This window comes from Dama dama, chromosome 14, assembly GCF_033118175.1.
Source record: "Dama dama isolate Ldn47 chromosome 14, ASM3311817v1, whole genome shotgun sequence".
NCBI lineage: Eukaryota > Metazoa > Chordata > Mammalia > Artiodactyla > Cervidae > Dama > Dama dama.
In genome coordinates, this window is record NC_083694.1 from 41598623 (window position 1) to 41670711 (window position 72089).

General features: G+C 43.6%; 1 protein-coding gene across 1 annotated transcript; it reads right to left on the bottom strand.

Moving 5' to 3' along the window:
• Positions 1–313: 313 nt before the first annotated feature.
• CA6 (carbonic anhydrase 6) lies at positions 314–31842 on the bottom strand. The gene is made up of 9 exons (XM_061161231.1): positions 31637–31842; positions 23904–24044; positions 20017–20196; positions 14095–14243; positions 11168–11260; positions 7699–7768; positions 5806–5963; positions 3442–3565; positions 314–705 (listed from the first exon to the last, which is right to left on the bottom strand). The coding sequence occupies exons 2-9, from the start codon at positions 23980–23982 to the stop codon at positions 584–586; spliced, it is 975 nt and encodes a 324-aa protein (XP_061017214.1). The 5' UTR covers positions 23983–24044; positions 31637–31842; the 3' UTR covers positions 314–583.
• Positions 31843–72089: the final 40247 nt, after the last annotated feature.

The following is a 72089-nucleotide window of genomic DNA, read 5'->3' on the forward strand; positions in this document are numbered from 1 at the left end:
AACTCAGCCAAATTCCTACTCTGCATTGTTGTAATAGTGAAAAGTTGGAAGCATAAATTAACAATAATAATACAAACAATAGTACTTACAGTTTTCATAAAAGTTATAAAAATATCAGTTGTTGATTGGAAACTTTCATTTTTAACCTTTCAATAATGTCAGTGGGAACTTTTGAAAAAAGCTGGAAATCCCTCCCACCTTCATTTCTACCCCATCACCTGGGTCCCTCCCGATAGAGCAAAGAAACAATATTTGAAATGGCACAAAGGAATAGAAAAGATAAGTTTTTAAATAACAAATTTCCAAAGTTATTTTATTTCATCTAAATGCTATCAGGATTTCAGGTTGATTTCTAATTAAGACAAATTATTGTATGTGATTCGAGAGGAGGGTAGTTAAATTTCTATTCCAGTCAATTCCCATTGGTATCTTCTCGCTCAAACCCTTATGCATTTAAGCCATCTCACTTCCGTTCATGGATGATGGCTTCTCCTGTTTTAATCATAAATTAAACAGCTGCCTTGGTAGACGTGGTATGATCTGGACACCCAGGGCTTCTTGGACAGAAGGCAGGGCTCACTCTTCAGTGCCAATACCCTTGTCTTTTTCTCTTTGTTATCTGCTGTTCAATAAATCTTCTCAGGTACTCAAGGTTTTTGTCAATGTTGTTTAGATAAAAATGGAGTTTGGAGCCTGAAGTATGTTCTATAAAAAGAAGAGTTAATAGGAAAAAGTCAGAACCTTGAAGAGATTCATGAAAACAGGGGACACAGGACTGCCAGACACCATTCCCTACATGTATACTTAGGAAAAATATTTTTGATTCCTTCATACGCCCGCCATGTTCCCATCCCATTGGCTTCAGGCATCCTTGCTATGTCTGAATTTAGGCTTGTAAGCTGCCAGAATCCAAGGGGTGACATGTCAAAGATGGTTCAACTCTTGACCCTTGGTTTCTCATGTGAAGCTCAGTAGCCTTTACCTTAGAAAACACAGGTGTTTTCTAATAAATAAGTTGCAAGAAGGCCGATTTTGCTATTCTCCTGTGTTTATAACTGATCTTTGTTTCTCAGGTCATTCATCTTTGATGAGTTGATCATATTAACCCATCTGGTAATGGATTCTATAGAACTATGAAATATCATGTGGATTGTGCAGTTGGGTTGCTACATAGAAGTCTGGGTCTGAGTAAATTTGGAGTGAGATGATGCCCAGTTCTCTGTTCTCTTCTCAGTAAAGGAAGGGCATTGTTCAGATCCCTTGGCTGGGGTTGGGAGGAAGCCCTCTTCCTATCTACTGGGAGTTGGTATGTTGTTGCTATTGTTATCATTGTCATTAGTTGCTAAGTCATGTCTGACTCTTTGTGACCCCATGGACTGTAACCTGCCAGGCTCCTCTGTCCTTGGGATTTTCCGGGCAAGAATACTGGATCAGGGTGCCATTTCCTTCTCCAGGAAGGAAACCCAAACCCGAGATGGAACCCAAGTCTCCTGCATTGGCAGGAGGATTCTTTACTACTGAGCCACCAGGGAAGCCTGGAAGTTGGTGTACTCCTCCTAAAGAGCAAGTCTCAGAAGTGACGGCAAAAATGACATACCACCAGATGGAACATTCTGGACTAAGAAGTGGTTATTAGAACCTCTGAGATCGCTCATGAGAGTACATTGAAATGACACTCCTGCCCTGCTGCAATGGAAAGAGCATTTGAGAAGTGGCATAAGGAGAATGATACAATCTGTGTTTGTTGCAAGAATAGCATAAAATGTTAAACAGGGACCATAGCAAAATTAGAACAAGGAGACAGATCAATGGGTCTAAGCTCCCTTTGTTGAGTCTGCTAGTGATTGGACCTGTTTAGGAGGATGTCGTCCTTTAGAAAAAGAAATTGTGACTGCTGACATCCAATACTTTGGCCACCTGATGAAAAGAGCTGACTCACTGGAAAAGACCCTGATGCTGGGAAGGATTGAGGGCAGAAAGAGAAGGTGGAGACAGAGATGAGATGGTTGGATGGCATCACTAACTCAATGGACACAAGTTTGAGCAAGTTCTGGGAGGTGGTGAAGGACAGGGAAGCCTGGCATGCTGCAATCCATGGGGTTGCAAAGAGTTGGACATGACTTAGTGACTGAACAACAACAATATTGTATAAAGTATAATATGGGGAAATTAAAATTATAGTTGGTGTCATTTTTCCTGTTAGTGTTGTATGAAAGGAGCAGACTGATACAAGGGAAAATAATAAATGAACCAGGAGAGATGGGGAGAAAACTATAAATGGAGCTTTATTGTGCTGGGGAGTATGTATGGAAATTTTTAACTTTTGCGAGGTACATGTAGAGATAGGGTAATATTGACTGGAGACCAGGTCTATTTATTAGAGAATATAAAGTCATCCATGGAATTTTCCAAGCAAGAATACTGGAGTAGATTACCATTTCCTACTCCAATAAAGTCCTCCGGAATGGTTAATAGAAATATACTGTAAAGACAATGAATTCAGGGAATGTGTGTAGTTCACCACCACTTTACAGAGAATTGGACAAAATAAAATGGGAAATTGCAGAATATTTACATTCCTGTGACCACAGAAATGAGGTAAGTCAAACCAACACAGTTGAAGCCCCACCTCCTGGACTGGAAGGTCCAGGGGAAACTGGACCACTTATACCTTCTTCCAGCATCCTGGCGTCTGCGGCTTCACCTGTGTGCATGCAGACGCGTCCATCACTTTGTGACCCTATGGGCTGTAGCCCACCAGGCTCCTCTGTCCATAGGATTTCCCGGACAAAGATACTGGAGTGGGTTGCCATTTCCTCCTCCAGGGGGTCTTTCTGACCCAGGGATCTAACCTGCATCTTGCGCTTCTCCTGTATTGGTAGGCAGTTTCTTTACCACTGACCCACCTAGGAAGCTCAAAGGCCATTTGGTGGCTAATCCACCCCCAGTTTGATCCGCAAGAAAAGGTAATAAGCAGTATGTGGTCTAGTTAACCCCACCTTGAGGGAATTTATGGGAGGAGTTGAGGATGGGTTTGTAATGCAGACCAAAATAGAAGTGTGGGGGAAATACCTGAGTTGGATATGATGAGGTTAACATGAGCCGACACTCTATGGGAGCATCTTATGTTACTGACATCTTGCTCCTCCCACTGTCTCTGGCCAATACTAGGTGATATTATGGAGCTGGTTCATTCTCATCACCCCCTCTGTCCTACTCAGTAGTACCACTACCTGGACTGGGAAAATGAGTCATCCTGTTTGTCCAAGCCCCATTCTGATTGGTCCAACTGAGCCCCCTGGTCCACCTGAGCCCCCTGCCGTTCAGATGACTCCCCTTCCCTTACTGTGGCCAGAAGAGATGGGCTTACCCAGAGAAGGAGGGAAACAGGAAATTATCACTGCATAGGGCAAAGAACAAACCAGAGTTGATCCCACTCACCCTGATGAGGGCGAGACACGAAGTTGGCCTCCACCACTCTGTGGTTCAGGGGCTGAGTCGTGCGGTAATCATTCTGGATGGTCTTGTTCTGGTGATTCAACAAGGAATTCTCTAGCTTCTCAACCTGCCAGCAACACGAAAGGAATTAATGAGAGGAGAGGCACTGGGTGACTTTTTTTTTAATTTAGTTAACAGTTGAACCAGCACTTGGATTTATATAACTCTGATAAAGGAGATCTCAAGTCCAGAAGTGGTTCTGGGCACTATGTGCCTTGGCATTCATCCACCCAATCATTCTTCTGACAATATCTTTCAATCTTTTTCTATGGGTATTTAGCCGATAGCAGAGAAGAGAGAAAGAAGTAAACAGAGACATACCAAGTAGCAAGCTCAGTTTCTGTTTTTCTGAACATTCCTGTGTTTTTGTCTACATTTTTTTTTTTTTAGAGTAAATTCTATTTAATTATTTTTGGCTCTGCTGGGTCTTAACTGCTGCACTCAGGCTTTCTCTAGTTGCGGCCAGTGGGGGCTACACTTTGTCGTGGTGTGAGGGCTTCTCAGCACAGTGGCTTCTCTTGTTGTGGAGCCGAGTCTCTAGATTCACAGGCTCAGTAGTTGTGGCGCACAGGCTGAGTTGCTCTGAGGCATGTGGGATCCTCCGAATCCAGGGATTGAACCTGTGTTGCCTGCACTGGCCAGCAGATTCTTAACCACTGGACCACCAGGGAAGTCCCTTGTCCACATTCTTGAGAGACATTTTTGCTGCCGTATGACTCGAGGTAAGCTACTCATTTCTCTCAGGGCTTTGAAAAAGTTGTTGCACTGCTTTTGACTTTCGTTGTTGCTGCGTTGAATTAACTCTCAGTCTGACTGTATTTCTTTCATGAAAATATATCTTTTCCCTTTGGCTGATATTTAACTCTCCTCTTTGCTTTGATAGCTTGTGGCTTCACTGTGATGTGTTCAGTGTGGGCTTCTTTTTGTTTTCACTGACTCATTGGGCTTCCTTAATATATAACACGGTGACTTTCAACCCTCTGGAAAATTGTCGGTCAACATTTCTCAAATTATTCCTCTTCTCTATGTCACCTCTCTTCTCCCACTATAATTTCAACTTGACATTTTTCAGGTCTTTCTAGTATTTTCTCTATACCTCTCTACTTTTTCATATTTCTACCTCTTTTTCTCTTTGTGCTGCATTTCGCATAATTGTCTCAGCTCTGTCTTTCAGCTTACTAATTCTTTCTTGAACTTGTCCTACATGCTATTAAACTCATTTGTTGGATTATTAATTTCAGTTACTATCTTTTCATTTCTAGAAATTAACAATTTACTTTTTTTCAAGTTTACTTGGTCATTTTTACACTTCGTTCTTTCCTTGTATTTCAAACTCTTCTACATATTAAACATATCAAGTATGTTTAATTATACATATTATGCATTCTTTATACATATTAAACATACTTTATATTAATTGGCTGATAATTAAACAGTATCTGAAATCTTTGTAGGTCTGATTCTGCTGACACTCACTCATAGTGCCTTTTTCTTGGTATTTTGTGATTATTTTTTTTTTTATTTGAGTTCATCTCAGATAATTTTATTTGTAGAAACTCTTCTAGATCTGAATTTAAGGTGCATTATTCATAGATAACTAACGTTGACTTTTGTTAGGTATCTCAGGGCACTTTCAACCTGGTTGGCATTGTTTTTATATGTGGGTGTAAGAATGAGGGGTCTTTGCGCTTTTTCCTGAAATAGGGAAATGGAAATTTTAAAAAGAAAAATATTCGCTTCTGAGGAACCCAGAAGGTTTGCTTTTCAAACTCAGTAACATTTTTTCTTTTATTTAACTCCACAAATACTCATTATGCACCCGTGCTAGGCTCAAGGACAAAAGACGATTGATACAGCTCTTCCCCTCAAAGGGCTACAGACATTTTTAGATGGTAAACGACTAAATCTGAAGCTAACCTTCTTGCATAAAGTCATTTATGAGGTTAGAATGTAGCCCCATAAGGACATGGAGTTTGCACATGTAATACCTGGTGAGAGCGGCACTCAATAAATATTTGCCTTCACTATGCAAATTTTCTCCTGACTTGGATCAGTTTCCAGTTTTTTTTGTTTTTGTTGCATTGCCTATAGATTTCTTGGATTCTCTGATGCCTGTTGGCCCATTTCTGCCATAGCACAGCACTAGTAAGATCACCCATGGTGATACAGGTGAGGCATTACAGCCCTGGACATAGAAGACACTATAGGAGCTCAGGTATGGGCATTAGGTAAGATTTAGGGGAACGCTCTTATTGATCAGGTCGTGGAAAGGAGAGACTTGGATATTAAAGCAATCTTGTACATTACCTGTGTCCTAGAGAGCTTGACAGTATCTGCTACCACAAACCAGTGGACGTTCTCTGTGCAGGGAGGAGTGGTGAGTGATCCCAAGTAGCTGTAGTAGTAGCGGAGGTCCCCAGGGAGCATGTCCTGGATGTCAAGGCCCCTCAGAACCGTGCTTTGTCCTAATAGAGGGGATGAGAAGGAATGCTGGGGACCGCTGCTGCCCCTTGGGGGGACAGCTCTGGCTCAGATCTCACCATCTTTAAATCTCCTGATTTAAGCAGAACTTAGAACCTGATCATTGAGAAACATCACCCAGTGTGCTGCTTCCTGGAAAGGGTTAAGAGCAAAGACTTTGGGGAGAAACCCTCTCAAATACCTCCTCTGGCTGGGTGGCCCTGGCTGGATACTCACCTGTCTATAGGAAGGGGACACTCATGGGAGTTCCCTGGTGGCCCAGTGGCTGAGACTCCGTGCTCTTATTGCAGGGGGTCCGGGTTTGATCCCTGGTCAGGGAACTAGATCCCACATGCTGCAACTCAAGATGATGCACGAGGCAGGAATTCTGCTTCTTTCCCTGAGCACTTCTGCATTTTTTTTAATGGCAAAGAGGATATCCTTGTGATGTATACATAAACAGGCTTGTTTAACCAAGGCTGCAAAGTCTACTAGTGCATAGCCCAATGAGCAGGCAAAAAATTTCTAAGTTTTTTTTTTTTCTGGTTGCACTGCATGGCATGCAGGATCTTACTTCCCCAAACAGGGATTGAACCTGTGCTCCCTGCAGTGAAAATTGAGAGTCTTAACCACTGGACTGCCACGTTAAGAAGATGAGTGAGTGTCTGGCTACCTTCTCCATGAAGTGGGAGGTCAGGCATCCCCTTCAGGGGAGAAGCTGGGGCCAGGAAGGGGGTGCTTCGGGAGAGAGGAGAAAAGGTGATGCAATCATTGTGGAGAGGGGAAAAGAAAATGCCCAGAGGAGTATTTTAGGATTTCTGAGCAGTGCTGGTACTTGTTAATATTTTAGCTAGGAATGAAAGCAATACCAATTAGAAATATCTGTGTTTCTCTCAGGCACATTCTCTATAGGCTGTTTGGCTACAGGCTCTGAGAAGGTAGAAGTTGGCCTAGGGCTTTATCAGGTGAGTTTGTGGAGGGATGGAGAGCATTTGCATGGGTGTGTCAGAATGATGGTCCGTGGCATCCAAGCCAGGTAAAGAGAATTGAGAGGCAAGAAGCGTGACTAGTAGTGAAAACATGGAGGCCCATGAATTGGAAGTCAGGAGATTCCTGGAGAGAGTGAGGACTGAGGTCAGGGAACTGGAGTCCAGAATATGGGGCAAAGTGAGATGCCCAGAACCAAGGCTGCGGCAGACGTGGTTACAGCTTAAGGTCAAGAGTTGACCATATTGCTGCTGCTGCTGCTGCTAAGTTGCTTCAGTCGTGGGAGTGGGCAAATGCTTTGACAAGAACCCTGCCTTCTGGAGGCAGAGAGAAGGGAGACCAGCGCCGTGACTGCATTCACAGACACCATGACAAGAGGCTTCACCCTTGAGACTCTTCTCAACTAGAAACCAAGGAGCTCATCTCTGTCTAAGGACCAGGATCATCACTACCAGCTGGGGCCAGAGGTGAGGGTGACTTAATTGAAAATATCCCTCATTCATGGAACTCTGGCCATCCAGACATTCCAGTCGTGGAAATCGACAGGTAGTTTATGAACGGGTCTCTCGGAGGTGTGCACAGCCTGAGCCAACCACGGGAACTGCTGGAGCCAGTGACCTTGCACGGGGAGTGAAGTGTCCCCTGGAAGGCTTCTCTGCCACCCTCCCCACCCATGACTTTCCCGGCCCCCCGGCCCCATCACACTCAGGCTCAGGCCTCCATCCCGGTGCACCTTCTGGTGGTTTCTCTTACCTGCATACCTGATGTCCTCCAGATGAGAAATGAAGTTGCTGTAGTAAGCATTTTCAGCGTAATCCTTTACCTGCGGGGGAAACGGAGCCGTTAACCTGAGGGAGGTGGGGCCTCCCTCTGGCACTCTCTCCCTTAATTCAGCTGTTCGGTATCCTGGCTGGCTGGGCAGAGCTATGAGGGCAAGGAGGCATCTGGGGAGACAGTCTGGCTGTTCTTTGCACCAACTGCCTTGGCTCACCAGTTTCTTCCAGAAAGACAAGATCTGAAGCATTTTGGCAGCTTCCCTGGAAAAGACCTTCTTGGCAGTATCTGGTGATATCCTCATGGAATGGCCAAAGTCACTGTTAAAATATCCCCAGTGACCTTGTTTTGGGCAATGTCAGCCACAGTCAGATTCACTGTGGGTTTTTTGTTTTTGCTTTTAGCCACTACCACACAGCATGCGAATCTTAGTTCCTTGACCAGGGATCAAGCCCATACCACCTGTAGGGGAAGCGTAGGGTCTTAATTGCTGGACCACCAGGGAGGCCCCCAGATTCATTATGATGAGGGGGCTTGGTCTCAAGTGCTCCCTTCTTCATCCTCAGGACTTTTGACTGGATGGACTAGAGCCAGATGTCCAAGGCAGAACTGCTCCAATGCTGACCTCTGACATCCTCTATTTTTTGAATGAGTGTTTACTTGTTAGAAGTCAGAAAAGTTGCTTTTGGTGAAAAATATCTATGGACAATGGTTCTTTTCAATCAGTGATGCTGATCCATTCTTCCACTGGGTGAAAATTCAGACTTTCTTGGATTTCTTCTTTTTCTAATCTTAAATTTATTTTTTAATTGAAGGATAATTGCTTTACAGAATTGTGTTGGTTTCTGCCAAACATCAACATGAGTCACCCACAGGTATACATATGTCCCCTCCCTCTTGACCCTCCTTCCCCCCTCCCTCCCCATCCCACCCCTCTAGGTTGTTACAGAGCCTGGGTTTGAGTTCCCTGAGTCATGCAGCGAATTCCCATTGGCTATCTATTTTACTTATGGTAATGTAAGTTTCCATGTTACTCTCTCCCATACATCCCCCCCTCTCCTTCCTCCCAACCCCCTTCCTTGGATTTCTGACTGTTGTTTATCTGTTTTCTAAATGTATCCTCTCTTTCTCTGTTTTTCTAGCTACCTTTCATAAGCAAATACTTTCAGTGTACCATTTAACAATTTTAAGTTATTAATGATTGCTCTAGTGACTTCAATGTGCAACTTACATCAGTTTGTGCTAGAGAGCATCCCAGGTGGTGCAGTGGTAAACAATTCACCTGCCAATGCAGGGAGACGCAAGAAACTTCGGTTCGATCCCCAGGTCAGGAAGATCCCTTGAAGGGGGGCATGGCAACCCATTCTAGTATTCTTGCCTAGAAAATTCCAGGGACAGAGGAGCCTGGCAGGCTACAGAAAATGGGGTCACAAAGAGTTGGACACAACTGAGCATTTTCTCCTAAATACAGATCACATTTTCCTATTTGCATGCTGAACTTTTTCCTCAATTACTAGACATTTTACATAATATATGGTAGCAAATCTAAATTCTGATTTTTTAAAAACTGTCCTGTGGGGTTTTTGTTGTTGTTCCCGTAACTCTTCAGTGACTTGCCTGGGCTTTATCTGCAGAATATGTGTCCATAGTAGTGTGTAGCAGCTGATGAGTCTGCTCAGGTCTAAAGTCTTATTTTTATTTTTTTAGCCTAGGACCATCTATGGTCAGCACAATTTTACAGTCACTCAGCGATTTTAGCAGAGGTTGTGCTCAGACCCCAGGAGCCCAAGCTGATGGATCTGTGTGTGGGTTGAGGAGCACATTCAAAGGTCGGCCAGTTACCAAGTCAGACTCAGCTTTCACTTTCCATCAGGCCTGGGGAAGCGGACACAAATGCTCTGTGGGTCTCTCACTTTCAGCATCTCCCAGTTGGATTTCTAATTGGTCTGCCCCTTGCCGCTCACCTCAGTTAGGACGTGATAGGACTCCCAGAGCTGCGAGTTTTCCTTTTCTGTCTTTTCTGTTGTTTGCTGCTTTTATCAGCAATGCCCCTCAGGCACGGGTTTTCAGTTTCTACTTCAAATCTAATGAATCCCTATACCAGGCAGTGAAGCTGCTGGTTTTCCTCTTCACCTGCCCTGATGAAACTACCTTGCTGACCAAGTTGTTGTTGTTCAGTTGCTAAGCTGTGTCCGACTCTTTGCGACCCCAGCGATTGCAGCACGCCGGGCTCCCCTGTCCTTCACCATCTCCAGGAGTCTGCTTATACTCATGTCCACTGAGTCAGTGATGCCATCCAACCATCCTTTCCTCTGTTGTCCCCTTCTCCTCCTGTCTTCAATCTGCCCCAACATCAGGGTCTTTTACAGTGAATCAGTTCTTCCCATCAAGTGGCCAAAGTGTTGGAGCTTCAGCTTCAGCATCAGTCCTTTCAATGAATATTTAGGTTTGATTTCCTTTAGGATTACTTGCTGACCAAGTTAGCAGATGGAAAGAGTGCCAGGCAAGAAAGCCCACAAACTCCCATTGTTCTTACTCAAAATTCTCACCATTTGTCATAAATAAGTGCTTTACCTTGTTATTTGTCTTTGGTCCATTTCCAGAGCACTGATATGCTCGTTTTTGATGTGTGTGTTCAGTCGTGTCCAGCTCTTTGTGACCGCATGGACTGTAGCCTGCCAGGCTTATCTGGAATTTCCCAGGAATGGAATTTTCCAGGCAAGTATACTAGAGATGGTTGTCATTTCCTTCTCCAGGCAATCTTCCTGACCCAGGGATTGAACCCGTGTTTCTTGTGTCTCCTGCATTGGCAGTTGGTTTCTTTACCAGCTGAACCATCAGGGAAGCTAATATAATACTTGTTTTGGGAGGGGACCGTATTCACTGACCACTTCTTGCTGCCTAGACATAAGTCCCACCCTCCAGACTTTCTGAGGAATGCAGAGATGTGGCCTCTGTCTACTGGGCCACAGGCTTCCTTGTGTCCTCACACCAGTTGTCAAGTCAGCCCCTCTGGGATCAGCTCTTCTAACTCAGCTTGTCCAGATCATCCATGAGGTTGGTGACCCAGAAGCACCACAGTAACTGTGAGCAAGGATTGGGGAAAGAGTAGGTCTTTCAGGGACTTCCCCGATGGTCCGGTGGTTAAGACTCCACACTCCCAATGCAGCAGGCCCAGGTATGATCCCTGATCAGGGAACTAGATCCCACATGTCTCATAGATGCTGCATGCTGCAACAAGAGACAAAGATTCTTCATGCCACAACTAAGACCAGATAAGTAAACAAATGTTTTTCTTTAAAAGAGTACATCTTTTATCAAGTCAGTGTTTCCAAGAACCGTGAGCTCGGGAACACATGAGGAGAGACAAGTAGGAAAACCCTTTGTCTACACTTAACGCCTCGTTTTGACACCAGTTTATAACTTCGAGTGTGTAGGTTCAGCCTACCTCAACCAGGGCCGCCAGCACAGCCAAACCATCAGGCTCTTTCTGGGCTTCCTCATAGCTGTCGTATTTAGAATTGTAGTGGACGACGTGAATCTGTGGAAGCGAGAAAGGGAGTGAAAGTCGCTCAGTTGCTTCTGACTCTTTGAGACCCCATGGACTACACAGTCCATGGAATTCTCCAGGCCAGAATACTGGAGTGGGTAGCCTTTCCCTTCTCCAGGGGATCTTCCCAACCCAGGGATTGAACCCAAGTCTCCCACATTACAGGCGGATTCTTTACCATCTGAACCACCAGGGAAGCCCCAGAATACTGGAGTGGGTAGCCTATCCCTTCTCCAGTGGCTCTTCCCAAACCAGGAATCAAACCAGGGTCTCCTGCATTGCAGGCAGATTTTTTACAGGCTCAGCTATCAGGGCAAGTCAGGGGCAATTCCTATAACGTTCAAACGCTTCAGGTTTTCAGGAATGAGGAAAATGAAAAAAAGATGCTTCATCTGGCACCTCTGCTTGACCAACAAACACTGTTGACCACCATCTCCCTCCATCTGGGCTACAAGATCTAAGGCCAGAAAGTTCTGAGAAGGACATGAGGAGAGGGCTGAGAAATGTTCATGGGGAGAAGCTCTGATTAATGCAGGCTTGTATTGCTTGTATTAGCTGATTTTGCTTTATATTTGCAGAGTAATCAACATTTCTATTATTTATTGAAATAGCTTAATTTGCATAGCCTGTACTCAATACAAAAAAATAATGTATACCACTTGCTTGCTTAGTAAGAATAAGTGCTAGATTTTTAATTAAAAAAAAAAAAAAAACAGATACACAACAAGCAACAAAGGTTTACTGTATAGCACAGGGAACTACAGTCAATATCTTATAATAACCTATAATGGGAAATAATATGAAAAATAATATATGTATATATGTATAACTGAATACTCTTGCTATACACCTGAAACATGGTAAATCAGCTATACTTCAATAATATATATACATCAATAAAAAAGAGTAATGTATAAAATATGTGAATCAAGTTTAAATTAAAATTTTGACCCTAAAAAAGAAAAATTCTCCAAGAATGCAAAGAACACGAGTGGGATTATGTGTACTGTGTGCTAATTGCTTCAGTCATGTCTGACTCTTTTTTTTTTTTTTTCATGTCTGACTCTTTGTGACACCACAGACTGTAGCCCACCAGGCTCCTCTGTCCATGGGATTCTCCAGGCAAGGATACTGGAGTGGGTTGCCATGCCCTCCTCCAGGGGATCTTCTTGACCCAGTGATCAAACCTGCATCTCTCATGGGGCGATGGCAATTCACCTTCCCCCAGGCAGACAAGCCGGCAGAGTCCAGGAGATCATATGAGGCCATGGGGTTCTCCTGAGGTCTCCCTAGAGTGGGCATGTGCCCCCTTACCTCAGGAGGCCACTGTAAACCCGTGGTCATCCGAAGCAGTAATAATCTTCACTAGCCATATCTTTTTAGGTAGTGTCTCATCAGTTCTCTCTTTTGAAATAGAATCCAATAGGCTTTCTTTATGAAGCCTCCCAGGTGGCGCTAGTGGTAAAGAATCCACTTGCCAAGGCAGGAGCCTTAAGAGACACGAGTTCGATCCCTGAGCCGGGAAGATCCCCTGGAGGAGGGCTTGGTGACCCACTCCAGTATTCTTGCCTGGAGAATCCTATGGATAGAGGAACTTGGCGTGCTACGGTCCACAGGGTTGCAAAGAGTCAGACACGACTAAAGCGACGTGGCACGCACCCATCCTAAGCAAGAGAGGAAACCAGCAGATCTACCAGGCAGAAATCCAGCTGAAACTAAGGAGGGCTTGCCCCCCTCTGTGGGCTGTACACTCCTGCTTCGGGCTGACTTCGTGAAAGCGGGGACCCAGCCCGAACCCCCAGCACAGAGCAGTGATGAGTGGTGAGTGAACGAAAAATAAATTTAACCTCAGGGTGACCTGACTTACCACTGCACAAAGCATTTTTGGCTGTTTTAGTGAGAAAATAGGGCTTCCCTGGTAGTCCACTGGTTAAGAATCTGCCTTGCAACACAGAGGACACCAGTTCAATCCCTGGTCCAGGAAGATCCCACGTGCCGAGGGGCAACTCAGCCAGTGCAGCACAGCGACTGAAGCCTGCACGCCCTGGAGCCCGTGCTCCACAACAAGAGAAGCCACCGCAGTGAGAATCCCATGCAGCATGACTAGAGAGTAGCCCCCGCTCACTGCAACTAGAGAAAGCCTAGAAGCAGCAAGAGCCGCCAAAAAATAATAGTGATAGTACATTAAAAATAAATTACACAGGCCTTCCCTGGTGGTTCAGTAGTAAAGAATCTGCCTCCAATGCAGAAAACCTGGGTTTGATCCCTGATCTGGAAAGATCTCACATGCTGAGAAGCAAACTAAGTCTTTATGCCACAACTACTGAGCCTATGCGCTAGAGCCCAGGAGCTGCAGCTACTGAGCCCACACACCACACTAAGGAAGTCTGAGTGCCCTACGGTCGGGCTCCACAGAGAAGCCACCGCAATGAGAAGCCCAAGCACTGCAACTAGAGAAAAGCCCTGGCAGCAATGAAGACCCAGGACAGCCAAAAATAAAATAAATAAATATTTCTTAAAACAGGGCTTCCGAGGCGGCTGAGTGGTAAAGAATCCACCTGCCATCACAGGAGACCTGGGTTCAATCCCTGGGTTGGGAAGATCTCCTGGAGGAGGAAATGGCAACCCACTCCAGTACTCTTGCCTGGGAAATCGCATGGACAGAGGAGACCGGTGGGCTGCAGTCCACGGGGTGGCAGACTAGAGAAAAGCCCTCGAAGCGGCAAAGACCCAGGATGGCCAAAAAATAAATAAATATTTTTTTAAAAAATAAAGTAACACAAACATGACTACGGGGTTTGAAAGAAAGAGGAACCTGAAGGTACCTCAATTACGTATCGCATCCCATCCACGGTGTGCTCAGAGCCGCTGATCTCCGAGGAGGCTCCGCCCCAGTGGAAGTGCATCTGCTTGGCTAAGTACTGTGTGCCGTCGGAGGTTGTCATGCGCATGGTGGACGGCAGGCTGATCTGCACTGGAAGAGAAGACGAGGGGCGGGGAGTGTGCGGATGGGCGAGGAGGGGAAGTCAGCATCCCTCCTCACCTGCCCACTCCTGGGGCAAGCTGGTGCTAGAGACAGGCCTAGACTGCCATGGGCAGGGTGACCCCTGGGGAGGAGGCAACTGGCACACAGGGCCGGTTGGGGACCAGGCCCTGAGCTGGGCTGGACAGGCACTTGTCCCTGGGCACACACCTTCCCACTCAGGACCAGTAGGTCAGGCGCAGGACACCAAGGGGCAGGTCCAACTGATTATCCCTGAAAAAATAGGGCTAGTGAGTGTGGAAGTCAGAATTCCACTCTCCACCTGTGGCCAATTTTGGAATTTGCCCATAGGGTAGGGAACAGGAAGTGGGGCCTCTTGGGACTGTTTTGATTACTTTTACTACCAGACGTGAATACCCTGGAAGGCCGAGTTGAGGTCATTATCTTCTCCACGATGTGGTTAAAATCTACAACCTATGTTGACTTCTAGAACCAGCCCAACTAACAACCCATTCCACTGCATCCCTGAGGGTTTCAACACTTTTTTTTTGTTGGACTGCTCTGGGTCTTCATTGCTGCTCAGGTTTTCTCTAGTTGTGGTGTGCTGGCTTCTCATCGTGGGGGCTTCTCTTCTTGTGGAGCACAGGCTCTAGGGCGCGCGGGCTTCAGTAGTTGTAGCTTCTGGGCTCTAGCGCACAGGCTCAGTATTTGTGGCGCTTGGGCTTAGCTTTCCCGTGGCTTGTGAACTTTCCTAGGCCGGGGATCAAACCTGTGTCCCCTGCATTTGCAGGCAGATTCTTAACTACTAGATCGCTAGAGAAGTCCTTTTATTTTATGGACCAAAAAGCCAACCCAGGGAGGTAGAAAGATTGCAGTCACTCAGTTTGTAGGTCCAGGCAGAACCAGGCCTGGACAGAACATTATCACTGCAGGCCTCAACTTGTCTTCAGAAGACAAGAGATCAAATTCTGCGGCATGTCAGGGAACACGCGGACTCTCAGCATGGGATTGAATTTGATGTAATCATCAATAGTTTCAAATGTTAGGTTCTTGCCGACAGAAAATGGTTCAGTCTTCTAGCTAACTCGTGCCTTGGGCCCTACAGACTTTCTGCAGGGAAGTCACTCTGGTCTTGTTTATTCCACTGGCTCAGGCCTGAGAGAAATCTTTATATTTCGGAATGAGTCAGGCAAAAGGGAGACATGGAGAGTGATCCCAAAAGTGACCAAGAAAAATATCTATAAGAGTATAATTTAAGACTTGGAAAGGGACAGTCGGCATCTGTCTTGTTAACAAGGTTTTTCTATTTAAAGTCATCAATGATAGTTATAAACAAGTACATTTTGTTAAAGAGCAAATATTAGGTCTTTGAGGATTTCCCTGGTGGTCCAGTGGTTAAGACTCTGTACTTCCCAGGCAGGAGGCATGGGTTGGATCCCTCGTCAAGGAATTAGATCCCACATATCACAAAGTGTAGCCAAAAAAAAATCAGGAATTTGATATCTGTCAAATGCCCCCCTTCTTCCCTTCCAGAAGCAGCAGGAAGCTGTGATGACAGCTTCATAATATGCCAGGAGGCAGGAATCAGGCCTCTGAGGTTTTACATGCCCTTTGGCAGAACAGGTGTTTTGTGTTCAGTGCTTAAAATGTGGCCAGCTTCTAAGTCAGTGCTCCCATGGGAAAAATGGAAGAGTTTTTCAAAGAAGATGTTCAGTCTTCTGAGTCCAGAGACTGCAGAGCTGAGGAGAGTTAGTACCACACGAGCCGTAACAGAGATCCCAATAAGTGTTTCCCCAGAAACACAATCCCCTGCAGACAGAATGTCTCAGTTCTCAAGCTGTATCAACAGGATCGCACAGGACAGATTGAAAAATGGCAGCAGTACTGGGCTTATCACTCTGCTTTTGAAAAGGTAAGGCCAAATACCCATCCTCCCCAAAATCAATTTGCTGAAACTTCCGGGTTCTGACAATTGATTTAACTTCCAGAACTGACTCCTCTTTGTTTGGAATTGATTTAACCAGATTCTTATCAGCACAGAAAAACCACATGATCTGAGCATTTTCTGTGATCACATCTACAACAAAACAGAGAAACTGAAAACAAGTGTTAGAAGGACTTCTCTGGTGGTCTATGCTCCCAATGCAGGGGGCCCTGGGTTCTATCCCTGGTCTGGAACTAGATCCCACAAGCCGCAACTGAAGATCTTGCATGCTGCAACTAAGACCTAGTGCAGTCAAATAAATAAATACTCTTTTTAAAAGAAGAAAATAAGTTTTAGGAACTTTTGCAGCACTTTATCTCAACACCCAAGAGTGTTTTTGATAAAATGTAATTTTATATCTGTATTCTAATCTAATAATAAAAATGGAAGGATGTAAACATAAAATAGACATATAAAGCAGAATTTTAAATTAAAAACACAATCCCATTGACCATCTACAAATCAATGAGAAAGGCCTCGAAATAGAAACTAACCTTGAGACACTTGATCTTGGACTTCTACCCTCCAGAACAGTGAGAAAATAAGATTCTGTGTTTTAAGCCACAAAAACCCCACAATATCATTTACATTAGCACTCCCCTCCCAATTAAATAATTAGGTATAAATCTAATGAATTATATACAAGATCTATATGAGGATAACTGAAAAATTTTGATGAAAGGAGTCACAGAATAAAAAAATGGAGAGGTAGTCCATATTCCTGGATAGGAAGACTCACTATTGTCCAGATGTCAGTTCTTCTCAACATGACCCAGAGACTCAGTGTGGTCCCAATCAAAACACCAACAGGAAAGGAGGAGCTGGGCAGGCTATACAGTTCATGGGGGTCACAAAGAATTGGACACGACTCAGCAAGAAAAGAACAATAGCAACATCACTTTTGCTACTTGGTTAAAGATCAGTTGAATATATTTATAGGGGTCTATTTCTGGACTTTCTTTTCAGTTCACTGATCTATTTGTGTATTCTTCCACCAAGACCACACTGCATTGATTATTGTAGCTTTTTTTTTCTTCCTGGCCTTGTGGAGAGGCATGTGGGATCTTAGTTCATGACCAGGGATTGAACCCATGCCCCCTGCAGTGGAAGTGCAGAGTCCTAACCACTGAACTGCCAGGGAAGTCCCTACTGTAGCTTTTTAGTAAGCCTTTTTTTAAAAAAAAATAATTATTTATTTATTTGGCTGCACTGAATCTTAGTTACTGCATGTGGGATCTAGTTCCCTGACTAGGGATCAAACCCGGGCTCCTGGATGGGGCGTATAGCATCTTAGCCACTGGACCACCATATGTCCCTTGGTGGAAGAATACACAAATAGATCAGTGAACTGAAAAGAAAGTCCAGAAATAGACCCCTATAAATATATTCAACTGATCTTTAACCAAGTAGCAAAAGTGATGTTGCTATTGTTCTTTTCTTGCTGAGTCGTGTCCAATTCTTTGTGACCCCCATGAACTGTATAGCCTGCCCAGCTCCTCTGTCCATGAAGTTTCCCAAGCAAGAATACTGGAATGGATTTTCATTTCCTTCTCCAGGGGATCTTCCCGACCCAGGAATCGAACCTTCATCTCCTGCATTGACAGGTGGATTCTTTACCACTGAGCCACCAGGGAAGCCTATGGCAAAGGTGATACAATGGAGCAAAGAGAGTCTCTTCAACAAATGGTGCTGGAACAACTGGTCATCCACACACACACAAAAGAAATAAAAAGAATCTAGATAAAGACCTTATACCCTTCACCAAAATTAATGCAAAATAGATCACAGACCTAAATGTAAGGTACAAAACTATAAAATTCTTAGAAGATGACATAGGAGAAAATCTAGATAACTTTGGGTTTGGTACCTTTTTAGATACAACACCAAAGACGCAATTCATGAGGAAAGAATTGATAAGCTGGGCTCAATTACAATTTAAAACTTCTGCAAAAGAGAGCATCAAGAGAATTAGACAACAAGCCATAGACTGGGAAGAAATATTTGTACAAGACACATCTGATAAAGAACTGCCATCCAAAATACACAATGAAGCTTAAAATTCAACAATAAGACACATAACCCAGAGACCATAATAGATACCTCCCCAAAGAAGATACACAGATGGCAAATAAATATATGAAAAGATGTTCCATAGCACAGTTCATCAAGAAAATACAAATTAAACCAACCATGAGATGCCACTACACACCTATGAAAATAACCAAAATCCAGAACACTGACACCACCAAATGCTGGCAAGGATGTGGAGCAAGAGGAACCCTCATGCATTGCTGGTGGGAATGCAACATGGTGCAGCCACTTTGGAAGAGAGATGAGCAGTTCCTTAGAAAACTAAACATACTCTTACCATACAATCCAGCAATCATGTTCCTTGCTGTTTTCCCAAATGAGTGGAAAACTTATGTCCACACAAACATCTACACATTGGTGTTCATTGATGTTTATAGCAGCTTTATTGTTATTGCTAAATCTTGGAAGCAGCCAAGATGTCCTTAAGTTGGTGAATGGATAAATGAACTTTGGTACATCCAGACAATGAAATATTATCCAATGCTAAAAAAGAAAGGAGCTATCAAGTTGTGAAAAGACATAGAGGAATCTTCAATGCATATGACTAGGTGAAAGAAGGGCTTTCCTGGTAACTCAGCTGTCAAAGAATCTGCCTGCAGTGCAGGAGACCCCAATTAGATCCCTGGGTGGGAAGATACCCTGGAGGAGGGCATGGCAACCCACTCCAGTATTCTTGCCTGGAGAATCCCATGGACAGAGGAGCCTGGCGGGCTACAGTCCATGGGGTCTTAAAGAGTCAGACACGACTGAATGACAAAGCACAGCACTGCACAGGTGAAAGAAGCCAATCTGAAAAGGTCCCACTCTTCTGCCAACCTCCCAGATGCTTCAGAGAGTGATGTTGGAAGCAGGATCTTGACATTTGTGGTAAAATGATGCTTTCATGAATTATTTGTGGAGGTCAGTGATCCAAATCATAGGTATCTGAGGGCTGCTACCTTCGCCAGCCTCATGAAGAGCAATGGGTTTTATTTTCTCAATAGAGCAAAGAGGAAATCTGAGTCCTATGACCCTACCCCCATAAGCCTATGCAAATAGACAGTAATGGGAGTAGAAAGGGATGTTTCCAAGGAGGACACGGTGGAGGAATCAGACATCTAGGACCTGGGTCCAGCTTGACCATTAGAGACTGTATGACTGGAAGTCCCTTGGATTCTCAAAGTCCCTGGTTTCAGCCTAAAAAATACCTCCCTCTGGGCTTGTCTTGAGGCTTAGAGGAGACGAGCCCACTTGGTGAAAATGAGAAAGATGTGTGCCAAGCTATAGCCGGATTTTATAAGTGTCCAGTCTAGACTTCTACAATAGAGGGGCACCAACACCCAGCCTTTCCCATCTGACCTTCACACATAGAAAATGTGGCCAATCAGACCAGGGCACAGATCAACAGAACACACAGTGGGTCACGCAGCTTCATTGCATCACCTCTCTGTCTGCTGAATTTCCCTCTGGTTGGGTCAGAGTGGGCTTGGAGAGAGGTCAGTGCAGAATGAAGAAGTGAGTGGGGAACCGAGTCTACAGACAGATGCTGTGCTATCTGGGACGAAGTGCCAGGACTCAACACCTGCAGCCCCCAGGCCACATTCTGCATCTCGGCATGTCTAACTCTGGGCAGCCCTGCCAGCCTCCCCCACCGCCCGCTTCCCCAGCTACCCCCCAAGGGACAGAAGCTGGTCTGTCGCCCATCCTTACCCGTGTGGCCGTTGTTGGTCATAGGGAACTCCTCGTGCTGGAGTCCGTAGCCTGTGAGGTTCAGAGCCCTCAGGGAAGGGTTGTACTGAACTTTCTTCACCTGCAGGTCAATGGGCGACTGTCTCGTCCCCCCACAGTCCGGGTACTCCAGAGGCCAGTGTGCTTCGTCCAGCGCCCCCTCTGACATGGGAGAGAGCCAAGGGGATCACAGTGAGAGATGCTGCCCAGCCGGGCCCTCTCTGTGGGCACCTCACTCAGTATAGAGGCCAGAGCTGGTAGCTCACAGCAGGGCCTGGCCAGGGAGGCCGGCAGAGGCTGAGACCAAGGCTGGAGGTCTGCCTTCTAGAAAGCAGGGCAGGGCCTCCAGGAGGTGGGTTGTTGTTGTTTAGTTGTTCAGTTGTCCAATTTTTTGTGACCCCATGGACTGTAGCCTGCCAGGCTCCTCTATCCCTGGGATTGCCCGGGCAAGATTACTGGAGTGGGTTGCCATTTCCTTCTCCAGGGGATCTTCCTGACCCAGGGATCAAACCCGCATCTCCTGCAATGGCAGATGGATTCTTTACCACTGAGCCATCTGGGAAGCCCAAGGAGGCAGGAAGGGCATGTAAATCAGCTTCACAGACCCCGGGGGGCTTCGGGGCTGGTTCCTAATTTTTCTGTTGCAACCACTGGCCCTGAGAACATGACTTAGTATTTTGAAAGCAATGGCTATCTGTAAGACCAGCTTTGGTTTTTCCTTTGAGTGACTGTCAGCTGATGAATATGGGATCTAGCTACGGTGCTAGTGGTAAAGAACCCGCCCACCAACGCAGGAGATATAAGAGACACAGGTTCGATCTCTGGGTTGGGAAGATCCCCTGAAGGAGGGCATGGCAGCCCACTCCAGTATTCTTGCCTGGAGAATCCCATGGACAGAGGAGCCTGTGGGCTGCAGTTCATGGGGTCAGAAAGAGTCGGACACGACTAAAGGTACTTGGCACAGCACGCAGCTGATACATGGTCCTGAGGGCTCCTTGGCCTTGGCCTTGGCCTTCCTGTGTTACTTTTAAGGGCCTTTCCTCACTTCTCCTGAGTGGCAGTTCCCTTTTCCAGCCCTCAACATTATCAAAGCCCCATCCACACCCTACGGCAGAACCTTCCCACCTCTTTTCTTTCCCACCCCCGCTTCACTGGTTCCCAGTATTGTAAAGACCACCTGGGTGCCTACACTGTGGATTCAAGGCAAGAAAGGAAGCATCAGGTTCAAGGATGACCGAGAATAATTAGTTGAAAAAATGTCAAAGAAAGGAAATTTATCTTTTTAAAGGTAGTTACTAATCACAGAAAAGAGTGATAAAAGCAAGTCATCATAGGAATTCCCTGACAGTCTAGTGGTTAAGACTGTGCACATCCACAGTTAGATACCTGGACTGGGAATTGAGATCCCACATGCTGTGTGGCACAGCCAAAAAATTAAACAAAAAACAAACAAAAAAAAGCAAGTCTTTGTAATGGGTGATTCAGCCTTCAAACAGTTGTGGAGTCTGGTTTCACCCGTTTGCAACAGGGACTCCAGCTCTCTTTCTGCCTCAGTGGGCAAGCTGTGTCATCCACAGGTTATTTTGAGAAAGATGATCATATCTGGGCCTTTTACAGTTTCCTGGTTCAATAAAAAGTCAATTCTTTATTTCTCCTCCTCTCCTTATTATTCAGTAATACACACCAAATTGTAGGCAAGTCTTTCTTAGAGGCAGATGCAAGCATCAAAGTCAGAATTGTTTTTTGCTCCACTGCATGGCATGCAGGATCTAAGGTCTGGGACCAGGGATTGAACCCAGGCTCTCTGCATTAGAAGTGCAGAATCTTAACCACTGGACCCCAGGGAAGTCCCAAGGCCAGCCATCTTGAGCACAGCCCCTTCACAGGCCAAAAGGCTTTTTGCCAGCATGGGGGTTTCTCAAGTGTTTCCAAGAGGTATTTGCGGTAGCTTTCCTGGACTCCTGGTGCTTCCAGAAGGCCACAGTCTCAGGCTATGCTGAGCTGAGAGGGACAGTCTGCACTGTGGGAATCCTCGCTTGTCTTTACCCTACAGCCACCCTCAGCATCTATGGGCCTGCCCAAGCAGAAACCCTGGGGTCTCATGGCGCTGAGCCAGGGAGGGATCCTCTGGGTCAGACAGAATGACTGGTCAGTTGGCTGTCCTGCCCTGTGCTGCCAGACTTCTTGAACCTTCCCATGATGTCCCTAACTCTGCTGCCCTTGACTTAACAGGACACACATCCACCCTCGGTGGACACTCCCCCCAGTATCTGAGGCCAGGGTGGACTGTGCAGAGAGCAGGTTCAAAACGGGCTTGCTCCTGACTCCAGCAGCCCTGGGCATCCTCTTGGGCCCCATGCCTCCCTCCAGGACACGCAGGAGGAGGACCAGGCAGGTGCTTTTGCTCCTGCCACACAGAAGAGGTGTTTCTTATCTGAACCCCACAATCTTCCTCTCTTTGGCTCACATGTGGGCCAGGACCTGCGGTAAATATCAGAGTTTTTTTTTTTCCACTTCATGTCCTGTAAATGGGGTTCAAGGTGTGAGTCTGGGGCCTCAGCAGGGCTAGGCAACGGAGAGAGGCCAGCCTGGAGGCCGTGTAGTGGTCACTGGGTTCTCGGCATATTGAGATGTTCTAGATAAACTGTGTATCATGGAATTTCCAATAAGAAAGTTCTTGCAAATCCCACACATTCTCAGTGGGACTGCAGGGAGCTCCCTTCAACCACTTTTTTTTTCTATTGAAGGATAATTGCTTTACAATACTGTGTTGGTTTCTGCCATACATCAACATGAATCAGCCATAGATATACATATGTCTGGGCTTCTCAGGTGATGCTAGTAGTAAAGAACCTGCCTGCTAATGCAGGAAACATAAAAGACAGAGGTTTGACTCCTGGGTTGGGAAGATCCCCTGAAGGAGGGCCTGGCTGTCCACTCCAATGTTCCTGCCTGGAGAATCCCATGAACAGAGGAGCCTGGTGGGCCACAGTCCATGAATCAGACATGATTGAAGTGACTTAGTACACATGCATTCATATGTTACCTCCTTCCTAAACCGCCCTCCCATCTCTCATGCTACCCCATCCCTCTAGGTTGTCACAGAGCGCTGGATTGAGCTCTCTGAGTCACACAGAAATTCCCACTGGCAATGTATTTTACCTATGGTAATGTGTTTGTTTCTATGCTATTCTCTCAATTCATCCCACCCTCTTCTTCCCCTTCCTGTGTCCACAAATCTGTTCTCTATGCCTCCATCTCTACTGAAGTGAAAGTGATAGTTGCTCAGTCGTGTCTGACTCTTTATGACCCCATGGACTATAGCCAGCCAGGCTCCTCTGTCCATGGAATCCTCCAGGCAAGAATACTGGAGTGGGCAGCCATTTCTTTCTCCGGGGGATCTTCCCAACCCAGGGACTAAACCCAGGTCTCCTGCATTGCAGGCAGATTCTTTACCGTCTGAACCACCAGGGAATCCCCCTTGCTGTCCTACCAATAGATTCATCGGTACCATTTTTCTAGATTCCATACACATGCGTTAATATACGGTATTTGTCTTTCTCTTTCTGAGTTACTTCACTCCGTATAACCGCTTTATTTTTTATCTACACAGACAGAGTGCAAATGGCTTTGCTGTCAGAAGCACTGAGCGAGTTGTCAAGCCAGCACCAGGAGTGGGAAAGCAGAAACCCTGTGGTTGATTCAGGGATCCAGACATGGGGAGAGCTCTGCCCTACTCTCTGTAACTGAGGTCTCCCCCAGCCTGAGATGTGGAGCCCCCAACAGCACCGCACACAGTCATCACACGTGGTCGTCCCTGACTGACCAGGCTTCACCCTTGAGAAGTGGGTGCCACCCCTGGGCCTTACCTGAGTAGGTCCACTCGGCCCCGTGCTGGGCCTGGGCTCCCAGCACAAGCAGGGATAGCAGGGTGACCAGGGGCGTCATGTTGCGGCAGGTCTGGAGTCAGGGCCGATGCTGCGGAGGCTCCTCTTTTAAAAGCTCAGAAACTGTAAATAACAATTTACCAGGTCTGGCCGGCTGATCCACCCTTTGGTGCGCCCACTGAAAAACAGCACGCCCCTCACACCCGCTTCCCCGGCCAGGTGATGCACACCTGCCCCATCACCTCTGGCACAAGCACCGAGTCCACGTGGCCTGAGCGTTCGGTTGTCTGCTGTCTGATTTATGAAAACTCACTCAGAGGGTCACACAGCGCAGCCTTTGTGGACAAGCGACTACCTTGGGCCAAGCAGATGGCCCCAGGCAGAGGGCTGCAGAGTGGGGAGGTTTTTCCAAAACAATGGCATTTTCTGTGACCTCGCTCCTGGCACGCGGGGCCCAGGAAGGGAACCGGTGAGGAGCATCACCAGTGCCTAAAGCCCCAGCCGGATGCTGCATGGTATTTCCTGCCTGCCTCAGCAGTAGACACCTGCCACTCACGCAGACTTAGGGCTGCCCTCAGCCAGACAGCTGGAGAGATGGCCTGGGCCCCATTCATGCTCAGTCGCTCAGTCGTGTCGACTCTTTCGAGACTCCATGGACTGTAGCCCACCAGGCTTCTCTGTCCATGGGATTCTCCTGGTAAGAATACTGGAGTGGATTGCCACTTCCTCCTCCAGGGGATTTTCCTGACCCAGGGATCAAACCCACATCTGTCTGTCTCCTGCATTACAGGTGGATTCTTTATCTGCTGAACCACTGGGGAAGCCCCATGTTTGAGCATAAAATGAAGGATCCAACTGCAGGCTGTCCTGTTCTAATCCTCTTTTTTTTCTTAAGCCTTTTTTTTAAAATGTGGACCATGTTTAAAGTCTTTATTGAATTTGTTACAACATTGCTTCCGTTTTTTGATGTTTTAGTTTTCCGGCCACAAGGCATATGGGATCTTAGCTCCCAGACCAGGGATCAAACCTGCACCCCCTATGTTGGAAGGCAAAGTTTTAACTACTGGACCACCAGGGAAGTTCCTCATCCTAACTCTTGAATCACTGGTGGATGCTGAGTCCCAGCTCATGAGCCACATCCCAACACGTGTCCTGGGTTAGCCCAGCTGCTGTGGGTGTCTGAGCTGCTCTATGGAATGGATTTGCTCTGACAGCCACAGTGCGCTTGGTCACACCCAAACCCATCCAACATGCTGGATCAATGAATTGCCTAATCCTCCTGTGTCCACTTGGGTAAACAGTCCTTGAAATTAGCTGAGAGAGAAATTTTAGAGGTTATACTTGCTGACAGGCTCATACTTCCCATGCCCTTCAGAGAGGACACAGGCAAAGGGCAGCAATGTTCTTGGCCTGAAACAAAGGACCGTCCTGTTCTGCAGAACAGAGCTAACGCCCTCTGCAGCTTCTTTAATCTCATGGCCTTCTTTTCCCTGGAATCTGAGGGATGCTGCAATGGCAGTACAGTAGCATGATTTAACTCTGGTGGAGAGAAAGGATTCTGTGGCCAGACCAACAGAGTTCAGAACTCTGCTCTGCCACTTACTAGCTGTGTGAACTTCAGCAAGTTACTCAACTGTTTCTTTGCCTCCATTCCTTCAGTTTAATAAGACTTAAGGAGAGTACTTCCTCATGCAAGGAGATCAAACCAGTCAATCCTAAAGGAAATTAACCCTGAATATTCATTGAAAGGACTGATGCTGAAGTTGAAGCTCCAATACTTTGGCTACCTGATGTGGAGAGCCGACTCATTGGAAAAGATCCTGATGCTGGGAAAGATTGAGAGCAGGAGGAAAAGGGAGCAACAGAGGATGAGATGGTTGGATGGCATTACCGACTTGATGGCCATGAGTTTGAGCAAACTCTGGGAGATAGTGAAGGACAGGGAAGCCTGGCATGCTGCATTCCATGGAGTCGCAAAGAGTTATACATGACTGAGCAACTCAACAACAGCAACCTCCTCCTGAGGATACAACAACAAATCTGTATGTAATACTCAGAGTAGCACGTGGTATGTGGCAAACAGGGTTGTTATCATTTTATGGAGAAAGGAAGTGACATCATTGTCACCTAGCCTGTTGGGGAGGGAACAGAGGTGAAAATGCAGAACTCGATCTCCAACTGAAACAGCTTTCCAGGTTTTCAGAAATAGGAAACCCACTTCCCAGTCTTTGCTAAGGAAGTTAGATCCCAGCCTGCTGGGCCCAGGTCTGGCTAAAAGGGCCACCTTGTGAGACCCAGTTCTGCTGAGGATACTGAGACGGGCATCTACCTTTAGGACTTTTAGACATGCCAGGGAGCCCTGATACCCAACTGGCAGGAAAACAAAAGCTGAGCCATCTCAACTCTTTTCTTAAGAATCACAGAAAGAATTAGAGAACCGTGGAGGGAGCCAGAAGATCCTAATGTGGAGAAGCCAAGGAGCTTTGCTGAGGTGAGAAGGAACTCAAGTAAGTCAGAGTGTAAGACAGGGGAAACTGCAGAGAGAGGGAGGCAGAAAGGAGAATGAGAGGAGACGGGAAGAGACCTACAGAGAAAGGAGGGTTCCTGGAGCCACATGGTCTGGCCTGAGTGTCGGCCTCTTCCAATGGCTCCCACGCTCCATCTCTCATTTGTGAGAAGTGTGGTCCTGAGGCTAGTGCTTTGGGATGCCTGAGAGAGCCCTGGTGCTTTTATTGCCCCGCAAAATCTTTAAAGTAAGTGCACAGTTGCTTTGGGGCATCTGTAATGTTAACATCCCTCGCCTGGAACCCTACTGCAGAACATGCATCCATCCATCAGACCTGCAGCTTTGCCCGGGTTTCTCTGTCTCTTTGGCCAGCTACTAGCCTGTACAACTGGCTAACACTGAGAATAAGTGGTTAGGGTGAATGAGTAAGTTAATAAAGTGATCAGACTAGTCAAGTCCCATCTGCTAATGAGGGCACCTTACTAGAGAGGGATGGGGTCTGGGTCGCCTCCCAGACTCCAGTGACCTAATCCACATAGAATCAGTCAAGGTCACTTTTGTTGCCTACTTTCTAGCTCACTGTCTTCTTTGACCCTAAAATTTTCCATTAACCTTGAACATGTTTCCGCCCTGTATTTGAAAAGCACATTGTTTCGATTTTGATAGTGTGCCACATTAGACTCTGAACTTGCCTTTTCTGCTTTCATCCAACCACATCTCCACCTCATCAAAGATGTGTCTTATTCGCAACTCCTGTTTTTCTGGATACTGTGATTTGGGTGGTTGTCTGAGATAAGTTGACAAGTATGCCATTTTTAATCACAACATAATGTCAGAAATGACAAAGGAGACTTGTTTCTCCTTGGTGCCACCACAGCTGCGTGAAGGAGACCCACTGAGGCAAAGAAAAAGGGAGGGCAGTGAGGTGAGGTCAGCCCAGATAAACAGGGAAGTACCACCAGTCCAGGGAGGCAGGGAGGGGTGATCAGGCCAGGGGAGCAGAGAGGGGTGATCTGTCCAGGGGGGCAGAGAGGGGTGATCAGTCCAGGGGGGCAGAGAGGGGTGATCAGTCCATGGGGGCAGACAGGGGTGATCAGTCCAGGGGAGCAGGGAGAGGTGATCAGTCCAGGTGAGCAGGGAGAGGTGATCAGTCCAGGTGAGCAGGGATGGGTGATCAGTCCAGGGGAGCAGGGAGAGGTGATCAGTCCAGATGAGCAGGGAGAGGTGATCAGTCCAGAGGGCAGAGAGGGGTGATCAGTTCAGGGGGCAAAGAGGGGTGATCAGTCCAGATGAGCAGGGATGGGTGATCAGTCCAGGTGAGCAGGGAGAAGTGATCAGTCCAGGTGAGCAGGGATGGGTGATCAGTCCAGGGGGCAGAGAGAGGTGATCAGTTCAGGGGGCAAAGAGGGGTGATCAGTCCAGATGAGCAGGGATGGGTGATCAGCCCGGGTGAGCAGAAAAAAGTGATCAACACAGGTGAACAAGGAGGTATGGTCGGCCCAGGTGAGCAGGGAGGGATGATAAGCCCGGGTGTACGGGGAAATACTATCAGCCCACATAAACAGGGAAGTACTGTCAGCTCAGGAGAGCCAAAGCTCAGGTTTGCATAGGACTGGCATGGAAAGATGAATTTGGCTACACAAGAACACATACATTTTGGCTGTAAGTAATACAGACAGGCCATTGTTCTGTTTCATTTAGGAGTTCCAGCTCTGGAATCCTGAAGACTGAATCATTCTCAACAAGTTAGTTGTCTAAATAAGTAAAGGTTCAATTCTATATAAGCACCTCTAAGATGCTTAGTCCACTTTGGATTAAAACTTTTAAGGTGTACCATGCTCTTGCCTGTTGTCTGCAGTAGGTCAAGCTGAATGCAATTAAACTTTTCTTAATGACCAAGACCCACTAATTTAAATATCAATGATTATCCTTTATCATAGTGTATTTATGCCCAATGGGCCTATAATTATATGAGTCCTCTCCCTAGATGAAACAACCCTAACTGTTACACTTTTGGATTTCTTGTTTTAGATGTTGAGAGAGGAATTTCATCTCTCAATTATTAAAGCAATGTACACCCATGTTCATGGGTAAAATAGTCAAATTATTAACATACAGAAGGCATGTAACATACAGAAAGCAGTATAGTAAAAGCTACGGCTTTTCCAGTAGTCATGTATGGACGTGAGAGTTGGACCATAAAGAAGACTGAGCACTGAAGAACTGATGTCTTCAAACTGTGGTGCTGGAGAAGACTCTTGAGAGTCCCTTGGACTGCAAAGAGATCAAACCGGTCAGTCCTAAAGGAAATATTCATTGGAAGGACTGATGCTGAAGCTGAAGCTGAAGCTGAAGCTCCAATACTTTGGCCACCTGATTCAAAGAGCCAACTCATTGGAAAAGACCTTTATACTGGGAAAGGCTGAGGGCAAGAGGAGAAGAGGGCAGTAGAGGATGAGATGGTTAAAGAGCATCACTGACTCAATGGACGTGAATTTGACCAAACTCTGGGAGATAGTAAAGGGCAGGAAAGCTTGGCTTGCTGCAGTCTATGAGGTTGCAAAGAGTTGGACACGACTTAGCCATTAAGCAACAACAACAGAAGACCAATTGATACAGAGATGAGACTTGGTGCTAAGGCAGGGTCTGGAGGACTCTGCTCTGCTAGAAGTTAACTCTTTAGTTGATAGATTATAAACAGGTTTGGAAGTGCTGGGGAAAGGCTGGGAGGCTGGAGCATCTGGAGGTACCAATGTTTATGTTCACTTTTTAATAGTTAATGCTTCCCTACTGGTGGTTCAGTAGTAAAAGAATCTGCCTGCCAGTGCTTGAGACATGGGTTCGATCCCTGGTTTGGGAAGATCCCCTGGAGAAGGAAATGGCAACTCACTCCAGTATTCTTGCCTGGAAAACCCCATGGACAGAGGAGCCTGGCAGGCTACAATCAATGAGATTGCAATGACATGGACACAACTTAGCGACTGAACAACAATGACAAACTGTAACATAGGCTGTCAGCTGTTGCTTCTCAATTGTCCATTTGGTACCCTCACTTCCTGGCTTCTTGCTGCTTTTTATCTAGTTGGTCAGCGATCAGATAATTACACTCCTTAGAATTATATGCACAAGAAGAATGGAGACAGCTGAACCAAGAGCACTGAGGCTGTTGTAAAACCAAAGAATGCAAACACTGAAATATTCATTTTGACTACTCATGAAATGTTTATATCCTTTCTGACTTTTGGTTATACCCATGTAAGTGAAGCATTACTAACCTGTCAAGCTAAATAACCTACTTGCAGAATATTCGACCACATCTAGCCCTGATTCAGCGAGGCCCATGAGTTCTTTCCCCAGCCTCTTGGTGGATGAATTCCCCAGTCTTACAGGGAACATCCAGTCTCATCTGTCCTCCTAGAATTCAGCACCTACTGTTTCGTCTACCCGCAGGCATTTTCCTCCATTGTATCTATCCTTCTTCCTTACTGGGTACGAGTATCCCACATCAAAAAACATCCAGACTAGGACTTCCCTGGCAGTGCGGTGGTCAAGAGTCCACCTTGCAATGCAGGGGACACAGATTTGATCTCTGATCAGGTAACTAAGATCCCACATGCAAGGAAGCAGCTAAGTCCACATGCTGTAACTACTGAATCTACGTGCCACAACTGGAGAGTCTGTGTAGCACAACAAAAAATCTCACATGACACATGAAGATTCCCATGTGCTGCAACTAAGACCCATCAGACAAATAAATAAATATTAAAAAAAAAAACATCCAGACCAAAACCCTTGTGGAGATTCTCTTCTCCATTATTAATATGGGAATAAACAAAATAGAGAGCTTCCTGGGTGGTGCTAGTGGCAAAGAACCTGTCTTCCAATGCAGGAGACATGAGACTTATGGGTTCAATCCCTCGGTTAGGAAGGTCCCCTGAAGGAGGGCAAGGCAACATACTCCAGTATTCTTGCATGGAAAATCCCCCTGAAACGTTGTTGCTGAACCATGAAAAGACGCCAGGATTCTTGGTCTCTGGAGGAGAAGAATTTAATCCAGGGCCAGAGATGAGGCTTGATCACTCAGTGCTTTTGTGTAATAAAGTTTTATTAAAGTATAAAGGAGATAGAGAAAGCTTCTGACATAGGCATCAGAAGGGGGCAGAAAGAGTACCCCACTCCTGGTCTTCAGCTGGATGTTATATAGTCACTGCTGCTGCTGCTGCTGCTGCTAAGTCGCTTCAGTCGTGTCTGACTCTGTGCGACCCCATAGACGGCAGCCCACTAGGCTCCCCCATCCCTGGGATTCTCCAGGCAAGAACGCTGGAGTGATTTGCCATTTCCTTCTGCAATGCATGAAAGTGAAAAGGGAAAGTGAAGTCGCTCAGTCGTGTCCGACTCTTAGCGACCCCATGGACTACAGCCTACCAGGATGCTCCGTCCATGGGATTTTCCAGGCAAGAGTACTGGAGTGGGTTGCCACTGCCTTCTCCATATAGTCACTAGCAGTTTGTTAATGAAAGAAAGGAATGTCTTAAAACTCAGAATGGCACCAGGCCCCTCATCCATAAGATGTATTTTGGGATAATCTTGGCACCAGAGGAGTCATCCCGGGCCATAAACCGATTGACTTGAATCTTGTAGAAGGGCAGATTACCATACAAATAGTTTTGTTTACATAGATTAGGGAAACAATGTCTGAGTATAACGTAATGGTTTGTCAAGTAGGTGGAACCAACTTGAAGACAGAGTCTGGGGTAAATGCATAGTACATTAACATAACTTAAGATAAACATTTCTGTGAGAAAAATGCATAGGTTGACTCAAGGTTTGAGAATAATTAACTTCAGGTAGAACCAGGTGTCATTATGGCAACACAGTATTTTAAGAGAAACCTCCTTTTAAATTTGTATAGAGAAGGAAAAAAATATCGCTAGTTTGTTTCCTCCTGCCGCTTAAGAGAGAGAAAAATGTCTGACACTTGCAGCCTATTTCCTCTGTTTGGAGACCCCTGGCCTTCCTACCTGTTACCCTCGCACCATGGACAGAGAAGTCTGGTAAGCTATGGTCTGTAAGGTCGCAAAGAGTCAGACACAACTGAAGAGACTTAGCAAGCACACACACATGCAAGCAAGATAGGATCCAACATCTAAAAATATTTACTGCTCAGACTTCCATCCACATTTTGTGGCCCTTGTCTGTGCAAACTCACCGTAGGACCTGTTGGAGTTGGAAGTCCCATTAACCTCTCCTGCTGGCTGTCTCTTCAGCTCCTTGGAAGACACCTGGGCCAGGTCTTGCTTCAAGCCCTTTTATGTACTCCTCCCCTGGTCTATTTCTGTAGGACAGGTTTGTGTGCTTCCAGCTCCACCCTGAACTGGTCAATAAGTAATTCCAGATCTATACTGAGTCCTAACCCTCCCCTTACACCCAAGAGACTGGTTTCACAAGTAGATTATTCATTTCCTGTCACCACTGTAACAAATTACCACAAATTACTCAAAACAAGATGTTTTTCTCTTACAGGGAGCTCAGAAATCCAAAATTGCTTTGCCCAGGCTGAAGTCAAGGTGGCAGAGCTGGTTTATTCTAGAACTTCAAGGGAGAATTTGAGCCTCCTGCTTTTCAGCTCCCGAGGCTGCCTACACTACTTGGCGCACAGCTTCTTCCTTGAATCCCACCGATCTCTCCCTTCCATCATCACATCTCCTACTTCCTCATTTGATCTTCTAGCTTCCCTCTTACGAGGATTCTTGTGATCACATTTACGGTTCACCCAGGTAATCCAGGATCATCTCCCTATCTCAAAATCTTTAACTTAATCACACCTGCAATTCTTTTTTGTACCTTTGACAGGTTCTGGGGATGAGGATGTGGACATCTTTGAGGGGAGCACTTGTTCAGCCTACCACAAGGGTTCAGGGGACTACCAAGTTAAATTAAACCATGAGTGGCTAAAAATGGGATTTAAACTTTAAAGAACAGCAAAACAAATCCACAATGCCATGAAATATACCAGAAATGGAGAGGACTGTAGGAAAACAAGATGGACAACAGCTGATCTGTCAGGAGAATACATTGGCTTGGCCAAAAATTTCACTCAGGGTTTTCGGCACGATGTTATGGAAAAACCCAAAGAAACTTTTTGACCAACCCAATACAATTGCCAGGGGCTTACCTGGTGGATCAGTGGTAAAGAATCTGTTTGCCAGTGCAGGAGACACAGGTTCAATCCCAGGGTTGAGAAGATTCCCTGCAGAAGGAAACAGCAAGGGAGAATAAGATGGTGGAGGAGTAGGCAGACGTGGAGTATATCTCTCTCCACAGATACATCAAGAATACACCTTTAGAGACAAAAGATCTTGCAGAACACCAGCAGAGAGCAGGCAGGAGTATCTGACCACTGGAAAAGAATATATAGAGCATGCGAAATTCACTAGGATGAAGGAAGCAGAGGGAGAAGAGGAGAGTGAGCAGGACTGGACCTGCACCTGGAGGGTGGGGGAACTGAAACAGGGGTCAGATCCTCACATCGGGGCAACTGTCCAGGACAGAGGAAAAGCATCTGAGGCTGAGAGTGAAGCAGCTGATTTGTGGCAGTCTGAATGGAATAAGAATCACATAGAGAGTCCTTGCCACAGCCATATGTACCCCAGACAAGGATGCAAGTCCCCTAAAAAGCATAGTGGCTGGGAGCTGACGTGTAGGGATTGGAGAGCAGTCCCAGGGCAAGGTCTGCTACTGATTGTGTGGAGACAGCCCGAGGGGACGTGAGCGGGGAGATCACATGGAAAATGTCTGTGGAGGAAAACTAGGTAGCCACTGGAGGCAGGGCAATACTGCTGAGTCAAGTGCAGTGGGTGGAACCATTACTGTAGCCTCTCTCTCCCCACACACCAGCACCAGTAGCTGAATAATGAAGACCCCAGAGAGGCTGTCCCTTTAAGCACCTGATGCACCAAGCAGCAGAGAAGGATCAGTCAAAGAGGCCCTCTGACTGCCAGCTGCCAGAGCCTAGAAGACTCTGATAGGGTTACAGCTCCTGAGGCTAAGGTGGTTGGTGCACACTTGGCACTGCCAGGGTCCCCAGGATACAAACAGACTTGGCACCATCAGGGTCCCCAGGATACAGACTTGGTACCACCAGGGTCCCCAAGATCCAAGCAGCTGCGCCACCTCCGTGCTCAATTCTCACTTGTGGAAAGCAGCCAGAGGCTAGAAAAAGCCCTATTAGTGCCACATCTCATGACAATAGCCACTGGCCCCCCTGAGTACCTGGCACTGCCGGGATCCCCGCAATCCAAGAAACCCCACCACATTCACACTTGATCCCCACTGGGACAGAGCTGCCAGAGGCTACAAAAAACCCTAAGAGCACCATATTTCCTGCTGACCTAGCCACTGACTCCCCTGAGTACCTGGTGCTACCAGAGCCCCTGTGAACCAAGCAGCTATGCCACCTCCACACCTGGGCCTCATTGGGGCAGACCAAAGTCCTCCAGGGAAGCCTCAGGAGCAAAGCCCTGTGGACAATCACATGCAGAGGTGGAGATAAAACCACAATAGAAACCCAGGGGCAGTGTGGCTAAGGAAGAGGACCCAAAACCTTTCCACCAGCTGCTCAAGCTGCAGATTAAGTCCACATGATCAACTAGGCAGACTCTGTGTCTATGGAGTATATAAAAGGACAATGAGAGCTCCCACAAAAGAATATGCAATAGTTCTGGCAGGTGTGGACACTGGAGGCAAGAACACACAGGAGTAGAACCAGATTAGAGTCTGAGCAGCCCCCACAGCAGGTCCAGAGATCAGCCCACTCTTGGAGGGCATCCTAAGGAGGCGAGGTGGAGTGTGACTTACAGCAAGGGAAAGGATGCTGACAGCTGAGATTCAAGAAAAACATTTATTATTCTTTTATGTTGACCAGTTCTGTAGTTGCTTCTGGATTTTTTCCCCTCCTCTGTTGCTGTAGTTGTTGATTTTATTAGTACTATTAAATCTATTTAAGTTTTTGAGAATTTTTTTTTAATCACATTTTTTATTTCTTTTATATACTTCTGCCTCTGCGTTAGCCTTTTGCTATTTTGTGGGGCTTCCCTTTTTTTATTTAATTTTTTTAAAAAATTTATTGTCTTTTTCAACATTTTTTTCTTTCGTTTGCTTTTCCTATTGCAGTTATTCTTTAATATATGTAAATTTTCTTTATCTATCTCTACTTAACTTTGTATCTCTATTCTTTCTTTTTTTTTTCCACCATGTTTGTTTGTTTTGTTTTCATTGCTTTATTCCCCAGTTGGCACCTTGATTTGGTTTTGTTTTCCAGTTTGTGCTATTAGTTTCATTTTTAACTGGTTGATATCATTTTTTGTTTCTTTTGCTTTCTGGGCCAACCTATTGTACTTTTTTTTTGGTGGGGGAGATTGTTTTGTTTTTTTCTAATGTTGTATATGGCTGTGTGTATATTTCATTGTTTTTGCTATTATTTGCCTGATTTTGTATTTGCCATTTGTCTAGGGTTTGCCTTTTGTTTTTTCTTTTTGCGTGTTTGTTTTAATCCCCTTTAATCCCATAACAAACCACCCGTGGAATCTCCATTCCCTGGCCAGAAATTGGGCCCTGAGCCTTTGGAGTAGGAGTGCTGACTCCAAGACCCTAGACTGCCAGAGAACTCCTACCCTAGGGTGTATTAATTAGTAAGAATTCCCACATAGGCATCCGCAGTATACAAAATCTGGTATTCCCAACTGCCTGCAGCACTCAGTGAGGACACCTCACCCAAACAACAAAGGCAAAAATACAAGCCTAATCATCAGCATATAGGATTACCACCTCACACAGCTCTGTCCATCAGAGGTTAAAAAAAAAGAACACCTCACCTTTCCCACCAGAACATAAGCACATGTCACAGCCTACATGAAGCCTACACAAGTCACTGGACCAACCTTACCCGCAGACAAAGGAAGAAAGAACTTGATCTTAAAACCTAGGAAAAGGAGACCTCAGACACAATAAGTTTAAAAAAAAAAAAAATGAGGAGAAGGAAATGGCAACCCACTCCAGTATTCTTGCCTGGAGAACCCATGGATGGAGGAGCCTGGTGGGCTACAGTCCACGGGATCGCAAAGAGTCACATATGACTGAGCGACTTCACTTTCACTTTCACTTTCAACCCTCAGCTGAGAAGACTTTCAGCTCTTGTGTTTGCTATTGATTGTTTTCTTGAGTTCTCAAAGACCTGTGACCATATTTTTTTTAAGTTGCCTGTTTTCTAATTGCATCACTTTACACACTGTTGTCTAATAATATGTGGTGTTTAGAATGCCTTCTTAATTATTTTGAGCAGCCATTGCCTGTATTTTCTTAGCACCTCCTTGGTTTTCTTACATGAACTCATCTGACAGGGAAATGCAGCTTTTTTGTTTGCCCTCTCTGCATACTGGACCGTCTGAGTCAGTGTTCTAACTAATCCTTGATGGTCTCTGAGCTACTGTTCTACCAGACTCAGTAGTTATGTGCTTCAGGAATTTTTCGGTAGAATTGGTCCTATTAGGAGACTCTTGGTGTCACCTTTCTTATCTTAAAAGCTGGTCCCTTCACTGAGGCTCTTAATTTTTTGAACACTTGATTCTATTTCAGCTGAAAATTGGCAAGGCTATTTAAAAAATTGAGGGAAGTCATTTAAGAAATTGAAAAGTAATTGCAAACAACATTGGGTAGTTGTGACTTTCAGTTCTGTATCAGTTGAATTCTTGTGCTCTTTTCCCTGTGTATGTGGTGGTTCTATTTTTCTCCAATAAAAGTTTTTATTTAAAAAAAAAATGCAAAGGCAGAGAAATATTGCACAAATGAAGGAACAGCATAGAAACACACAAGTCCAAATAAATGAAGAGGAAATTGGCAAATTAACTGAAAAAGAATTCAGAATAATGATAGTATAGATGATCCAAAACCTCAAAAATAGAATGGAGAAAATTCAGGAATCAATTAACACATTTAACAAGGACCTAGAAGAAATAAAGAATAAACAGAGATGAACAACACAATTACTGAAATTAAAAATACTCTAGAAGGAATCAATAGCAGAATATCTGAGGCAAAAGAACAGATAAGTGAACTGGAAGATAGAATGGTGGAAATAACTGCTGAAAAGCAGAATAAAGGAAAAAAATGAAAAGAACTGAGGATAGTCTCAGAAACCTCTGGGTAATATCAAACACACCAACATTCAAATTATAGGGGTCCCAGAAGAAGAAGAGAAAAAGAAAGCATATGAAAAAAATTTTTAAGAGATTATAGTCAAAAATTTCCCCAGCATGGAAAAGGAAATAGTCAATCAAGTCCAAGAAGGGCAGAGAGTCCCATAGAGGATAAACCTGAGGAGAAACACATGAAAACACATAATAATCAAACTAACAAAAATTAAACACAAAGAAAGAATATTAAAGGCAGCAAGGGAAAAGCAACAAGTAACATACTAGGGAAACCCCATACGATTAACAGCTGATCTTTCAGCAGAAACTCTGCAGGCCAGAAGGGAATGGAAGGATATATTTAAAGTACTGAAAAGGAAAAATCTACAACCAAGATTACTCTACTCTAATGAATTAAAGAATTCTTTAAAAATTGATAGATAAATCAAAAGCTTTACAGACAAGCAAAAGATAAGACAATTTAGTACCACTAAACCAGCCTTATAATAAATGTTAAAGGGACTTCTATAAACAGGAAACACAAGGGAAGAAAAAGACCTACAAAAACAAACCCCAAGCAGTTAAGAAAACGGCAACAGGAACATATATATCTATAATTACTTTAAATGTAAATGGATTAAACACTCCAACCAAAAGACACAGACTGGTTGAATGGTTACAAAATAAGACCCATATATAGGCTGTCTACAAGAGATCCACTTCAGACCTAGAGACACAAACAGATTGAAAGTGAGAGGATAGAAAAAGATATTCCATGTAAATGGAAATCAAAAGAAAGCCAAAGTAGCAATCCTCATATCAGACAAAATAGACCTTAAAATAAAGAATATTACAAGAGATTAGGAAGGACACCACATAATGACCAAAGCATCAATCCAAGAAGAAGACATAACAATTATAAATATTTATGCACCCAACATAGGCACACCTCAATACAAACACTAACAGATATAAAAGGAGAAATTAACAGTAACACAATAATAGTAGGGGACTTTAACACCCCACTTACACCAGTGACTTGATCATTAAAACAGAAAATTAATAAGGAAACACAAATCTTAAATGACACATTATGAAGGTGAATCTAACTAATATCTTCAGGACATTCCATCCAAATGCAAAAGAATACACTTTCTTCTCAAGTGCACAAGGAACATTCTCCAGGATAGATCACATCTGGGGTCACAAATCAAGCCTCAGTAAATCTGAGAAAATTGAAATCGTATCAAGCATCTTTTCTGACCGCAATGTTATGAGACTGGATATCAAGTACAGGGGAAAAGAAATTGTAAAAAACACAAACACATGGAGATTAGACAATACATTTCTAAATAACAAACAGGTTACTGAAATAAAAAATCCCTCTTGATTTCAAAAGGGAGATAAAAAATTCCTAAAAACAATTGACAATGAAAACACAACTCAAAACCTATCAAGTGCAGCAAAAGCAGTTCTAAGAGGGAAGTTTATAGCAATACAATCCTACCTCAAGAAACAAGAAAAACATTGAACAGGCAGCCTAACTTTACACCTAAAACAACTGGAAAAAGAGCAACAACAACAACAAAACTAGAAGGAAAGAAATCATAAAGGTCAGAGCAGAAACAGATGAAAAAGAAATGAAGGAAACAATAGAAAAGATTAATAAAACTAAAAGCTTGTTCTTTAAGAAGACAAGCAAAGTTGACCAGACTCATCAAGAAAAAAAGAGAAGAGTCAAATCAACAAAATTAGAAATGAAAAGGGAGAGGTTACATCAGACAATGCAGAAATGCAAATGATCATAAGAGGCTATTACGAGCAACTATATGTTGATAGAATGGACAACCTGGAAGAAATGGAGAGATTCTTAGAAAAGCTCAATCTTCCAAGACTGAACCAGGAAAAAAAGAAGAAATTATGAATGAGCCAATTACAAGCAGTGAAATCAAAACTGTGATCAAAAATCTCCCAGAAAACAAAAGCCCAGGGCCAAGGGGCTTCGCAGGTGAATTCTAGCAAACATTTAGAGAATAGTTAATGCCTATCCTTATAAAACTCTTTCAAAAAATTGCAGAGGAAGAAACACTTCCAAACTTATTCTACAGGGCCACTATCACCCTGATACCAAACCAGATGAAGACAACACACAAAAAAGAAAATCGCAATGTTACTGATGAACATAGATGCGAAAATCCTCAACAAAATTCTAGCAAATGGATTTCAACAGCACATTAAAATGATCATACACCATGATCAAGTTGGGTTTATCTCAGGGATGCAAGGATTCTTCAATATAAGCAAATCAATCAATGTGATACACATATTAACAAACTGAAAGACAAAAAATCATATGATAACCTCAATAGATGCAGAAAAAACCTTTGACAAAATTCAGCACCCATTTATAATAGAAACTTCTCAAAAAATGGGCATATAATGGACCTACCTCAACATAGTAAAGGCCATATACAATAAACTCAGAGCAAGCATTATTCTGAATAGTGAAAAACTGAAAGCATTCCCTCTAAGATCAAGAAAAAGACAAGGATGCCCACTATCACCACTATTACTCAACATAGCTTTAGAAGTCCAGGCTATGGCAATCAGAGAAGAAAAAGAAATGAAATGAATTCAGATCGGAAAAGAAAAGGTAAAACACTCACTGTTTGCAGACAACATGATATCATATATACAAAACCACAAAGATATTATCAAAAAATTACTAGAGCTAAGCAGTGAATTTAGCAAAGTCACAGGATACAAAATCAATACATAGAAATGACTTGCACTCTTATATACTAACAATGGAAAATCAGAAAGAGAAATTAAGGAATCAACCTACTCACCATTGCAACAAAAATTTTAAAATATCTAAGAATAAACTTACCTAAGGAAACAAAAGAACTGTACACAGAAAATTATAAGACACTAATGAAAGAAATCAAAGAAAACATAAACAGATGGAGAGATATGCCATATCCTTGGTTGGAAGAATCAATATTGTGAAAATGACTATACTACCAAATGCAATCTCTATCAAATTCAATGTATCCCTATCAAATTACCAATGGCACTTTTTACAGAACTAAAACAAATACCTCACAATTTATACAGAAACACAAAAGATTCTGAATAGCCAAAGCAATCTTAAGAAAGAAGAATGGAGCTGAAGGAATCAACCCTCCTGACTTCAGACTATACTACAAAGCTACAGTAATCAAGACAGTATGGTACTGGCACAAAAACCTAAATATAGACCAATGGAACAAGAAAGAAAGCCCAGAGATAAACCCACGCACCTATGGGTACCTTATTTTTTACAAAGGAGGCAAGAATATACAATGGGGCAAAGATAGCCTCTTCAATAAGTGGTGCTGGGAAAACTGGACAGCTATGTATAAAGGAAATTAGAACACTTCGTAACACCATACACAAAGATAAACTCAAAACGGATTAAAGACCTAAATGTAAGATCAAAAACTATAAAACTTTTAGAGGAAAACATAGGCTGAACACTCAATGATATAAATCACAGCAAGATCCTCTATGACACCTCCTAGAGTAATGGAAATGAAAACAAAAATAAACAAGTGGGACAGTTAAACTTAAAAACTTTTGTACAGCAAAGGAAACCATTAACAAGGTGAAAAGACAACCTTCAGAATGGAAGAAAATAATAGCAAATGAAACAATTGACAAAGGATTGCATGCATGCATGCTAAGTTGCTTCAGTCATGTCCTACTCTTTATGACCCCATGGACTGTATCCTGCCAGGCTTCTCTGTCCAAGGAATTCTCCAGGCAAGAATAGTGGAGTTTGTTGCCATATCCTCCTCCAGGGGATCTTCCCAACCCAGAGATTGAACCCAAGTCTCCTGCAACTCCTGCATTGCAGGCAAATTCTTTACAGCTCCAAAACATACAAGCAGCTCATACAAATCAATACCAGAAAAACAAACAACCCAATCAAAAAGTGGGAAAAAGACCTAAACAGACATTTCTCCAAAGAAGACATACAGATGGCTAATAAACACATGAAAGGATGCTCAACATGGCTCATAATTAGAGAAATGCAAATCAAAACTACAATGAGATATCACCTAACACCAATCAGAATGGCAATCATCATAAAGTCTACAAACAATAAATGCTAAAGAGGGTGTGGAGAAAAGGGAATCCTCTTGCACTATTGGTGGGAATGTAAATTGATACAGCCACTATTGAAGACAGTATGGATATTCCTTTAAAAGCTAGGAATAAAACCACCATATGACCCAGCAATCCCACTACTAGACATATACTCTGAGGAAACCAAAATTGAAAAAGACACATGTACCCCAATGCTCATTGCAGCACTATTTACAATAGCTAGGACATAGAAGTAACCTAGATGTCCATAGGCAGATGAATGGATAAAGAAGGTATATATGTGGTACATATATACAATGGAATATTACTCAGCCATAAAAATGAATGCATTTGAATCAGTTCTAATGAGATGGATGAACCTAGAACCTATTATACAGAGTGAAGTAAGTCAGAAAGAGAAAAACAAATATCACATACTAATGCACATATATGGAATCTAGAAAGATTGTACTGATGGCATCATTTGCAGGACAGCAATGGAGACACATGGCTTACCTGGTGGCTCAGATGGTAAAGAATCTGCTTGCAATGCAGGAAACCTGGGTTCGATCCCTGGGTCAAAAAGATCCTCTAGAGAAGGGAATGGCAACCCATTCCAGTATTCTTGACTGGAGAATTCCATGGACAGAGGAGCCTAGCAGGCTATAGTCCATGGGGTCACAAAGAATCAGACATGGCTGAGCAACTAACACTTTCACTTGGAGCCACAGACACAGAGAGCAGACTCAAGGACACAGTGAGGGGGAAGGAGAGGGGTGGAATGAATGGAGAGAGTAGCATGGAAACATACATTACCACATGTAAAATAGATAGCCAATGGGAATTTACTATATGACTCAGGGAACTCAAACCAGGGTTCTGTCACAACCTAGAGGGGTGGGATGGGGAGGGAGGTGGGAGGGAGGCTCAAGAGGGAGGGGACATATGTATACCTATGGCCGATTCATGTTGTTATTTGGCATAACCCAATACAATACTATAAGGCAGTTATCCTTCAATTAAAAATAAATTTTTTAAAAAAAAGGAAACAGTGACCCACTCCAGTATTCTTGCATGGGAAATCCCATGAGCAGAGGAGCCTGGTGGGCTACAGTCCATAGGGTTGCAAAGAGTGGGACATGACTTATCAACTAAACAACAACAATACAATTGCCAGGCACTTCATTGAACTTTTAATGGCCATAATAGTAGGACCAGAATCAGCTGGTTGGACTGGAACAGCAACACAGCAGCCTGAAAAAAATGTTAATAGCAGAAAGGAGAGGGGTCAAAGACTCAGTGTAGTCTATCTGCCAGGTGTGGGTGGGCCAACACCCTTTTAATGTGTAGGAGAGGGAACAGTAAGCTTTTGGCCTGAGTCATGTATGGGAAACCTCTGCACTGGATACAGATTCCTTTGCTTTGTGTCCACACAAACCTCCACCACATTGATTTAAAAATGAAAAGAAGGACAGAACAATACACTGAAATTAAAAATCTTCAGCAAAAGAAATCTAGCTTAAAAAAAAAAAAAAGAAAAGAAATCTAGCTTATTTTATCAATACTTCCACTAAGGTTACTAGTGGACAGTTATGCAGGACATAACTGCAGACATGCAGGACAAGTTACTTTTTTTTTCTTTTTTAGACTCTCTAAAAGCATCAGAGATCATTAAGGCAGAGTTATATAAATGGAATAATATATCATCAGAGGTTGGGTTTGTCCCAGGAATGCAAGGTTGGTTTAACATTTGAAAACTAATGTAACAAAAATTAAGGAGAAAAAGATACCAAAAGCATTTCAACATATGGAGAAATATCAACTGATAAAATTCATCATCCAAAAGATAAAAATCAAAATTCACTTTTTCTTTTTTTTAAAAAACTGAGGGTAAAGTGTGGATTTTCTCAGCCTAAACTGTAGATAAAGAATGTCTACAAAAAAAGATTCTACAGCAAACATCATACTTAAAGAAGAAATACTGGATGTTTTCCCATGAGTCTGAGAAAGAGTAGGACACTTGCTACCACAGTTTATTTTTTCCTGAAAGTCCAGGCAAGTACAATACAGGGGGAAATTTTTAGGGATTTGGAAAGAAGAAATAAAACAGTCTTATTTACAGATGGCATAATTGGATAGGTAAAACATCCAAAATGATCAATAGATAAATTATTACAATTAATAAGCACACATATAAAGTTAATATATACAAAGTCAATATGAAAGTGAAAGTGTTAGTTGCTCAGTCCTGTTCAACTCTTTGTAACCCTATGTAAGCCCGCCAGGCTCTTCTGTCCAAGGGATTCCCCAGACAAGAATACTGAAGTGGGTTGCCATTTCCTTCTGCAGGAGATCTTCCCGACCCAGGGCTCAAACCTGAGTCTCCTGCCTTGCAGGCAGATTCTTTACCATCTGAGCCACAAGGGAAGCCTAGATGCAATTGTATTTTTATGTGACAGCAACGGAAAATTAGGAACTAAAACTTTTTTTTATTTAAAAAGTGCTTGCACTACAGGCACTCTCTACATCATCTTTGTAATATTTTTTTTAACTAAAACTATTCTAAAATAAGAAGTTTACTTTTTTAAAATATATCATTTACAATGGCATAAGTGAAAGTGAAGAAGTGAAAGTCGCTCAGTTGTGTTGGACTCTGTGACGTGTCCAACTCTTTGGGACGTGTCCAACTCTTTGGGTCCTGTCTGACTCTTTGAGACTGTATAGTCCATGGAATTCTCCAGGCCAGAATACTGGAGGAGGTAGCCTTTCCCGTCTCCAGGGGGCCTTCCCAACACAGGGATCGAACCTAGGACTCCCACATAGCAGGCAGATTCTTTACCAACTGAGCCACCAGGGAAACCCAAAAACCTATCCCTTCTCCAGAGGATCTTCGTGACCTGAGAATCGAACCTGGGTCTCCTGCAGACAGATTCTTTACCAGCTGAGCTACCAGGGAACTAAAGATACCGCAATTAAAAGTCCCACATGCCACAACAAAGTTCAAAGATCCTGCGTGCCACAACTGGGATCTGGCACAGCCAAATAAACAAATACTAAAAATAAAATTTAAAATAAAAATATTATTTAAAAAACCAGAAGAATGAATAAATAAATGGTGGTATACAACAGAATGAATTAGCTACTGCTCCAGGGAACAACATGAATGAACCTCACAACATGCTGAATGAAGTCTATCACAAAAGAATAAATAAAATATTATTTTATATTTATAAAGTTCCAAAATGGGCAAAACTAACCAATAGTTTGAGAAGTGAATGGAAGTGAACATGGGTCTTCTGGAGAGCTGGTCATGATCTTGAACTAGTGACAGTTTACCCAAGGGTGTTGATGTGACATGATTTACTGAACTGCACACTTAAGATTTGTGCAATTTTCAATATGAAAACCTTCGATTAAAATGTCCATAATAGGAACTTCCCTGACAGTCCAGTGCATAAGAAATCACCTGCCAGTGCAGGGGACATGGGTTCTATCCCTGGTCTGAGAAGATTCCACATGCCAAGGAGCAACTAAGCCTGTACACCACAACAACTGAGCTGGCATGCTGGAACTTCTGAAGCCTGCTTGCCTTACTGCCCATGCTCCACAACAAAAGAAGCCATCACAATGAGAAGCCCATGCGCCACAATGAAGAGGAGCCCCTGCTCACCGCAACTAGAGAGAGCCTGTGCACAGCAACAAAGACCCAGCATAGCCAAAAACAAATTAATATTTATGTGTCCATAATAAAGGAAAACAGTTTGGCAATTTCCCAAAAGGTTAAACATAGAATTACCATAGGAGCCAGCAATTCCTCTTCTCAATGTAGACCCCCCAAAATTGGAAGCACAGTTACCTGCACACCTGTGTACACAACAGTAATTTTTTACAATCAGCAAAAGGTGCAAACAACCCAAATGCCCATTGACAGAGGAGTGGGTGAACAAAATGTGGTAGATCCATATCTATAGAATATTATTCAGCCCTAAAAAGGAATGAGATCTTTTCAAAAAATTTTTTCTCAGCTTTATCAAGTTATAGTTGACATTTAACGCAAGTTTAAGGTAAATAATATGTTAATTTGTTAATACTGGAAAATGATTGCCACCATAGCATTAGCTAGAAATGAAATTCTGATACATGCTATAGCAATGATGAGCCTTGAAAAGACTGCACTACGTGAAACATGCCAGACACAAAAGAACCAGTATTATATGACTCCACTTACATGAGGTTCCTGGAACAGGCAAATTCATAGAGACTGAAAGTAGAACAGAGGTTACCAGGTTCTAGGGGTAGAGGGGCTGGGAAGGTTTTGTTTAATCGGCACAGTTTCTAACTGGGATGCTGAGAAAGTTCTGAATGTAAATAGTGGTGACAGTTTCTCAACATTGTGAATGTACTCAGTGCCATCAAATCAAACACTTAAAAAGGCTAAAATGGAGATTTCCCTGGAGATCCAGTGGTTAGGAGTCCGAGTTTCCAATGCAGGGAGTGCAGGTTCAATCCCTGATCAGAGACCTAGATCCACATGCTGTGTGGCACAGTCAAAAAAGAAAAAAAAAAATTTTTTAAAGGTTAAAATGTTCAGGACTGCAAGAGGAAAAGGGTTCTGGAAATTGTTGCATGACCATGTAGATGTATTTAACACTACTGAACTATGTGTTAGTAGTAAAAAATGATTAAGATAGTAGATTTTATGTTATGTATATTTTACTATGATTTTTTAAATTTTAAGTTTTATGGTTAGAATGAATATGCGCTGTATGTATTTTGCCATAATAAAAGAAATAGTTTATAATGAAAAATTCTTTGTCAGTTCATTTGAAAACATAGATCAAATAGACAAATTTCTACAAAAATACAATATAAGGTAATGTCTCTGCAGAAGAGACAACCAGAACAGTCCTATAATTACTGAAGAAATTGAATCCACAATTTAAAAATATTGTCCAAATCAAAAACAGGCCCGTGAGGTATTACAGGAGAGTTTTTCCAAACATTTAAAAAAATAATTCTAAACATACACAAAACATAGCTTAGAATAGGGACAGGTAAATCACAGCTTGTGGGCCAAACTTGGCCAGGACTACTGTTTTACGTATTGTCTGTGGTTCCTTTCACACCATAACGGCTGCGTTGAGACATTAGGACAGACACTGTAGACTCTGCAAAGCCAAATATTTACTCTGTGATGTTTACTATCTGGCCTTTCACAGAAAAAAACTTGCCAAAAATCAAGAACTCTCTCCAGCTCATTTTATAAAGCTAGACTAACTTTGGCACCAAAATCTAACAAGGACAGCATGTAAAAGAAAAATGATAATCTAGTGTCACTTGTGAACTTGGATAGAAAAAATCGAAAGAAAACAAGGATGAATGAATGAATGAAGGTTCTCTGAGACTCTCCTAGTTTTCAATCTATATCCACAGGGCTTTTCGGGTCCCTTAGATGAGTATCATCTTTTATTGATGAATCTCTTTCAGTTCATTCACTCAACTCTGGAAGGATGCTTGCTAGCTAAGCAGCTCCTTTACATTGCCCAATTCTCAGAGTCTCTTGTATCTAATAGTAGTCATGACTTTCATTGAGACATAAAAGTTGGTCAAGTGGGGACATTTCTGGGAAATCTTTACCTTTGTTATAAAAACAGACAAGAGGGGAGCTTGCCAACATTGTTTCTTCCCCTTTCTAAAATCAAGTGAGATGCCTGGGGCTGCAGCAGCTATCTTGTGACCATGAAGATAAAAAGCCAGAGTGCTAATGATGACCAAGTTGAATGAGCAGAAAGTTGGGTCCTCAGTGGTTTCAGAGAGAAGCTGAAGCAATATCAGAAACTGCCTCCTCACTGTTTGTTATCCAAAAAAATACCCCTTTTTGTGAATCTCTGGTAGTTGTGGGGGTTGGGTGGGTGGCTTGTCACTTGTATATAAAAACATATGATACATTCACAAATATACAATATTTCTGTCACTTTTCTAAGCTATGCTTTCTCAGAGCTTACATTCTGATTGGAGGAAACAAATACTAAAAATAAGTAAGATTTTGGGAGGACTTCATGGCAGTCCAGTGGTTAAAACTCTGTACTTCCACTTCAGGGAGCACAGGTTAGATACCTCTAGTTGGGGAACTAAGATCCCACATGCCACTCAGTATGACCATGAATGAATTCATCTCTTTATTGCATATTGCTATTTTTAAAAACGTATAGTCTCATAGCCCATAAAACATTTCTCTCAGTTCTCTAACAACAATCTTGCACCTAAAGACTAAGTGGTTCCAACTACTAAGCTAATAAGATACAAGACATATAATTTAAGTTTACAAATTATAATGCTTTGACTTTTGGCATTAATTTTAAAAACAAACAAACAAAAACCTTTTAAAATACACACCCAAGAGAGTAATGTAGCTACTTACACCAGCACCAATCTAAAAAATAGTGGTGTTGTTTTCTTTTTCCACAATGGCACATGGAATTACCTGCATACAGCTTTCAGGGAAAGAAGCAAAGAATGGAAATGTCAAAGGAGGCCTACCAGGATGGCAACTCAAAAGTAGGAAGAAACTCAGTAAATGTGAGGGTCACCCACACTCAAGCCATTAGCAGACGCTGATCCATCACCAGCCTGATCTAAGCCACCAACTCCCTTGCTTGGACACCTGCAGTGGCCTCCACCTGGTCTCCCATTTCTACTTTGGTCTCTGAAGTCTATTCTCCAAGGGGCCACAGAGATCCTTCTAAAGCACAAGCCATCTCCCGGAGGTCTTTAAGCTTAAAGGCTTTAAGTGGTGCTTAAAGCTACCCAATGGCTCCTATCTCCCTCAGGGTAACACTGAGTACTCACAATGATTTCCAGGCCCTATACCATCTGCCCTGCTCTCTCTGCAACATCATCTCCTGTCACTCCATCCACTTCTTGCTGTTCCTTAAACCTACCAAATGAGCTCTCACCATAGGGCCTTTGCACCTGCTGTTCCCCCGCCTGAGATGCTCTTCCTCCAGATACTCACATGGGTCCTCCTTCATCCCATCCAGGTCACTGCTCAAGGTCCATCTCTTAAGAGAGGCTTTCTCTGAACACCCATCCCCAAACACCCACCTATATTTCTTCCTGTACAATAGTTCTGAAGAATGACCAAATCTTCTTTTTACATTCGGAGTCTGCTCTTTTTTCCATGCTGGAAGTCATTAGTGTTAAGGATAGGAAGAATTAGGGTGAATTCTCAAAATCAAAGCATCTTCCTCTTCACTCCTGGGTTTGCTCAGATATTGGGCTGCTGCTTTAACATGCCTATTGTTGAATACCTCATAGAAATAAAAAAAATATATTTTGAGAAGTCTTATCTAAGTTTGTGGATATTTTCTTTTTTTCCCAGTGCCCTGGCTCTAATTTCTCTAAGCCCACATCTCAACAGTTCCACCTTCGTGAACATGAATAGGTTTTCACAAACCATTAAAATCCTTGTAACTTGCAAACAGACCTACTGAGGGGATAAATGACCCTGGTGTCCTCGGAAGTATTAGATTTAACCTCTCTGGAGCCCCAATTTACTTCCTCCTTTGTTCATTGACCTTCCTTCCTAATTAAAAGAATGTTAATGATGTCATTAACACAGGCGATTTCCCATAGCCAAGAGGAATAACTAAAGGTGCTGATTTGCACGTTCAGGACTCTCCCAGCAGCCCCAGCTTAGAGAGGACATCAAGAGTACGTTTATCAGTGAGGAAGTACTGGTTCCAAGACTGGACATAGCCCAAAATCCCATAATCATATGATTCTGAAGTAGGATCAACTGTATTCGGGACAATTTACAAGTTACTCTCTAGCGAAATTAAAAGACCTATGTGAAACCATACTCAGTTGTATCAGACTCTTTATGACCCCGTGGACTGTAGTCCGCCAGGCTCCGCTGTCCATGGAATTTTTCAGGCAAGAATACTGAAGCAGGTTGCCATTTCCTACTCAAGGGGATCTTCCTGACCCAGGAATTGAACTCATGTCTCCTGCATTGTCAGGCGGATTCTTTACCGTTGTGTCACCTGGGAAGCCCAATTAAAAGACCAGTCAAAAAAATAAAAAAATAAAAGACCAGTCAATGGGAAATAAGATAATGACAACTGGCATCTACTTATCCTCATTTTAATTTGCTGGTTAAGCAGAGCCCTGTACTATCTGAGGCCAAACAGTTTCAGGTCACTCACCTTTCTTGATCAAAATACTTGAGAAGTGGCCCTGAGTATTTTATGTTAGACTTTGATTTTCCTCCCATAACAGCTAATCCACTGAAATATGCTGGAAAAAAACAAAGAGGAAGCCAGTGCTGTGTTTTTGCTTATCTTCAATTGCCTGTATTTTCAAACTTTTCAAGAGCTCATAACCTGATTACTTTACTGGTGCCCTCTCCACGGTCATAGAACTGCTGCCATAGTGGATGAAGCTGTGTTTCCCTAAGAATGCAGTTTTTCTAGCTGAAGCATATGTTGTGTGCTCATGACATCCAGTGGTCAAAAAAACACTGTGCAGAATTCTAAAAGCTTTATACAAGAGCTAGGGTAACTGCAAATAGCTGATCAGTGGAGGGATTAAAGGATTCACAATGACAGAGGGATGAGTTTGTGTCTCGCTGCTGTGATGTCTGAGTCCAGGTTGGACCAGGAGACCTATTAATGACAGATGCTCAGAAAAGGTGGTTTTGATTTTCAGAAAATTCCATTTCCCAGACAGTCAAATATATGGTTACAGAAAAGGTGACAGATTTTTAAAAATTGAGGTGTAATTTGCATAACATAAATTAGTCTTTTTAAAGAGTACAGTTCAGTGGCATGTAGTATGTTCACAGTGATGTGCAATCCCCTACCTTGGTCTAGTCCCAGAATATTTTTATAACCCCCATAGAAACTCCTGTCTGTATCACTCCCCATTCCATCCTTTCTCCAGCCCCTGCAAGCACCACTCTGCTTTCTGTTTCTATGTTGATTTACCCATTCTGGATATTTCATATAAATGGAGTCATACTGTATATGATTTTTATGTCTGGCTTCTTTCACTTAGCACGCTTTTTTGAGGTCCATCCATTTGTAGCATTGTATTTCATTTCTTTCTATGCATGAGTCATAGTCCATTTTATTTATCTATTTATCTGTTGATGGACATTTCTGGTCTTTCTACCATTTGCCTGATATTAACGGTGCTGCTGGGCTTCCCTGGAGGCTCAGCAATAAAGAATCCGCCTGCCATTGCAGCAGATGTGGGTTGGATTCTTGGGTAGGGAAGATTCCCCTAGAGAAGGAAATGGCAGCCCACTCCAGCATTCTTGCCTGGGAAATCCCATGGACAGAGGATCCTGACAGGCTATAGTCCATGGGGTCACAAAGAGTCAGACACGACTTGACAGCTAAACAACAACAATGGTACTGTTTTCAACATTTGTGTTGAAGTATTTGCTTGAGTACTTGATTTCAATTCTTTTGGATATATACTTTAGGAGTGGAATTGCTAAATCATATGGTAATTCCATTTAACTTTTTATAAAAATTTTTAATAGAGTAGAACTGATTTACAATATTCTGTTAGTTTCAGGAGTACAGCAAAGTGAATCTATCATACAAATACATATATCCACTCTTTTTTAGATTATTTTCCCATATAAGCCATTTCAGAGTTTTGAGTAGAGTTCCCTGTGCTATACAACAGGTTCTTATTATCTATTTTACATATAGTAATGTGTATGTGTCAATCCCAAACTCCCAACTTATCACTCCCTCTCCATTTAAGATTTTGGAGAACAAAAATATTCAGACTCCTTGCAAATTGAGAGAGGAAATTGAAATAGATTTTTAGAATCATTGAAATAGATAGAAAAAGAATCTTATTTAGACCAGGATCAACTTTTCTTAAATTGACCCACTGATTTTTAAAAAAACAGTTTTCCATCATTCATGTGTATCTAACTTGCTAGCCCCATCTGAAAGTACCCACGAGAATGAATGCAGATGGATGACATAAAAGAACCCATTCAGGGGAAAGTTAATTTGCCTAAGGATTCTCTATTGGCATTTGTTTAGCTTGAGCTGACAGCTCAACAAACATCCATCCTTGCCCCAGATCTTTGGTATGAACTTTGTCATAACATTTTACTTGAAAATTGCCTGCAGACCTAGAAAGAATTTGGACAGCCAAAGTGAATTAATTAAGCTGAAAAGAACTCTCAAAACAATGATTTCCTTATGTGATTTTTATTCAGATCTTCCAGGTCACTAATTCGTCATGTTTTCTTTATAAGGAGAAAACAGTGGGAGGGTGTGTTAGGTGCTCTGTACAGTAAAATAGTCTCAATTCTAACATCAATGGAGAAGGAGCTGCTTGGCATAAATGCAAGTTCCCTTTAAGCTCCCGGGATAAATATGTTAAATATTTTGGATGAAATGCTTTCTAAAACTGAGCACTTAATTTCTTGTTTCCTTAAACAGAATGTTCTGAATATGATTACAAACATATTTGCCAGACTCCGTTGGAGCTATAACACCATGGTCCCAAGAGCAAAGGGCTTGCAAAGTGGGGATAATGCCTGCAATCCATTTTTTTATTTATCTGACTGCCCCAGGTCTTGCTGTGTTGTGTGTCAGCTGCTCAGTCATGTCCAACTCTTTGCAATCCCAGGCTTCTTTGTCAATGGCATTTCCCAGGCAAGAATACTGGAGAAGGCTGCCATTTCCTCCTCCAGGGGATCTTCCTGACCCAGGAATTGCACCCGGGTCTCCTGCATTGCAGGTGGATTCTTTTTTTTTTTTTTTGCAGGTAGATTCTTTACCGTCTGAGCCACCAGGGAACGCTGGGTCTCAGTTTCCAAATTTTGGATCTTTCGTTGCAGCATGTGGGATCTAGTTCCCTGACCAGAGATCGAACACAGGCCCTCTGCATTGGGACTGCAGTGTCTTAGCCACTGGGCCACCAGGGAAAGTAAAAGCGTTAGTCGCTCAGTCATGTCCAACTATTTGTGACCCCATGGACTGTAGCTCACCAGGCTCCTGTCCATGGAATTCTCCAGGCAAGAATACTGGAGAGGGTAACCATTCTCTTCTCTAGGGGATCTTCCTGACCCAGGAAACTGGGTCTCCTGCATAGCAGGCAGTTTCTTTACTGTCTGAGCCACCGGGGAAGTGCCCTGCAATCTACCTTAAAATCCTTTCAGCATAATCTATCTGTAACATGTGAATTACAGGCAACCGGTTCAGCTAAGTTAGAAACACAAAACTTCCAGAGATAGTTAGAACCTATACTCAAAAGACTCATCAGAGACACTGCTTTGGGAAAGACGCTCCATGTCCTCCTTCACCTGCTATAGGTAATAAACCCTCCCCCCTCCCAGGCTTCGGATTGGTTGTGTCTTTTGGCTCAACACTCACCAAGAGTTGAACCCAGTTTTGGGGAGTAATATAATGGTTTTTTAAAAAATTTTATTGGAGTATGGTTGATTTACACTGTTGGGTTAGTTTCAGGTGTACACCTAAGTGAATCAGTTATTCATACACATATATCCACTCTATTTTTTAGATACTTTTCCCATTACAGAGCATTGAGTTGAATTCCCTGTGCTAAACAGTAGGTCATTATTAGTTATCTATTTTATATGTAGTAGTGTGTATATGTCAGTTCTAATCTCCCAATAATAACATAATGTTATTACTCATTACTGTGAAGGACCAATGTTGGTAGGATTTTTCCCCCTTAAAATTAATGCAATTAAATAAGATTAATTCATTTCAAAAAATAATAAAAGACTTATCAAAAGCTCACATTGGCTCTCTTTATCTCCAGTCAACTCCAGATGATTTGTTAACTAGTATGTCATTGACGAAATGATGGAATTGCCAAGGACATTGTCTAGGAGCTGAACTATAGTCTTTCCTACCTAAGTATAAACAGGGGGTATTAATCTAATGAGCCTCCCATATGTAATTTTAATTCTCTAGTAATCACCATTATAAAAAGTAAAAAGACTTCCCTGGTGGTCCAGTGGGTAAAGATCCACCTGCCAAGGCAGGAAACATGGGTTTGGTCCCCAGTCCTGGAGGATTCCACATGCTGTGGGGCAACTAAAACCCACATTTGAAAACTACTGAGCCTGGGCACCTAGAGCCCGTGCTCCACAACAAGAGAAGCCTGCATACTTCTTGCAACTAGAGAGTAACCCCCACTGGCTACAACTAGAGAAAGCCCACCTGCAGTAATGAAGACCCAGCACAGTCAAAAATAAATTAATCAATTTAATTTTAAAAAATTTTAAAGAAATGGTGGGATTAATTTGACTAATCAGTCAGTCAGCTCAGTCACTCATTCATGTGTGACTCTTTGACTAATACATTTTATTTAACCCAGTATATCCAGTATATATCCAGTATATCCAAAATATTGTCATTTCAGCAGGTAACTTATGTGAAAATATTTGAGATATTTTGTACTAGGTAATCAGTGCATATTTTACATATTATTAGCCACACTAGCACTATGCTAGGAGCTTTATATCTCTAATCCTTAAGACAAGATAGGGTATCTTTTAATCCATTTTACAGATGAGCAAACTGAGACTTGCAGGGATTCAGTAGCTTTCTCGGGTGATATAAATGTGTCAGTGGCAGCCAGGTCAGCCACTGACAGCCAGGTGTAGTGGATAATACAGACCAGATCCCCCCTTCATGGCAGGTAACCATCCCCCACTGGTGATGCGGGGGTGCATAGGCACAGCCCTCTTGCCTCAATTTGGGACCAGAGTTTTCAGGCAGGATGGGCCTCAGTTGCAGGAGATGGAGTTGCCATCTCCTTGTACTCCGTCCTGCCCTCCTCACTGCCTTGGGCATCTCTCCCCAGAGACTCCCTAGGCAACGGCTGCAGTGTTTCAAGGGAACCCAGTCTAAGACGTGTTTTGTGCATACATGCTCAATCATGTCTGATTCTTTATGACCCCATGGACTGTAGCCCACCAGACTCCTTTGTCCATGGGATTTCCCAACAAGAATACTGGAGTGGGTTGCCATTTCCTCCTCCAGGGGATCTTCCTGACCCAGGGATCAAACCCCATCTCCAGCATCTCCTGTATTGGCAGGCAGGTTCTTGACCACAAGCACCACCTAGGAAGATCCCAGTTTAAGACAATAGGACCCAATTCAGACTCCAAAGTCTTTGCTTAGGAACTTCTCCCTCTTGAAGAACTAAGGCTTTGCAGTCTTCCCAACACTGCATCTCCCTACCAGGGTAGGTAACAAGTACAGCAGCTGTGTCTCTTATGGAAGGGGATTTACCCAAGAAGGGATGGCGTCTGGCATTAATGACCCTTGGGTCTTTAGAAGCTTGGCAATATGAACTTATTAAAGAAATAAACTTGAGGATAAGTTATCTGCACTTTTAGAACACACACAGAGCAACCAATAAGAATAACAAGGGAGTGATTTCTCAGGAGTCCCTTATGTAATAAATTATGTCTTTAAAATACCATTGAAAATAACAAGAATCTTCATGAAACCTTAGTCACCCTGGACCTTTGCATCACTTTCAATCAGCCCAACCTTAGAGATTACAACAGCAAAATTCTCAAATTGTCCAGTAGCAGCCCAGGGTGACCTGGGAGTCACCCATAACCCAGTTGCCCATCCTGAGAGCTTAGACTCACACAAGATCCCTGCATTCGGGTAAGATCATCTGGGGGCCCCCCAGGACCAGCAAAGACATTATAGTCTTTGAAGACGCCTTGAAAGTGAAAGTGAAAGTCACTCAGTCATGTCCAACTCTTTGCGACCCTTTGGACTATACAGTCCATGGAATTCTCCAGGCCAAAATACTGGAGTGGGTAGCCTTTCACTTCTCCAGAGGATCTTCCCAACCCAGATATCAAACCCAGGTCTCCCACATTGCAGGCATATTCTTCACCGGCTGAGCCACAAGGGAAGCCCAAGAATACTGGGGTGGGTAGCCTATCCCTCCTACAGGAGACATTCCCAACCCAGGAATCAGACCAGGGTCTTCTGCATTGCAGGCGGATTCTTTACCAACTGAGCTATGAGGGAAGCCTTGAAGGCCCCTTACTAGTTAATTGACCAAAACCACCCTATTCACTGAATTTGAACTTTCTGTTCAGCACATCCCTATGCTGACTATGCATTTGATTTCTGGGGTCCCTCTGGTAAAATTGTGTAAAGCTTTTTCTAAGTAATCAAAGGAATTTTTGGAAACTTGCCCTGGCTTGTCCTTAACACTGCACTGGGGAAAGCAAAGCAAAAGTAGACTGAAGTAAATGCCATGGCTTTATTCATCTGGAGCCCAGAGCCAACCCTACAGAGCAAGAATACTCATCTTCAAACAAAACTTTCTCCAGAAAAGAAGAAAAGGCCAAGGGCCAGAGAAGACCCTCCAGGGCCCCACCAAGAAGTCCACCTATCTTGTGGGTTATAACATTGTGGGGAGCAAGAGAGTGAAGATGGAAATCCAGCTTATGTGTATTTAGAAGGCAGTGTGTGTCTTCAATCATTAAGTTACGTCCAACTCTTTGCAGTCCTATGGACTACAGCACAACAGGCTCCTCTATCCTTCACTACCTCCTGGAGTTTGCTCAAATTCATGTCCATTGAGTGGTAGTTATGGAGCATGAGCTTAGTTGCTCTGCATTGGCAGCATGTGGAATCTTCCTGGACCAGGGATAGAATCTGTGTCTTCTGCATTCCTTTTTTATTATTTTTTAGAAGGCAGAGCTAACAGGAATTGCTGATGAATTGGATCTGGCATGTGAGAGAAAAGTTAAAGTTTGACCTTGACCTCAAGGTTGTGACCTGAGCAACTTGGGAGATGGGAGCTCCATCTTCCAAGACAGGAAAGACATGGTCCCCCAAAGACAAAGCGGCAGCAAGAACCTGGGGGTGGAGGTTCACCCTGGGGTGATCCAAGTAAGCAGAAGAAGGGAGAAGGGAGAGTAAGGTAAGTTAAGAGTAATACTTCTGGGACCGTGTCTGTTTTCTCCTTAAATACATAAATAAATGCAGATACATACATGTGTATTTACTTTGTGTATTCACATCTGGCCGCCCTCTCTTAGGCTTAAAAGCTAGCATGCTACAAACCCTGTTATGCACCTAGCTTTGCCCACATTACAGTAGATCCTGGCAATCACTCTGTGGACATGCTGAGTCTGAACGTTCACTGGCCCCAAGGGTGAAGCAAGCTGGCAGTTGAATGTGCATCTGGAGCTCACAGGAGGGTATGGCTTGAGATATAAAATTGGGAAGCAAATGAGACTATCAGGGTTTTGACTGGCAAAGGGCTTCCCAGGTGGTTCAGTGGTTAAATAACCTACCTCCCAATGCAGGAGAAGATAGAGACCCAGGTTTGATCCCTATGTTGGGAAGATCCCCTGGAGAAGGATATGGCAATCCACTCCAATATTCTTGCCTGGAAAATTCCATGGAATAAGGAGCCTGCAGGCCACAGTCCATGGGGTTGCAAAGAGTCAGACTCGACTGAGCACAGCATAGCATAGCTCAGAAGGGGTCTGGGGATAGAATCCAGGGTCACACCATTGACACAACATGTTTTGGGCTTTTTTGTTTTTTTCCAGCTTTATTCACTTCATTTTTCTCTTCTGCATGGAGACTCTGACACATTTTGAAATTTTTTTTTCTAGAAACATTCAGCCATGCATAAAAGTAGAGATAATGGTATGCCAAGCTTCCTTAAACTCATCATTCCGTTTCAGCTGTTATCAATGTTTTTCCAACTTTGTTTTAGCTCCTACCACATGTACTTTTTTTCCTTTGGGGGATATTTAAAGTAAATCCTGTGTCATTCCACCCTCAAATGCTTCATTACATCTCTAAGTGACAAGGCCTTAAAAAACAACAACTGTATTAATGTCCTACTGTGGGCTTCCCTGGTGGTTCAGTGGTAAAGAATCTACCTGCCAATGCAGGGGACCCTGATTTGATAGCTGGTCTGGGGGGATCTCACGTTTCTTGGAGCAACTAAGCCCGTGCACAACGACTGAGCCCATGCTCTACAGCCCACATGCTGCAACTACTAAAGCCAGTGTGCCCTACGCCCTGAGCTCTGCACTACAATGAGAAGCCCACTCATCGCAACTAGACAGTAGCCCCCACTTGCTACAGCTAGAGAAAGCCCATGCAGCAACAAAGACCCAGCACAAAATAAATATATATATATATATTTTTTTTTTTCTTTTTTTTAATGTCCTATTGCTGTTGTAACAAAATACCACCAACTTAGTGACTTAAAACTATACACACTATAATCTTATAGTTCTGGAGGTTAGGAATCCAGAATGGGTCTAAAATCAAGGTGTAGGCAGGGCCATATTCCTTCTGGAGCTTCTAAGAGTGAACCATTGTCCTTGCCTTTTCCAGCTTCCAATGCCTTGTTCATTCTCTGGCTTACAGCCTTGCATCACTTCAGACTCTAGATCACATTTCTCTGCTTTTGACCTCCCTGCCTCCCTTATTTTAAAAGTCATGATCATTTCCTTGGGCCCACTCAGGTCATCCAAGACGACCACCCCATCTCAAGGTCCTTAAATTCATCACATCAGCAAAGTGCCTTTTGCCATGGAAAGTAACATACTCTTGGATCTGGATTAGGTTATGGGTGTATCTTTGGGGGGCATTATTCAGTGGCCAGAATGACCATGCCATCCTCACAATGAACAAAATATACAGTAATCCCTTAATATCATCTATACCTGGTTCACATGTATATTTCTCTGATTTTTATCAAAAGTGTTTTTTACATTTAATTTGCTTGGATCTGAAGTCACATTGTGGTAGGATGTCAGGTCCTTTAAATCTCTGTTTTCCTCTACCAACCACTCCTTCCTTCTGATTTCCTCTTTTTTTTACAACTGCGATGTGCTTTAGAAACCAGGTCATTTGTCCTATGGAGAATGTGGTTTGCTTTCCTGTGGTGTAATTTAACTTGTTCCTCTGTATCCCGTGGGCTTCCCTGGTAGCTCAGCTGGTAAAGAACCAGCAGTGTGGAAGACCTGGGTTCGATCCCTGGGTTGGGAAGATTTCCTGGAGAAGAGAACGGCTACCCGCTCCAGTATTCTGGCCTGGATAATTCCATGGACTGTGTAGTCCATGGGATCACAAAGAGTCGGACACAACTGAGCAACTTTCTTTTGTATTTCCTGTGAAAGGACAGACCTAGATCCAGCTTTCATTTAAGTTTCTTTTTTGGCAGTACAATACTTCGTGTAGGATTGGTTCCCCACCAAGCACCAGAAATATGGGTAAAGTGAGTTGTGCATGTGTTTAAAATATATACTAGATTTCAAAGAAAAAGTGAAAATATCTCATGAATAAGCCTTTATATTAGTTACATATTGAAATAACATTTTGAATATACAGGATTGAATAAAATATAGTATTTTTTAAATTAATTTTACCTTCTTTTTTACTTGTTTATTGTGGTTACCAAAATTTTTTACTTATATATATGCCTTATATTTCTTTTGGACAGCACATATATAAACAGTAATATCATCTTCGAATGATGACATTGGTTTTTAATTCTACATTTTATTTATTTTTCTTGTCTTGCTGCATTAGCTTTGTCTAGTCATAAGTCATGTCCAACTCTTTGTGACCCCATGGTCTGAAGCACACCAGGCTCTACTCCATGGGGTCTGCATTGGCTAAGACCACCCATTTCATACTAAATAAGGCAGTAATGATGAGGATCCCAGTTGCTTTCCCAACTTAAAAGGATGGTTTCTCACAGACTCAAAGACTTAGAGGATGAGCTTATGGTTGCTGGGGGATGAAGCTGGGAAGGGAGAGTTAGAGAATTTGGGATCGACATGTCCACACTGCTCTATTTAAAATGGATAACCAACAACGACCTACTGTATAGCACAGGGAATTCTGCTTAATATTATGTGACAGCCTGGATGGGAGGGGAGTCTGGGGAGAATGGATATATGTTATGTCTGGCTGAGACCCCTTGCTGTTTACCTGAAACTATCACAACATTCTTAATCAGCTATGTGCTGTTCTGTGTTAAGTCGCTCAGTCATGTCCAAGTCTTTGCAACAGCACAGACTGCAGCCCGGCAGGCTCCCCTGTCCATGGGGATTCTCCAGGCAAGAATACTGGAGTGGGTTGCCATGCCCTCCTCCAGGATGTCTTCCCAACCCAGGGATCAAACTCAGGTCTCCCACATTGCAGGCAGATTCTTCACCGTCTGAGCCACCAGGGAAGCCCAAGAATACTGGAGTGGGTAGCCTATCCCTTCTCCAGGGGAACTTCCCAACCAAGGAATTGAACTGGGGTCTCCAGGGAAGCCCATTAATCAGTTATACTCCAATACAAAATAAAAAGCTTTTTCTTTTTTTTAAAAAAAGGGATGGTTTCTCAGATGAAAGAGTTTCCTAGTTTATGTTATAGATTGAATTATGCTTTCCCTTCAAATTCAAATGTTCAGGTACTAACCCCCAGTACCTCAGAATGTGACTGGTTTTGAAGACAGAATCTTTATGGATATAATTAAGTTAAAATGAAGTAATTGGCCAGGGGCAGGGGCAGGATGGGGAATAATCCAGTATAAATAGTATCCTTGTAAAAAGGTGAAACTTAACCACATAGAGGGAAGACAGTCTGAAGAGACACAGGAGAATGGCCATCTATAAGAAAAGAGGCCTGGAGCAGATTCTACCAGAGCCCTCAGCAGGAACCACCTGCTTATACCTTGATCTCAGACTTCTGGCCTCCAGAACTATGAGAAAGAGTTTTTCTGTCATGAGTCCCCTTGTCTGTGGCGCTTTGTAAAGGATGCTCTAAAAAACTAATTCACTCAGATTAAGGAATTTTCCTCCTATTCCTAGTTTTGCTGAACTTTCTTAGCATTGATGACTGTTGACATTTCTTTTGTTGTTGTTGTTGTTGTTGTTGACTTTTCTTGAATGCTTTTTCCTGGATTTTAAGATCATCATGTGGATTTTTCCCTGTAACTTGTGTATGTTTTGGATTATTCTCAGCCATTGTCTTTTCAAACATTGTGCTTAGTCACTGAGTCATATCTGACTCTTTGCAACCCTATGGACTGTAGCCCGCCAGGCTCCTCTGTCCATGGGATTTCCCAAACAAGAATACCAGAGCAGTTTGCCATTTCCTTCTCCAGGGAATGGATCTTCCCAACCCAGGGATTGAACCCACTTCTCCTGAGGCTCCTGCATTGGCAAGCAGGTTCTTAACCTCTAGTGCCACATGGGAAGCCCATTGCCTCTCCCCATTCCCTTTTCTTGCTGTGGAACTCTAATTAAACCTGTGTCAGACTTTATCATTCAGTCTTCTGAGTTTCTTAATCTCTCATGGTTTTTCTCCTCATCTCTCTGTGCTGCATACTAACTAATTTTTTCCACTCAGTCCTTCTTGTGATCAAGTCTATCTTCGATTGTGTGTAATCATCTGCTTTTCATTCATTTATTCTCATTTTTTAAAGTTCTAATTGGTTCTTTAAAAAATATACCTGGTCAGGCCTTCCCTGCTGGTCCAGTGGTTAATACTCCTTGCTCCCAATACAGGGGACATGGGTTCTAGCTCTGGCTGGGGAACTAATATCCTGCATCATGCACAGTGCAGCCCATACACACACACACACACACACACACACACCTGGTTATTCTTGGAAGTTTCTTTTGATTGTTCATTTTAAATGCTTTTTAAAAATTCCATGTACCATTATTTAGTGATCTCTATCTAATTGCTCCACAATCTGAAATCTTAGGAGATCTATGTCTGCTGTTCAAGTTTCTGCTGATTCTCACTCATGATGACTTGTTTCCTTATGTGTTGGGAAATTGTATCATTAGCCTGTATTTAGTTAAACTTAGTCTGAGTAACCCTGAGGGTAAAGCTGGGGAGGCTTTCCTCCAGGGAGGAGTGACATGAGACACAAGCAACTATGAAATGGAAAAGCAGTGAATGATACATAATAAAATGCCTAGTGGTCTGACACTGTGGCAGCAGTGTCCCAGGAGATGAGACGAGAGAAGAAAACATTTGAGATGGATGTTAAAGGCAATGAAAGAAACGGGTAGCTGTGTGATGAAGTCATGTGAGATCATTTGTTTATCAGAAAAAAAAATTATCTTCACAGTCACAGGGGAATGTTACCATGTACAATTTGGAATCCTTGCTAACCTGGCTGAGCAAACAGCCAGGAAGCAGAACTTTGGCACAGAGGATGCTGATACAAGCTTCAGAATTCCTGGGTAATACATCAACGGGGTAGAAGAGAGATTCAAAGATTTGCCATGAAACTGCATTTGTGAAGAGATTTCCCTGGTTGTCCAGTTATTAAGAATCCACCTCCCAATGCAGGGGACACAAGTTCCATTCCTGGTCTGGAAACGGAGATCCCACTTGCCACAGGGCAACTAAGCCTGAGTGCTGCAACTAGAAAAGCCTGAGAAACGCAACTACTGAGCCTGGGAGCTTTAGAGCCCATCTTCCACAATAAGAGAAGCCCGAGGGCAACAGCAAAGACCCTGTGTAGCCAAAACCAAAAAAGAAAAAAACAGCATTTGTGCACATTTTAATCTAGATCATGTTTGGGGAGATGACATGGTGGAGATTCTGGTAGAGACTGCAGGAAAGTTAAAGACCCTCCACTGATGCCCCCATTAAGGTCTGTCCAAAAGCCTCAGATACATCAGCACCTCTCCTGCTTTGTCAGGGAGGTACTGAGCCTGGCCTGTAGCTAACGTTTTTTCCTAACCTGTTCCACACGCCTTCTCTGACATTGTGTTTGGAGCCAGAGAGCTTTGTCGATTGCTGATTACAGGAGAAAAACATTATCCAAACGGCAGAGCGGTGCCAAATCCTGCATGTCGTGAATGCCTGGCTAATGCTGCTGAGTTTCTATAATAACTGGTTCATCCTCTGGGTCCAGGAAACTGGGGAGAGATGTGGCTGGCCTGTTAATCCATGTAGCTGCCAGAGCCCAGAGGGATCATGCTGGGGCCACGGGAAGATAGAGGGGTCTCCTGCAATCCCCACAGCCAGTCCCCACTGGAAAGGGGATCTGAATGCCTTTGAAGACTGGGTCTACTTCTTCTTCAGATTCTCACATGTACAGGGGGATTCCTGAAGGTCACCAGCAGATCTCAGCATTGGCAGATAAGGACAATGAGAGGAATCTGAGTTTCAGAGAGTGGGTCTGAGGAAAATGCAATTCACCATCCCCTACAGAGGAGCACCTCATCCATTCAGCAAAAACTTATTAAGCACCTGCTTTGGGTTGGACATGGGAACATGGCAGTGAATCGGAGTCCCAGCCTGGCCTTCCCAGGCTGGGGAGATGGGGGAGATGGCCTTGTGAGCAGGGGGTGTTAGGGGGAGATGGGGGGAGATGGCCTTGTGAGCAGGGGGTGTTAGGGTGTACAATATACAGGTGCCAGGAACCCAGAGGAGGGAGCACGTGGTCCACAGTCTGGGGGATTAGGAGCAGCGTGGAGATGAAGGAAGAGCTAGTTGGTTTACAACTCCATTTAAAACATCATAAGGGACTTTGGTGTGCTGTCATTTTCATCAGTCTGGCAAAGAGGGTCAGTGCCTCAGGTGGCAGGAACCCCACGAACAGAAACATCTTTGTCGCAGACTTTCCCACATATCCCCTGACCCTACCAAATGGCATGGGTGATGACCAGAGCACAGAGGAGGGGACATCAAGCTTCCTTATCCTCATGTCTCAGGCTCCCTGGCCCTGCACTCAGGATTCTACCTCTCTAGGTACTGTATTTCTGGGTTGTGCAAAGTAAAGTCATCTCACTCCACACCTGGCCAACAGTGCTTTCCAGAAAGCTAGAGACTTTTTAAAAATGAAAGTATAGTTGGTTTACAATGTTGGGTTCATTTCTGCTGTAGGACAAAGAGATTGGGTTATACATATACATACATTCTTTTTCATATTCTTCTCCATTATGGATTATCAAGGGATACTGAATATAGTTCCCTGGGTTATATAGTAGGACTTTGTTGTTTATCCATTGTGTATATACTAGTTTGTATCTGCTAAACCCAAACTCCCACTGCACCCCACACCATTCCGCCTCCCCCTTGGCAACCACAAGTCTGTTCTCTATAAAGATATATTTATTAATATCATTAATTCATTGACTTTTCAAGGACCTTTATTCTTTCTAGCCCATGCTTGGATTTAGGGAATGGAAAATATATTCACTGACATTCAGCTGGGAACCAGACCCCTCTGTCTGCATTAAGGTGACTTCACTCTTCCCCTGTCTTTGCCTTTGTGCTCCCCTGAGTCTTCTGTCCAGGAAAATGGTTTGATCATTACAAGGAACTGCTGAAACATCCATCAACTCTTCAGTGGAAAGTACCAATGGACAGTTTGCCTCCTAAGATTCTTTGAATCCCTTGAATTCTTGGCTTATTTTAAAATCCTCGTCTTACTGCTCCCACCAGTCCTGGAAAGTTGTGTCGTGATCAAGTCCCAATCAAGTCTCCTCATTGAATGTTTTGCCTGGAGCCACACTTCCAACTCGATAAATTCTGACCTTACCTTGCCCCTTCAGAGGCCCTGGGGAAACTTTGCAAAGTGAGATTCCTCCTTACCTGGTAAGCAATAAACTTAACTTGCTCTTCCTAGCAGACTGTGTTGGTGATATTTGGGGAGCCAGTTCTCAACAGTAGCTTTTTGTGACAACCTTCTGAGTTAGAGGGGTTTCCCAGGTGGTGCTAGTGGTAAAGAACCCACCTGCCAGTGAAGGAGATGTAAGAGATTCAGGTTTGCTCCTAGGTCGGATCTCCTGGAGGTGGGCTTGGTATTTATTTTGGGGCTTTCCTGGTGGCTCAGCTGGTGAAGAATCCACCTGCAATGTGGGAGACCTGGGTTCGATCCCTGGGTTGGGAAGATCCCCTGGAGAAGGGAATGGCTACCCACTCCAGCATTCTGGCCTGGAGAATTCCATGGACATCCATGGGGTCACAAAGAGTCTGATACATGGAGTGACTTTCACTTTCACTTTCTGAGTTAGACAGGGCAAGTGTTTCTCTCCCCATTTAACAGATAGGGAAGCTGAAGTACTGAAAATCAGAAAGTGTGTCCCAAGTAGGGGCAGCTCCAGAGCCCCAGTCTCAGGAGTTCATCTCCTGACAACAAGCATCAGCTAGTTCCCAGAAGGAAAGTCATCACCAAGCCAAGGATGGTTCAAAGGTGCCTGAACCCAGATGACCATGGGCCTTGGTTAGGAAAGGCTAGGGCAGAGCTCTGTAGAAACTAGACATACAGTAAAGATGGGTAGAAAACTCATTCAGGGGGTTCCCCCAGCATGCAGGTGACCAGGACTTGGTGATAAGACTGAGAATGGGAGGGACTGCCATTGTGAGGAATTAAAGGACAAACACTTGGACCCAAGTACAAGAATGTTCAATGTTCATCCAAGCTCTGTTACTAACATCAAAAGGAGGCACCCCAGAATCCCCGGGGGAGTCCAGTGGTTGAGGCTTTGTGTTTTCCCTGCCTAGGGTGCTGGTTCAAACTGTGGTTGGGGAACTAAGATCCCTCAAGCCTCTTGATGTGTTGTTGTTCAATTGCTATGTCGTGTCCAACTCTTTGTGACACTTAGAGACTGCAGCATGCCAGGCTTCCCTGTCCTTCACTAACTCTCGGAGTTTGCTAAAACTCATGTCCATTGAGTTGATGATGCCATCCAACCATCTCATTCTCTTCTCTTGCCCTCAGTCTTTGCATCAGGTGGCCAAAGTGTTGAAGCTTCAGCTTCAGCATCAGTCCTTCTCATGAATACTAAGGGTTGATTTCCTTTAGGATTGACTGGTTTGACTCCTTGCAGTATAAAGGACTCTCAAGAGTCTTCTCCAGCATCACAGTTTGAAAGCATTAATTCTTCAGTGCTCAGCCTTCTTTATGGTCCAACTCTTACATCTGTACATGACTACTGGAAAAACTGTAGCTTTGACTGTATGCATCTTTATCAGCAAAGTGATGTCTCTATTTTTTAATACACTCTCTAGGTTTGTCATAGCTTTTCTTCCAAGGAGCAAGCATCTAATTTCATGGCTGCAGTCACCATCCACAGTGAGTCACTCAGTGTGGCCAAAATAAAATAAAATAAAATGAGGAGACATCCAAATGATTCATCATCAGTAGACTGGAAACACAAAGTTGGATTATTTCTACAATAGGGCCCTATTGTGTTGTAAAAATGAATGGGTTAGAACCACAATAATCTCGGGAGGCCAGAGGTGGGGGGCAGGAAGCAGGTGACAGAGTGAGAGGAAAACAGAGTGTGACTCCATTTATATGAAGTTCAAAGACATGTAAATGACACAATCTATTATGTAGGGATACAAGCAAGTGAAATAAAGCTTTAAGGAAGGGCAAAGTGTGTTAATCACTCAGTCATGTCTGACTCTCTGCAACCCCATGGACTGTAGCCTGCCAGGCTCCTCCTCTGTCCATGGAATTCTCCAGGCAAGAAAGGCAAGGGAACCAGAAACACAGCTCAGAACCATGGGGTTCGGCCCAGGAGGGCAAGGCGTGGATGGAACCAGAGTACCAGGGGTCTCATTCTTTTTCTCCAGCAAGTGGTCATCCCAGTGTTCAGTGCATCTCAGTCACCCATAACTGAACTTATTTCTGTAATTTTTATTTTATATTGGAGTATAGTTGATTAACAATGTTGAGCTAGTTTCAGGTGTACAGCAGAGTGATTCAGTTATGTGTATACATGTGTTTATTATTTTTCAAATCATTTTCCCATTTAGGTTATTACAGAGTATTGAGCAGAGTTTCCTGTGCTATATAGGAGGTCTTTGTTGGTTATCTATAAATATTTAAATACAGCAGTGAATGCATGTCAATCCCATACTCCCAATCTATCCTTCCCCCACCTCCCCCACACACACACACTTCTCTCCTGGTAACCATAAGTTTATTCTGTAAGTCTGTGAGTCTGTTTCTGTATTATAAATAAGTTCATTTCTATAGTCTTTTTAAGATTCTGCACATAACTGATATTGTATATTTGTCGCTCTCTGTCTGACTTACTTCATTTAGTATGATAATCTCCAGGTCCATCCATGTTGCTGCAAATAGCATTATTTTACTCTTTTTAATGACTGAATAGTATTTCATTGTTTATATGTACCACATTTTCTTTATCCATTAGTCTGTTGTTGGACATTTAGGTTGCTTCCTTGTCTTGTCTGTTATAAACAGACCTGCAATGAACATTGGGATGCATGTCTTTTCAAATCATGTTTGTCTCCAGATATATGACCAAGAGTAGGATTGATGTCTTTTCAAACCATGTTTGTGTCCAGATATATGCCCAAGAGTAGGATTGCTGGGTCATATGATTTTTATTTTTAGTTTCTTAAGGACCTCCAGACAATTCTCCATAGTGGCTGCCCTAATTTACATTCCCACCAACAGTGTAGGGAGAGTTCCTTTCTCCACACCCCCTTCAGCATTTATTGTTCGTAGCATTATTGACCTTTAAAACACCGTTTTGTGCCTAACCCCAAAGTTACTCAAAATGATGAAAAACAAGAGATGTGAGCTGTGCCTCCGTATCTGCCAACACCTTCCTCCTGCTCCTTCTTTTCAGGCCCCACCTCTGTCTACTTATCTGGGACATGATTAGACACGGTGGTTTTCAGGTATGTGCCTCTTGTGCCCTGGATCAAGTCCCAGTAAACTGTTTTAATTTTTAATAATTTCTAATCCAATAATTTCATTTTAGGTATATTTTCTCTAGGGGCTTCTCAGGTAGCACAGTGGTAAAGAATGGTAAAGAATCTCCCTGCCAATGCAGGAGATGCAGGAGCCTTGAGTTCAACGCCTGGGTCAGGAAGATTCCCTTGGCGAAGGAAATGGCAACCCACTCCAGTATTTTTGCCTGGAAAATCCCACGGACAGAGGAACCTGGCGGGCTATAGTCCACGGGATCATAAAGATTTGGACACAACTTTGCAACTAAACCACAACATATTTTCTGTATTTGGTGTTAGTCCTTTTTATACCCACAGTGTTTGAAAACTGAATTAAAAAATCACTAAACTCTTCCTCAGGAAGTCTGCTGCTGCCAGTTCAGAGCCCTCAAAACACTTGGAGAGTCAGCAGGTCACAGAGGCGCTGAGGACAGTGTGGAACCCCAGGAGTACTCCCGGCCCCTGTTGGTTGCACAATAGCTGCTCCCTGCAGGAAAAAAGCACCCCACCCTCATCAGGGCCTTTGCTGGGGAAGGGATCCTCGGCTGAAGGCATCTACATGCCCCAAACTTCCAACAAAAAGGAATTATTGCTTCCCTTGTGGCTCAGCAGGTAAAGAATCCATCTGCAATGCAGGAGACCTGCGTTTGATCCCTGGATTGGGAAGATCCCCTGGAGAAGGGAAAAGCTATCCACTCCAGTATTCTGGCCTGGAGAATTCCATGGACTGTATAGTCCGTGGGGTCGCAAAGAGTCAGACATGACTGAGCCACTTTCACTTTTCATGATTCCTTATTAGTGCTTTATTAATATTTTAAGGACTTGCCTGGTGGTACAGTGGATAAGAATCCACCCGCCAATGCAGGGGACACTGGTTCAATCCCTGCTCTGGGAAGATTCCATATGCTACAGAAAACTAAAGACCATGCACCACAACTACTGAAGCCCATGAGCCTAGAGTCCGTGCTCCGCAACGTGAGAAGCCACTGCAATGAGAAGGCCACGAACTGCAACTAGAGAGGGACCTCTCACAGCAACAAACACCTAGTGCAAACAAAAATAAATAAGTAAGTTATAAAAAATATTTTAATATTATGCATCATTCCACAAAAACAAACAATGGTGTTTTGTTTGACTTTATTATCAAAATAACATCAGGAAAGTTTGGTGTGGGGGCAACTGGGGAACTGCTGACAATTCCACCTCCTAAATATTGTTTTCTAGACTTAGGTGGTATTTTGCCCAAAATACTCATTTGTTTTTGAGATTACAGGTTGGGAATACTTAATGATATGAAAAGATCTTCAGAGTATGTTTTTAAGTGTAAAAAAAATAAAAGTAAGCTACTTAATGTAAACTCCTCTAACATTGTTCAAAACAGGGTAATGCCTGTCAAAGGCCAGTATCAAGTCCCTTCCACACATCCAAGGACTGAAAATGATTGAAGACAAGAAGTCTATTCTCAGAAGAACCACATCCTATAGAGCCGCAGCCAGCCTGGGTACAACTGGGAACCAAAATAGACATGAATCCACCCCCTCTTTCCTGCCCCTTGCCCTTTAAAACTCAATAAAAAACTGAACCCCTCACCCTTCAGGGCCAATACCACTCTATGCATCTGCCCCCTTTCCTCCTTTGGAAAGAGAATAAAAAGCTCTTTTTTTCTCTCCTTGTTAATACCTCTGCGAATTCTTTCACAATCTAAGATTTTTGGTGAGCTGTATGGAAAATCGTGACTATCCAAATTCCTTTCACCTCAACCTCCAGCTCAGGCTTCTTCATCATCCAGCAAGACATCCATCAAACTGTAAGTTATTCCTTTGACAGGGTTTTCTTGGGAAAATAGTGGCAGAATCAAGGTGGCAAAAAGTCCTACGTTGGATCTATCACCACCTAGGTTGGAATTTGGCCTCGGGGGATGACTCCTGTTCATCTTCCTCTTGTCCTTGATTCATCATCTCAGAGTCAGGGCCACTCGACTCCAGGATGAATCCTTGTAGGAGACGCTCCTTCTGAATTCCAGGACTCCCATAATGGCCTCTGTCCTCAAAATTTTCTCTTTACACTTCTTCCTAAATTGTCATTATGTGCAACTGTCAATGTGCTGTGGTGAAAGACTCCCCTTGGGATATTTTCCTCAAACATTGGAAAGATCTCAAATTAGATGACCTCAGACCCAAACAAATGGTCTTCTTCTACAACACGGCTTGGCCTTGACATAAATTGGGTGACCAAGAGGTCTGGAGCAAGGATGGCTCTCTCAACTATGATGCTATTCTCCAACTTGATCTTTACTGTCACTGCCTTGGCAAATGGTCTGAAATTCCTTATGTCCAGGCCTTCTTTCAACTCCCCCAAGACCCCAAGTGTGGTCCTCTTGCTGCATGCTATTATTAATGCCTATCTCACTTCCCCCTAAATGGCAACCCACTCCAGTGTTCTTGCCTAGGAAATCCCATGGATGGAGGAGCCAGGCAGACTACAGTCCATGGGGTTGCAAAGAGTTGGACATGACTGAGCAACTTCACTTCACTCACTTCTCCTTTTCTCAGATCCTGAGCATCTCCCTATTTCCACTCCTGCCCTCCTTAACCCCCCACTTAGCCACATCCTCCTCCTCCCCTTCACCTCACTGAATCTCCTTCTTTAGGCCAGGATTCCCCTCCTGGACCCCCAGCACCCTCTCCTTCCCTACCACCAGCCTCTCCTCTGCTGGCCTCTAGTTCTGCTTCTCGCCTTCATCACACCCAGTCTGGATGTTCCCTTCAGCCTTCTCTGGAGCCAGCAGCCCACCAGTGGCCCTTACATGAAGTGGCTGGTTCTGAGGGAATCATTTGCATTTCTGTTCATTTTTCTGTGTCTGAGTTGTCCCTCACTGACCTCAAACTAGGCCATTTCTCAGAAGAGCCCACCAAATTTACTAAAGAATTTGAACATCTTACTTTAAGACCTTTCTTGACTTGACTTATATATCATTTTCTCCACTTGCACGAATACCATAGAAAGACCTAGAATCTGGACTAAAGCTCAGGAATTTGGGGATAAACTTAACGGGCACCAACCCAACATTTATGCACCCGAACCCACAGTGCTCCCTGACAATGGCCCCAGTTGGAACTATCAGGAAGGATCCCAAGAAAGACATCGATAGGACCATATGCTTACTTGCTTCATTGAAGGCATGAAAAGGGCCACCACCAAGGCCATAAACAATGACAAAATTAAAGAAATGACTCAGGCCCAGAGGAAAACCCCGGTCTTTTCCTGTCATAACTTTCAGAGGCTTTATGCCTCTTCACCAATTTAGATTTAACCTCTGAAGAGGCAAGACAGTCTTGGCAATGCATTTCATCTCCCAGTCAGCCCCTGATATCTGTCACAAACTCCAGAAATCAGAGAAGGGCCCTCAGACTCCCCAACCTGAACTAACCAACCTGATCTTTAAGGGCTTTGATGACAAAGATGAGGATGGATGAGAGGAAAAGAGGGAGCAAGGCCCACGATGGTCTCAAGAGCAGAAACAATCTTTCAAACAATTGCCTCCACAATCAGAGGTGCCCTTTGAAGGGCATGGCAACCCATTCCAGTATTCTTGCCTGGAGAATCCGATGGACAGAAGCGGCTGGCGGGCTATAGTTCATGGGGTCACAAAGAGTCAGACACAACTGAGTGGCTAACTTTTGGAATCACATATACCTGAGTCCCCTCAACCAACAAGGAAAACACCAACTGGGCCCCAGTGCTGGCTCCTGCTTCAGCTGCAGACAACGAGGCCCTGGAGTCGAGATTTTCCCAGGAAAATGTACCTCCAGGACTGTGCCCCCTTTGTGAACTAACAGGGTACTGGAAGCAGGATTGCCCACTGCTTGATAAGAGGGAACAGAATCCCCTTCCAGAGCCAGGGAACCCTCCTGAAAGGATTCCTTCCATCCCCAGAAATCTTCAAGGACTTCCACAGTCTCCAGACTGACGGCCCTGACCTAGGACCTGGCTCCACGACATAAGATTGACACAGCCGAGCCTTGGGTAACTCTATCCATAGCAGGTAAGAAAATCAATTTCTTAATCAGTACTGGAGAAGAGAGGTTAAGAGAACCTTCTCTTCTCGAATTTTTGGGCCCCTTGATTTCCTCACCGATCACCATCATTGGCATAGAAGGCAAACCTCATCCCATGCTCCAAACCTCTGACTTACCATGCTCAGTGGGAGATCAGATCTCTCATTCTTTCCTTGTCCTTCCCAATTGTCCCACCCCTCTCCTAGTCAGGGACCTTATGACCAAACTAGGGACTCAACTAATTCTCCAGCCACAAGCCTCCTTCCTCCGTGTCTTAGGAGACCTTCCCGCTGATGATCAGCCCTCCAATCTCCCACCAGAAATACAGATTCCCTCAATGCTGTGTGACATTGATACCCCGGGAGGGTCTCTCACCTAACTCCTGTCACTATCACGAGAGACCCCTCTCTTGCTTTCCCCACCACTCCCAATATCCTATAAAACTGGAAGTTCTATATTTTTCTTTCCTTTTTTTTTTTTTTTTTTTCTGTGGTGGGTCTTCTGTTATTTTTTTTTAAGATTTATTTATTGCTTATTTTTGGTTGTGCTGGGTTTTCATTGCTGCATGTGGGCTTTTTCTAGTTGCAGGGAGTGGGGGCTACTCTCTACTTGTAGTGCATGGGCATCTTATTGCAGTGGCTTCTCTTGTTGCGTAGCATGGGTTCTAGGGCACATGGGCTCCAGTAGCTGCAGCACGTGGGCTCAGTAGTTGTGACACACAGGTTTAGTTGCCCCTCGGCATGTGGGATCTTAGTTCCTGGACCAGGGATTTAAGTTGCATCCTGTGCATTGAAAGGCAGATTCTTAACCACTGAACCACCAGGAAAGTCCCCAGATGGGAAGTTCTTAGGGGACTCAAACCCCTCACTGCCCTTAAAGCTTCTCTTAACCCCTCTTCTCCATTCTACTAACTTAGAATTGGCCCTAAAAGATCACCACACTCTGTCTTATTTGCAAGCAAATAAACCCCCAAGGACATCATCTAACCAACCCACCAATTAAGGGGACAGCTGCCAGGCCAGGAGTGACAATTAGATTTCACCCATATGCCCATTCATTAAAAATGCAAATAATTACTAACACTTACAGACACTTTCTCTAGGTGGATTGACCTTCCCCTCCACACCAGAAAGGGCCTCTAAAGTAACTCAGGTTCTTCTTCAAGAAAATCCCTAGATTCATTCTTCCCACCTCTCTTCAGAATGGCAATGGCCCAGTTTTCACCTCTCAAATTACCCAACATGGTAATCTCAAGACACCAACAGGTGTCTCAAGTTTAGGTATTAAATATACTTTACATGCAGCCTGGCATCCTCAATCTTAAAAAAAAAAAAAAAATAGAAAAGGCTCACTCCTCCAAGTTTGCCTTGGAGCTTAATCAGAGCTGACTAGAACTCCTCCCCTAGGCCCTTTTCCAACTCCAGGTTATTCTGAGGCCCCTTTATACCTCTATCCCTTTGAACTCATGTAAGGATGCCCAGCTCCCTTTTCTGCCACAAAGCCTCCTCCTCTGGACTCTTACCTTCCAG

Coding starts and splice junctions, on each gene's coding strand:
- CA6 (XM_061161231.1), bottom strand. CDS start 23,982: ATGACGCCCCTGGTCACCCTGCTATCCCTGCTTGTGCTGGGAGCCCAG. Junction 11,261..14,094: donor GGATGCGATACGTAATTGAG/GTACCTTCAGGT, acceptor TCGCTTCCACAG/ATTCACGTCGTCCACTACAA. Junction 706..3,441: donor CGTGTCTCGCCCTCATCAGG/GTGAGTGGGATC, acceptor TTCTTTTTATAG/AACATACTTCAGGCTCCAAA.